The sequence below is a fragment of the Botryllus schlosseri genome, chromosome 9, assembly GCF_051294905.1.
Source record: "Botryllus schlosseri isolate E-star chromosome 9, Bs_hap1, whole genome shotgun sequence".
NCBI classification, from domain to species: domain Eukaryota; kingdom Metazoa; phylum Chordata; class Ascidiacea; order Stolidobranchia; family Styelidae; genus Botryllus; species Botryllus schlosseri.
Window position 1 is genome coordinate 26,594,626 of NC_137244.1, and position 70,172 is coordinate 26,664,797.

The following is a 70,172-nucleotide window of genomic DNA, read 5'->3' on the forward strand; positions in this document are numbered from 1 at the left end:
CGACTCGAAGGTAGTGACTTGATCCCAACACTGCCACGAATACGCACGACCAAATGACGCATCACGATTAAAGCAAGGAGATCATTGAATTATTCCCACTTACATCAAGTTCAAGTTCAAGTTTATTCATAAAATTTCATCACTTCAAAACATCACAAGACTGCAATACAATGAATGATAGGAAGATGCCGAAACGACTAGGTGTAGTCTTAAGATCAGACACCCACCTGGGCCTAGGCGATGTAAAGAGGAGGCATGTACACTGAATGAAAGTAAAAGAAGATAATATAAAGTGGCAAGCGATAAAATCAGGTGGCAAGTGACGGAAGGCGAGATCGATCGTCGTTAGGGCTGGCACATCGACTCGAGTACTCGAATCTGAATCGAGTATTAATTTTGATGATTCGAGTCGAGTATAGTAGAATACCATTTTTTCGAATAATGAAATTATACGCTCTTCGCAACTGAGAGTTAATTTATTAACGACAATTAAATTTACGATACGATTTTCCACTGTGGTGGCCATGAATCCTTGATTTTCCGTATCGCAGCATACAAAACATAGTAAAAAACTAGGAACGTTACTAGAAATAGCACATTAACGAAGTCATGATAATGCCACAACATTGTCACAAAGTGCAATGAAATCAGTGTGGTCGAAAAATATATCTGAGTATCTTTAATGTGATGAATAACAGGCATTATATTCTTTGTGGTGGCATAAGAGGTACATATTTGAACTTTGACGTATTACATTCTGTTACGACGTCATAACGAGTGGTACTCGAATACTCGACTCGACTCGAAGCATAATACGTGATTCAGAATCGAATCACTCAGATACTCGATTTTGCCCAGCCCTAATCGTCGTCAGAACCACTGTTTTGAAGTTTATAAGTATATTCAATCGGCCAATCATCGCATTTTGTCAATTCCATTGTTTGCGAATGACGGTGTTGCTAGCATAGAGCTCATATGATCCGTGATATAATATATAATCCTATATTGCACCTTTCATGGTGGTTGTCAATAAAGCATTCCAGTGGAAAACAAAGGTATGGATTCAGGGGTAACATTTTGGATCATTTGATTGGCCCGGCCAGCGAACGATCAAAACTTTTGAATCCGGCCCGCGACCCGAGTAGAGATTGACACCCCTGGCTAGCATAACTGTACTCATAAGGCCGATTCATCTTATATTTACCAATTCTGTTGATTGCGAATACAGGTGTTGGTTGAATAGAGCCCATTATCTGTAGGCCTAATATAATGTATAGGACTATATTATATATAGGTTCGATAATACAGCATTCCAGTGAAAATAATGGTATGGATTCGAAAGTAGCATTTTGCAGTCATTTGACTGGTCCGGCACGCAAGCGATCAAAAGTATAATTATCCGGCCCGCACATCCATGTTCAATTGTTCATGTTCATTGTTCACTACATTTCAGCTGAAACCCCGGCTTCGGAACGTCCAACTGCGTCGAGAATCGAAGCGGGTACTTTAATCGTCGATGACGACGTCTATAACTCCGCTGCTGAAGAAAATTTCAAGATTGTTATGTTCTTGATCTTGTTTGAACAATAACTCATACGACGAGGTTGCAATATGAAATCAGTATACTGTACGACAGAATAACTATTATAGACAAGCGACACGATCCAGGGTTCAGTTAAATGAAAGACCACGAGACAACAGAACACAGGGTATAAGTACAAAGCACGACACACGAGGAAATAATGATTGGCGGTAATTACTAATCCTAGACAAATAAGAGACAAACGATACCAACGTAAGATGCACGAACATAGCAGTCCTCCCCAGTAAGTTCAAAGTACAAGGTAATTTACGTTGGCCGATAGAAATCAGTTTGGTTCCTAATTCTAAGCGGATAACGTCTGCCGACGATCGAGCAGGACTATAGCTGCAGGGCGTTGTGCCCTATTCCTGACCAATGGTTGCTCAGCTTGGGACTGTTGAGGCTGAGCAACTTCCTGTGTGGCTGTATCATTACTTGTGGAAATCAAGCGTGGTTGGAGTTGGTTTTTATGCCTTCTCCAATACCCATGATCTGTTTGTATAATGTACACAACACGCCCCAGTATTTCCGTCACCACGCCAGCAACCCACTTTGGTCCGCTTCGGTAACTGCGAGCGTAAACCGAGGAACCAATCTCGAAATGAGTGACTGATTGTCTAGGCGTAACGGGTTTCGATTTATCGAAGGGCGAGCACAAACTTAACAAATTGCGCAGCTGTCGACCATGTAAAATCTAGGCGGGCGTTTTCCAGTCTATGCCCGGGTGCGGTGCACATCGGTAAGTAGCGAGAAGTGATTGGAGCGAGAAGTTGATCTTTTCCCCCGTCGCAATTTTTTATCAATCCAGCTTTTAGAGTCTGGACGAAACGCTCCGCTTCCCCGTTCGAGGCAGGGTGAAAAGACGGTGATACGATATGGCTGATTGCCAAATTAGAACAAAACGTATCGAATTCATTCGATGTGAATTGCGGCCCGCCATCCGTAACGATTGTTATGGGCAAGCCTTCGATAGAGAAGACTTCCCTCAAAGCGTTGACCACACACAAGGTTGTGGTAAAACCGACATTCATTACTTTAACGAAAGGATATTTCGAATGCGCATCGACGATGACAAGAAACATTTTATTGTTTATTAGACCTGCGAAATCCAAGTGAATTCGTTCAAAGCTGTTTGTTAGACCTGCGAAATCCAAAGCTTTCAGAAGTTTTTGGCCATTCGCGATACTGACGATCAGGCGCTTTCATTACCTTACGGCAAGCGTCGCAACTCTTGACGAGATTTTCAATGTCGCGATTAATAGAAGGCCATGCGATGCAACGTCGAGCCATCGGCTTCATTTTCGCGATACCCCAATGTCCTTCGTGCAACAATGATAAGACTCGCGAGCGAAGTGACTGCGGAATTACTACGCGCTGAAAACCATCAATATTAAGCATGACAATGTCTTCGTGCAGAGACAGCGAATGTCTGCGAGTCGAAAACCAAGTAAAGTCATCAACGTGCGTCTTTGGATTCAAATTACCATAAGTGACGGATAATTTTACTAGTTTCATGGTTTTGTCCTTCAGCGTCGCGTCGCGAATTTCATTGCGAGTTAACGGTAAGCCATCGAATGCCATATTAATAGCGTGAACGGTCTCTGCGTTTTCACGAATTTCCAGTTCGTCAAACTCAGGGTCTGGACTAGAGGTCGACCGATTATCGACATGGCCGATTATCGAGGCCGATATTTAGAGCTTTCTCGATTATCGGTATCGGCCAATGAAGGCCGATATCGCGGCCGATATTTTATATTTAAAAAACATTCAAAAATTTCGGAAATTCAATGCTCCGTATTTTCAATCTCAAGAAATCGACGACGCAAAGGGCAATATATGACAGATTTACCCTTGCAGGACGAGTTTAGCTGGGTGAGCATGCAGAGAAACTATCCTTCCTGCATTACAATCTATCTTTTCTGAACTGATCTCTAATTCTGTATCATATTTTGCTTTTTTGATTATCCCAAATTTCATCGAATGTGCACAATTAAGGAATAATTCTTTTCAATTTCGGTTTTCTCGTTTGTTGTTCAGCTTTCTGTGGCATGAAAAAGTGCCATCTTGTCTAATATATAATATTTTTGGTGAAATTGTTCTCTGCTTAGTCCATATTAATATCGGCCTATGATATCGGTATCGGCCTTGTGAGTGGCCGATATATCGGTATCGGTATCGGCCTGTAAAAATCCATATCGGTCGACCTCTAGTCTGGACCCTTTGGTAAGCGAGATAAACCGTCGGCGTTTCCGTGCTGATTGGTCGGTCTATAGCGAATGTCATATTGATAAGCCATGAGCGTTAGTGCCCATCGCTGCAATCACGGGCATTTTCTTGTCCGGCGAGAAAATAGCTAAAAGCGGTTTGTGGTCCGTTACGAGCGTAAATTTTCTACCATACAAGAATTGACGAAATTTAGGGACTCCTTAAATGATTGACAGAGCTTCCTTCTCTATTTGAGAGTAGGATTTTTGCGAATCGGAAAGCGTTTTCGATGCGTGCGCGATCGGTCTCTCTTCGCCATTGTGCTCGATTGAGAGGACAGCGCCGATTCCGAATTGAGAAGCATCCGTAGACAAAATGAGATGCTTGTTTACATCATAATGAGCTAACTGCGTAGCGTCGATTACGTCGTTTTTGAGAATGCGAAAGGCTGCGTCACAGTCCGTATTCCAAATGAATTCCGCGTCTTTTTGAAGAAGACGGTACAAGACAGCGGCTTTATTCGTGAAATTGGGAATAAACGCGCGATAGTAATTGACTTTGCCCAGGAATGCCTGTAGCTGGCGAACATCCCGAGGTTTAGGCAACTGTTTGATTGCTTCAACGGGTTTGTTGGACGGGCGTTTGCCGTCCTGGTTAATTATGTGACCAAGATACTCGATACTACTTTTGAAAAATTCACATTTCGCGAAGTTGACGGTGAAACCGTATTCGGTGAGGCGCTCAAAGAGTAGCGATAAGTTGCGAAAATGATCGCGTTCATCAGTGCCAGTAACGATTATGTCATCGATAAAACTAGCAACACCGGGTAAGCCGGCGATCATGGCATCAATACATCGTTCAAAATTTGCGGGACTGGATGCGACTCCGAAGCACATGCGTCGATAACGGAATAGACCGAATTGCGTGTTGATGACACACAAATTCTTCGCAACATCATCTAATTCAGTGGTTCCCAACCTTTTTCCACCCACGTACCACTTCGAGGTTTTAGGCAGTGCTCGCGTACCACCTACACAATTTACGCACGCCGTAGGCGGTCAAAATATTTTCAATATTTATGACGTCATACCCACGTATTTGAACTATGTGAGGTGTAATAACTAGGGCGATTTTTTACTCAAAAATCGGAGGATTTTGATGTAAAAAAAACTTGATTTTGACCAAATTTTGACTTCACGTACCCAGATTATGTGTTTTCGCACATAATGTTAAAATTGTACTACTGACATTCATTTCTGGTTAGGACTGTCTGTCCTTACGGAGTAGTTTGACCTGAGAAAGCGTTTTTGACCGAAAAACTGACAAATTTTGTCATGAAAAAACTTCATTTTACCGATATCTGGCCCAGTGGTTACACCACGTAATATGGTAGAGTTAATTAAAATCTGTTGTAGTACAACGAAACATACTTTCTTACATTCTCGGGTAGAAAGTGTCTGTCCTTACTAAGTAGCTTGCCAAGGATGGAGAAATACCGTGTAACAGCAGTAGTTGTTGGCTGACAACACTGAAGCTGTACGTACACTGCTGGTGACGCAACATGTTGCTCCATTCTGACAATGTTGTCATACATCACAATTTTTCATCATGCGCTTCTTGATAAAATAACCATGCAATGCCCAAGCAGTCTTGCTTCAGTTAAGATATTGCGGTACGTTGAGCATAACACCATGTCAATTGTCAACCTATTTGTTTCGTTCCACAGTTTATGATCCACGATGAGCAGACAATGGGCCGCCTACAACGGTAGGCGTATAAAGTGGGCTACAAGCTGTAAAATACCAAAATCTACGATACAAACGAAATGGAAGGGTGAAAATTTTTTTGACTTTGTAAACAATTTTGACAATATCTTGACTTAACACTCAATTTTGTAAAGAAAAATTGCCCTAGTAATAACAAATTCTATTAAACTAGGCATTATCAGCCCGGGTTGATGAGATGCATGGAATTGTATTTTCACCACTAGTCAAAAAACTTCAAAAAATTCAAAATCAACCCTACCTGAACTAATAACTTCCTTCGGTCGAAAAAAAAAACAATCTACTCGCGTACCACCTGGAAGACCTTCGCGTACCACTAGTGGTACGCGTACCACAGGTTGGGAACCACTGATCTAATTCTAGCTGAAAATAAGCATCGGCAAGATCGATTTTCGTGAAGATACAACGACCCTGTAACTTGTGAAGGATTTCATCCAAGGCGGGCAGGGGATGTTGATCTATCTGAATTTGTTGATTCAATGCTTTGAAGTCACCACAAATGCGTACTGATCCATTAGATTTAGTGACGGCAACAATTGGTGCTGCCCAATCACTGTAATTGATTGGTTCGAGAATACCTTGATTGACTAATCTATTCAATTCGGTTTGAACAGCGATTTGTCTTGCAAACGGCGAAGGACGTGGCTTGTTGAATACGGGCTTGGCATTAGGTTTCAAGTGAATTGTCACTTTTGCCTTGGTGCATCGTCCTAATACATTAGAGAAAACGGAGGGAAATTGGGACTGAAAAGATACCAATTTGTCGTTCAAATCAGGAATGTCAATAGTATTACATGATTGCGATTTGACCACCTGCGAGGAAATTGCATACAAAGCAGACGTTCCCTTAGCGGTCATGGAGAAAGCATCGCTCCAATCGAGAACAAAAATGTTTTGCCCACGGTGTTCGTCGAGAACTACCAATTTTAAGCCAATTCGAACTTAGGGACCCACCTGCACGGTTACAGTGCAAATACCTTTCACTTTCAGTGGCTTGTCGCCGTACGCTACGAAAGAGCAATGGTATGCGGAGAGTTTCGGAGAGCATAAAGTTTTGTACCCAGTCAATCTCACCATGGCGGAGGGTGCACCAGTGTCCCACTGTGTCGGCAGCGGAATGCCGTTGATGCTGGAGTTGATCCAGAGCTGATTTCCTACGCGTCGATATAGTTGATCGCTGTCGAAGGAGAGGAGCGGCACTGAGCAGAAATTGACGGATGTGACCTGTTGCGTGATGCTAGGTTTGGTAGACATGCACACAGGTTTGATATGACCTTTACGACCACATTTCTGACATACTGCATTTCGATATTGACAGTCTTTTCTCTGGTGATCGATGAAACAGCGGCTGCAGGATTTCAGTCTTTCCGGGAAGTTGCCTTAATTGGATTTGGAAGGTTTTTTCCCCTTCTGATAACTTCCCGTCATTTTATTGACGATGGAAGTATCTTTACCGTTACTCTAGCCCTGGATAACCCTATCAGTTTCCAGCGTTCTCACGTATGTTGCGGCTACTTTGAGAACGTCGTCGAGGGATGGATTGGTTTGTGTTAGACAATGCCGTCTCACATCCGCGTGCGGCGTTTCTTTAAATGATGAGATCGCGCATTAGCTCATCAACGTAGCTCTGATCACAGCCTTCTCTTGAGCATGTGAAGTTGCAATCCTTGGAGATTCCGCGTAGAGTAGCGATCCAATCGGCGTACGATTGTCCCGGCTGCATTTTGCAATTGTAAAATTCGTACCTGGACGCTTGCACATGAATGGAGTCTTTGAAGTGTGAAGAGAGCTTCTCAGTCAACGCGTCGAAAGTTTGCGCACTGACATCAGCAGCACCAAACAAATTACGTAGGAGCGAGTAGGTTTCAGGTCCAACCCATGAGAGTAGACACGCTCTTCTTTTCTCCATATTGGAAATGCCGTAAATTGCTAGGTGATGGTTGAATCGCTGAAGATATTGGTCCCATTTCTCCTTTGATTTTACAAATGAATCAAACTTGGGAGCGGTAGCTTCAGATGTTGATGCACCAGGATTCAACCTCTGCGTTAATTGCGCCATTTCTTCTTTGTGCTGAGCATTTTGTTGCTTCATGCCTTCTTTGTGCTGTACTCGTTGTTCCGCCATCATTTCCTGTTGCTTCTCGAGCAGCTTCAGTATACCTGAATCCATGCTGTATCTTCGTCGCAGAAATAACTACAAATCCGACTTCTGACACCAATTGTTATGTTCTTGATCTTGTTTGAACAATAACTCATACGACGAGGTTGCAATATGAAATCAGTATACTGTACGACAGAATAACTACAGACATGCGACACGATCCAGAGTTCAGTTAAATGAAAGACCACGAGACAACAGAACACAGGGTATAAGTACAAAGCACGACACACGAGGAAATAATGATTGGCGGTAATTACTAATCCTAGACAAATAACAGACAAACGATACCAACGTAAGATGCACGAACATAGCAAAGATTAAATAAAATCTCTCGAAAATTCGGGAGTGAATTCGTAATTGCAATTTGCATGTCTACGGCTGCCAACACATACTAATTGAATTAGGGGTCGACGGCCGCTCAAATTCCCTTCTACGGCCGCATGCGGCCGTACGGGCTGCCCACCCCTGATCTAATAGTATACATGAGGTATATCTTACGCCAATTTTGAATCCGCATTCCATTTGTTTAGTCTTTTGCATTGCTGACAAACTTCCCCAAACTTGTTTGAAAATGACAACAAAACATTGAAAAGGACATCAATTAATTTGAAGGTAGGTTGCACTGAGACTAATCCTGATGCTGGTAGTGACTACAAAGAGCACGGCGTCGTTCTGTCATGCCATGCTAAATTTGATCAGTTTTGGAAATGAATTAAATTGTGTTGATTTATAGCCCAAATTGAGGGCGAAACCGGACAACCTATATTGCATCTAAGTCTGTCTTAGGCAGTGCAGTTCGCCTGCTATCAACAACAGGTACCTAGCGCACAGAGATTTAGGCTCCTGCCAAAGCTATAAAATAATGAATGACTTGCACGCGGGAATTTCTCTAAATCTTCAAAGAATATCAAAAATTTGCACAAATGAAGTTGAAGTCAGCCTATACTCCGTTGAGTGCGACTGATAGAGTTTGAGTTTGGCAAGCTTTCTAGAATACGAATTAAGTTTAATCTTCAATAATCGTCCCTTCAGAATGGTTGTGAAACACATGTTTAGTCACAATTTATACAGACATTGACAAAATTGACAAAATTTCGCCCCCCCCCCCCCCCGAGAGCCTCCCGCGCCCCCCAGGTTGAGAACCCCTGGCCTAGGCGATGTAAAGTGGAGGCATGCACACTAGGGCTCTTCAAAAATGACTTGTTTTTTCTCAAATCGTACTGGCTGCTTGATAAAATTGTTAGATTACCAAATTTAAGCTTACACACCAAATTTGGTTCAATTCCAACCAGTAGCCGCATTGCTACAGGGGAAGAAAGTTTCTATTTAATATATTTAAATAAATAAATAAAATTTGAAAATTTTCTGTTCACCCCATGAAAGTGTTAGGTTGTCTATAGAAACGATGTTCACCAAATTTGGTTCAATTTCAACTAGTGGAAGCGGAGTTATTGCCGTCGAAAAATTTGGATTATGAATAAAATAGTATTTACGGTGGGCACCACTATAATAAATAATCAAAGAATTGGTCACCGTAAACACTATTTTATTCATAATCCAAATTTTTCGACGGCAATAACTCCGCTTCCACTAGTTGAAATTGAACCAAATTTGGTGAACATCGTTTCTATAGACAACCTAACACTTTCATGGGGTGAACTGAAAATTTTGATTTTTTTTTTGTTTTTATTTATATATAATAAATAGAAACTTTCTTCTCCTGTAGCAATGCAGCTACTGGTTGGAATTGCACCAAATTTGGTGTGTAGGCTTAAACTAGGTAACCTAACAATTTTATCAAGTAGCCAGTACGATCTGAGAAAAAGTCATTTTTGAAGAGCCCTAATGCACACTGAAAAAAGAATTTAAAAAAAAGAAGCGACAAGAAATATAGGGTGGCATGTCATGGGAAGCGAGATCGATAGGTCAGTCGTGGTCCGGTAATCTTGAGGATGGACTGTATTTATCTAGTAGTAATTGCTTGTATTTCGACTTGAATGTGGACATGCTCGTCGACTGTCGGATGGCCGGCGGGATACTGTTCCACACATCAGGTCCGGCATATTTGATAGAGCGATGATCTTTTCGGTCGATCATATGATATTTGGACGATGTGGACGACGAAAAGACCCGACAATAGAAAGCAATCACAAGGAATGGAAAGAACTAGAAAGGGCCATAGCTTCAAAAAGATCAACATCGAAGAACTGTGACGGCGGACACTCTAGGCCAAATGGATGTCAATCTAAAAGACCGCAACTGCGCGTCGTTCGCGGGACCATCCTATCGGTTCATTACATCGCATTGTGTCTTATCGCGTTGTACACTGTGTGTGTCTTTGTTCAGATGAAAATAAAACGGAAAAATCGAAATGTTCAGTTCTGTTCAATACAGCACAAAAAACGCGATACCATGAAAAGATTGGATAGATGGTATAGAAAAATGCAAGCGACAAAAATGGGGTGGCTTGTCACGGAAGGCGAGATCGATAGGTCAGGTCGTGGTCCGGTAATCTTGAGGACGTACTAGTATTTATTTTATTCTGGTACGGCCAGTCGGCCACCTTAAAGTAGCACAATGAATATATATCTATATTCTTGGTAAATAATATGTTCTTTCATGGGGGACATCGTAGAGGTTAGTTACCTATAGTAAGATTAGTCGTGTATGTTTATACCGAATGATATATCATTGCTTATACCTAATATAATATGGAAGACTGACTGACATCACCGAATGTGACATTCGATACTGACATCATTGCTTCTTAGCAATTTTTATCAGTTCAATACGCCACAAAAATGCGATACAATGAAAAGATAGGAAGGTGTCGAAGCGACTTGGAGTAGTCTATGGAATCAGACACCCACCTTGGCCTAGGCGATGTAAAGAGGAGGCATGCACAGTTTGCACACTGAATAAAAAGTAAAAGAAGATAGTATATGAAAAAAAACAAGCGACAAGAAATGGGGTGGCATGTCATGGAAGGCGAGATGATGACATCTCATAATCGTTCTACTTGATTAAACACATATCAAAACAACCGTTCGCACGCCAGACTTCGACAACTAGAAAATGTTGATTTTTGAGCTATTCCAAATTGAAGTCAGAGCTTGACTTAGGATCATAGCCTAGAATAAGAATTCCTGAATTCGCAAAAAACTTGCATATTGAATAAAATTACGAATTGAAAAGAAATACAAAAAATCAAGTTCAGTTCACATAATAGCAGCATAAGTAGGAAATTGAGAATAAATGACAAATATCTGTACCTGTACGTACGTCGTACGTACACCAAGCTTCGCACGCCAGAATTCTCGTGTAGCATTTTCGGGAAAACCATAAATTAGATAAGAATTAAAATGAGAAGAACAGTAACAGCGCATATTGAAACATCTTCAAATTTAGGATCAAGATCCATAATTGGATATTTCAACTTAGACATGAAAAATTAAATTTTTGAAAGTAATGGGAAACAATGAAACATATCTTCACAAAAAGAAAAAAAGGATTTTCTAATTGGATTTAAAGTACAGATATGTGTTTTATGTGCATGCTCGATGCTCTTTTCACCTTGTGCAATGTGTAGTCATATCACACCAACGTCACTCATAGTTGAGTGACTTTGATCATACCAACGACCAACCCAGGTTACAGGTTCGAAATTGTGTTTGTTTCTAGCTAAAAAAGGCAATGAATGGAGAAATTGCGGCTCATCAGGTCTTCACAAAATTGCGAGGAATATTTGCAGTCTACAAGAATGAGCATGTCTCGATTTCGTCTCTGTCCTCTAAAATCTTGAACAAGATAGTTGTAGGTCATGTAAACACTTTATTTCACGAATTGCACTCATAATTTAATTTTCAACACATTGACATTTAGACTTGAATACAAATTTCGAACGAAAACAGAAGAAAATGGTTCGATTTTTACCTGTCGAAAAACAACCCAACTTACACCAACACCAACAATCTACTGATATACAACCACTACATTCACGATCTGTCATTCACAAACTGCAGGTGGCAGATCGAATCCCTGTCAATGTACCTGATTCGTTTGATCTCCTGGAAGGTGAGAAAGTTCGCCCATTCTTGAGAAGGCCTACTGAAATTTTCATTGACTCTTTGATGTGTGTGTGAAATACTAAGACTATGACTTGTATGCCGTATGGCTAGACAATACCGATTCCACAGGCCTAGTGTTACCATATCTTGAGATCTGAATAAGAGGACACTTAGTACAAATCACAGAAGATGAAGTAGCATTCATTAATACATAAAATGGTTGGTGTTGACATTTTTTTAGTCAACCTTTCCTCCCTGATCCAGATTTCGCATATATTATGCCACTTTTTAGTTGTCTCTGTATGATCGCCTGGCTCTCAAAGCTATAAAGGAGGACAAATTGTGAAGAAGGAGGACATTTGGGGCGTCCTCCAAGGACTTTTTAGATTTGAAAGATGATGGTCCAGACTTTAACCCCACTTTACTTATGCCTGGTATTTCTTTCAGTGCAAGGTCCAAGATATGAGGTAGATCATTTTGAACTCTGTACCAATCATGCCCTGGACGTCAACTCATCTGGAATACAATGTAGGTTATTTATCCTGGTACTCCGCTAGCATATTTTAATCAACTGAGTATGAGCTAATAATACTAATATAACTAATATTTACTGTAAAGATATAGACCACAGATGCAGCAGATGTTCACATCTTATTAAGTTAGTATAATTTGCTTTGCTGCTGTTGGTAGCCGACGTTCATAAACTTATCAAATACTGTTCATTGGTGGCTTTGTATTCTCGGCACCATATTATTTGACTTATCTTATTCATTGTATCCTTTATATTATAAGATTTCAATTCACTTTATCTGTTATACTCAAACTACAGTTGACTTGATGATTTCTATGCTTTCACTGCAGATGTGTTATTATTTTCCTTTGTTTCTCTGATCTATGACTTATTTATTATAATAACAAAACAAACTTGATTGCTATGTGGTTAAAGTTTTCTAAAGTGTGCTATATACCCGGCAAGATCAACTACTGTGTCCCAGTAACGAATTTGGTTCGGTATCATGCTACTAAAATAATACTTTTTTCAACCCTATCTATCTATTATCCATCATTGCTTTGCAAAATATCAATTTCCGTTCCTAGTATTCGGTCTTCAAACTACGGGGATAAGCCTGCTCAAGCAATTATTTCATATGAAAATACCGCGGTCTTATCATCTTCGCGGAAGATTTGGATTGGCGACTACAAGATTTGATGGTGACTCGAGAGTGATTGCAAAGTTCGCATGGGACCACATTACTAAGGCAAAGGTTGAAACGATACTGGGAATGCTACAGGGTTCTCACAGAAATGCACTGCTAAAGTGAGGATAGTTTCATCGATTGCATCTGATGAAGTTGCCAGTACTCAACCATATTTTTTCAACTGGCTAAATTTGATTATCCGGAGTAGGCACAGATACGTAGTTTTTCTTTACTAGAAGCAGAAGCAATTGTGTATTATAATTAAATTAATCAGAATGTAATGGCATGTGCCAGGCTTGTACAAAATGCAAAACTAGAACTATAATAACTCATTTTTCTAAACTCGGGACTTGAACTAACGACCTTCAAAAATCCCCAGCTAGATTGAATTCTTAAGCAACTCATAAATTTTTATTTCATGGGATCGGAATATCCTTCCACATGAACATCAGTACAAGTTTGAAATGATAGGGAGCTAGCAGTAGCTGCAAGAACATCACACAGCAGAAAACCGGTATCATGGTTCGCGCCGAACGTTCTAGTTGTTCGGCAACTAAATTTCTTTTTAAAATGTGCAACTAGAACTACTCTAAAAACCAGTACTTAGTTTGTACAAGTCTTCTAGGACCTGCCAGAATGCTAGTTCTTCATTCTAACATACTATTCCAGTTTCTATTTAAAAATCTCATCCACCACAAGATTGCGATACCATGATAAGATAGGAAGGTGTCATGTAATGAGCGGAGAACAGCCGTTGCGAATGAGCGCACGTTTCACAACAGGGATAGACAGTGCCTGCAGTACTCTAATCACATTCCGTACTTTCTATTAATTTAGTGAGTCTTAATTATCATTCCAAATTCCTGGTTCATTAGTTTGTATTTACTTCTAAAGTCCATTTTAGGAGCTCGGGTCTTGACTTGGAGAGTCAACTAGCGTATGAAATACTCTCAAAAGGACTGTTGAAACCTGAAAGAGCATCGGGGCCAATCATTTTGAGCATGACATTGAAAGAACTCGACCTGCCGCATTTTGTTTTGGGTGAGTGTCCACTGTCCATATCAGGTTTTTTATTAACATTGACGGCTTGTTGCCAACTATGAACTATTGGTAAAGTGAACCGTTGTAATTACACTTGATATCATTGAACTCAAGAGGTCAGTAACAAATTACTCCCACAGTAATCGTGTGGGTGGCACTTAACTGTCACGTTACCTACTACGTGGGTTTTACCTACGAGTCCTGGCCGAACTGAAAAGGTTCTATCGCGTCTCCATCGACAAAGCAGAGTTTGACTCGAAAATATTCTTCTGTTCCTAATTGGATGAGAATGATAGCTGCATAGTTTATTCCAAATTAGAATTTGTATTGATGAATTTGCAAAACTTGGAAATTAAATTAAATTCTGGATTAGAAAGAAATACAACAAAAACTAAGGTTACCGTAATACCTCCTTTTTCAAGAAATCGAAAACTGTCCTCCGAAAACGCCCAAACGTCTTCCTTTTTGGCGATTCGTCCTCCTCTATAGCCTTGATAGCCAGGCGATTTTACAGGAACAAACAAAAATTAAAAAATACATTAAATGACTCGAAATCTGGATTTCTATGGCTGTGAGGGCAAGGATGACTATAAGCAAAAAGGTCAACTCCAACCTGTTTTACGTTATAGCGGATCTCTCGGGAATAGAGTTGGAAAAACCTTTTTTTTTATTATTTTAGTCAACAGCTCAATACAATAATATTTCCCGTAAAAATTTTCAAATTACTCGTTTTCTCATCCGCCATCATAACTCTTGAGTGTTTTCTGTTTCGGATCCAAAAATATAGTGACCCGAAGTTCGTTCTTATAAGCATGGGCATGACCAATGCCTGTACCAGAAAGCTTGACTCATTTCGCACGATACAGTTCCCCTGTAGTATTAGATTAGAATTGGAATACCTGAATTTCACTCTAATTAGGCAGCTATCTAGTGGTCCAAGTCTGCATCAAAGCACCACTATGGTGGAGATGAAAATAAAAGGCTAATCTCTCTTTCAGACGTCACCTGCCTAAACGAGAGCTGCCAGTACCTGCGACAAGTCGTAGACGAGGTGGGATCCGCGTTACGTTCGTCTGCCGTGTGCACGTCTGTTCACCGATATCGGGACGGGATATTTTATGCCACTGACGACTCTACGTTCTTATCAAGGGATATAAAAGTGGAAAAAGTGATCGAGACTATGTCAGAAAATTATAGCAGATTGCAACCATTGCTCAAACAAAAATCAGCGTTATTCCATGAATTACCTTCTGATGCGCATTGAGTTATCATGTACTTAAGTCAGGGTTGTAATGACTCGACTCAAGTCACGATAACCTGATGACTCGACTTAACTCGAGTCATTTTCTCAAAATACAGAAATGACTCGACTCGAGCCAATTTGTGTATTGACTTGACTTGGACTCGCCTCATTGCGCATGACTCGAACCAAGTCATATGACTCGAGACTCGGACGGCCGAGCCCGTCATTGTAATTTTGAAGAAAAGTAAAGTAACCATACTATTGGGATTTCGTCAATTGATACTGCTACTTGAAAATTCCACCAGAAACTGCTAAAAGTGAGGAAATTGGTATATTATAAATGCGAAGCATTTGATATCACCAAACAGAGTTATAAAAATTGGGTTTAACAAGACTTTAACTGGAAACTGAGCAGCCAACAGAATGACTTGGACTCGACTCGAGTCATAATACCATGACTCGGTGGTGAATTGAAAATGACCCGAGTCAAAACTATAAAAGTGAGATTGACTTGTGACTTGGTTACAACCCTGACTTGAGTTGAACTTGAAGGGGCACTGCACTGATGTGGTCTCCAATTAACGAGGAAATCGGGAAAAAAATTTTGGCCACGACAGTTTTTTTCGGAAATTCATCGTTAAGGAACTGCAGTTGAACGAAAATTCCGACTATCCCCACGGAACTTCGGAAGTCTCCACTGCTTAACCCGTTGTGAAATTACTGGCACGATATCTCATTTGCACTCGACCCGATTTCTCAACGCAACCTCCACATTGTAGTCACATCATTTCTTCATGTAGTACGTGGAAAACATATGACCACATCATATTTAGAGTGCGGTTCCCCTTTAAAACGAAGACCTAGAATTATTTTCATGCACACCATCAACTTTGCATATTATTATTTTCATAGAATTTGTGTGTCACGGAGTCGACTTTGATCAAATTCCGCCAACCTAGTTAGTGTCAGCAAAATTTCATGTATAATTTTAAAATGGTACATTGAACATAAGCCATCTGTTTGCCTCGATTACTCGAATTTTCATACCAGTGACGTTATATTTGATGTGATTGTTAATATACAATATTCTTTTGAATTCTCTACTAGATGCTGACGACACGTACAACATGTGAAGCAGTGATCTATTCTCATAATTGTCACAAATTGCCATAGCAGACTTGCACAATTAGGCTAATTATAGCAAAAGGTCGGTAATGTAATTCTAATCTAGTGGATTTTGACTTAATCATGCTTACGAGAACGAACTTCATAATTGTTGTGATCTCTTTCTAATTCTGAATTCAATTAAATTGCAAGTTCAGCTCTACTTCAAATCTGGTTTTCAATTGCAATGTAAACTGAAAACATTCTAGTTGTTAGGCATCATTTTCCTTCTGACCTCAAACATGACACCTAAATATTCGACTATAAGCTCAATACTCGGAATTGGATCACCCAGCCACCACCCACACTGCGTCAAACTCAAATAGAACAATTCATCTTGTTCAATTACACATAATCACTATAGTAGAAGTCATCCCTAAAACAAATATAAGATTGATGGCAGATGGTCAACTTTCACCGACGACTCATAAATATGATTTATAGCTCTCACATTTCACACATCAAAAGAATACAGTGTCGCTCGAAAAAGCTCCAGCTAACCGAAACTCCCCATTTATCAAAACAGCGTACATCCTATGAGGCAATATGCGAGATTGCGCGGAAGGCTTTGCCGCAGTGGTCCTCAGTATATACTCCCGTCCTCTAGGAGCAGGAAAGGATGGAGTTTTCACTAAACTCTCACTCTCCGTCGAATAATGCGGCGTGACCTGCGCCATGGCTTGATCGAGGAAATACTGTTTGATCACATTCCCCAACTCCCCGCTGGCAGCGTCTTCCAAAATAACCTCCGGATTTTCAATAACACTCTGCACAAAATCATCGATATTGGTAACATTCTTGAACTTATGCTTCAAAGACTTGATCCGCGCGATCAGAGTCTCTGTAAACTGTATTTTCTGCAAAATATCTTCCAACTTAGACAGATTTTCGGTCGTGTAATTGCCTTGGAATACTTTGGATGATTGCGACAGAATTTGGCTGTGTAGGGTAACCAAACTTGGAAGACCTTTTGCACTTTCTTTATCTAGAATCCCAATAGCTTCGTGGTAACATATCGGCATCAAATTCAAGGCAAGTTCATTCGGCCGTAGAGACGACAAATAATGTAGCACTTTCTCTCCTTCTTTTGTGTCGTCAAACAATCTTTTCTGCCGACGCGCCGGTACAGCCTTCGCATTAGCCCACATTGTCTGCCACAAATTTCCGGGCAATTTCATTCTGTCTGACAACTGACCAGTTCCGTTGATTACCTCATAGTCTCTAGGAGAGTACCACCTCACAAAATCAGCCAGGATACAGCCTGGATTTGCGCCTTTAAAAGATTCCATGTCAGACAACAAAGATGCCGATTGCATCTTACGTCTTAATGAAGCACCTTCGACAGAGTCTCCCAAACTTGAGAAAATCTTTGTCTGTTCTTCTAGTATGTCTTCTGTGACTGGAGCCGGTTCTTGAGTAATAGGAATATACAAAGGGACATCGTAATGAAGTAAATATGCGTTTTCAAATGGTTCTAATCGCCCGTCCGGTTTCACATTATGATCTGTTGGGATATCCAAATAGTTTGCAGTTGCGCTATCGTTTTGGAGTTCGTGTGTAGATTCAACTCGGTTTTCCGGTGACTCATTGCAAGGAGCAGTCTCACTATCCATATCTCTATCAGATAGGGGAAGGTCAGATTGATCACCTTCGTCACAATCGAAAAACTCGTCCTCGATCGAACTGACTTCATCCTGCCACGAGTTCGATTTGAAATTCGAGGATGATTCTTTACGCTCAACGCAAACGGTCGACTCTTCTGAATCATTTTCTGGTTCTTCAACTACATTTTCTGATTTCTTTGTTACATCATCACTTTTGATTGGAGATTCTTTTACATCTTCTGTCTCAGTGGAAGCGGCATCTTCACATTTGTTGTTCGCATTTGCTTTTTCACTCCTACAATATATAATCCGAGCTGGTCAAGGTAGCCAGCGTTACTACTCAGGTAGGAGTGACTCTCAGAGGTACAGAACTTCAATATAAAATTGAATAATATATTCATACTGAAATAAATCAGAATATTTTCGGCTGACAATAGTCGGGGGATATTCGTTACCAACTGCTAGAGAACTTGACTACTAGTTGGTGACAATTGACAACCCCTGACCAGTGTCACCCGAAAATATTCAGGTTCATTTCAACATGAAAATATTGCTCAATTGCATACCATACTGAAGTAGAATGCCATAAATTTCTACGTAATTATTAGGGCCATTTTTCTATGCATCAGTAAGTCGTGAAATCAATTTTAACGCAAAAACCGCATCCCTATGAGGTATATTAAGAAAGTTATAAAGTCATATTTTCCTGGTTAGGTCATAAGTCAGCTTTATAAGTTATATAGTCATATTTTTTAGTTATAAAGTCACATCATTGTAAACTTTAAATTAAAAATACATATTTAAACGGTGAAGCAATCAAACACTAAGAAAATAAGGCAGCTACTCGTTTGGGTAGCTGGTTGTGAATTCTGCTAAATTTGATGCCGAGAGACATCCACAAGTTGAAGAAATACTCAACGCATAGGAAGGTGAAGGAGTTATTGTAAAAAGCGTCAAAAATTCAGTCAACGATCTTAAGTTGACTAGTCAGTTAAGAGAAATATTCCTCTACTATAACAATATTTCAAACTTGATACTCAAAATGAAAAGTTGTAGGTACACCATCAAAGATGCCCATCAGCATCTGAAAAAGATCCGCTTGAGCTCAGAAATTACACTAAGAAGCGATTGGACAAAAACAAATTATGGAGCTACTAAGAAAAGACATTACACCAGCTCTTTATGCAAAACTGCAGAAGTCTCAACCCACATCAGCGTCTGTGGAGCGCTCATTTTCCTTACTAAAGTCATTTTACGTCCAAATCGTAACTTCAAAGACTCCACACTACATGAAACTGTACTACAATAGTGGTTTAAAATTTTAAAAAATGGACGTGTATTACTGTTATGCTGCGTATGTTTTACTCTTTAGTTCCGTGACTGACGTTTTTTGCATGTAAAAATACACAATTTTCACATAAAGTCATATACAGTCATATTTCCCAAAAATGAAGTCATATTATTGATTTTTTAAGGTCATATAAAAATGGCCCTAGTAATTATACAAGCGGTAGTAGCTAAAAGTAGCTATTTCTGAATAACCCAACTGGAAGTGAAAGTAGAATAACAAGTACAAGTATTCAAAACATACTTGGATATTTTTGCAGTTTCCATCTCGCAAGAATCGATATTCTTCCTTTCAGCCGACTTTGACGTTTCTGACTGTATGCTATCATCATCAAACGACTGACTTAGCTTCCGTTCCCTCGCATTCTTGTGTTGAACGCAACAGTTTAGCATCTGCAACTTCTGATGCAGCAAACAGCATCGTAAATCAGGATTCTCCGACTCGATACCATCAATTAAGACCCCGTTTTCAAACCGATACCTCAGTTCTTGAATAAACTCGTGCCAAACTTGTGCTATCGCGGCCAGACCTCCGTGACAATAATTCATCACACACAGGCAGATAGCGAGACGGTACGTCAAACTATCTGGCGGGGCAGATTTCAGTTGATGCTCTAATTTGTGGGCAAAATCATCCTCGTCTTCCTCAGTCAAATCAGATTCTTGAAACAAGTACTCCATAATCAATTCCAACATCGTTTGTGAAACAGGACCAGTTGTAACGCGAGCAGAATGCTTCAATCTACTAGCACGAACTGATTTACCAGTCTCTACGATTTTAGATATCCCACTAGTCAGCTGAGGCATGAGAGGCACCATTTGTTTGACTTTGTGAGAAGAATCTGTCAATTTACTAAGAGCCAGTCCCATATCTTGCTCCGAATCATTTTGAGCGGTAGTGATTAACCCATTGAACGTGTCTGTAGCCGAGATCAATTTGAGGAAATCTCGAAGATAGCTGCTTAATAAGCATTCTGGATTGTCGGTGTATGATATTTTTACAGCCCACACTGGTGCTATCAACGGATTAAAATCAGAGTGAATGTCATTTTCAGCTATCATGTTATCGTATACTGAAGGCAACACAGCTGATAAATGTAAATCACTGACTGGGTCTTCGAGACATCCAAATAACAGCTTGTCTAAAGTTTGAGCCGCTATCTCAGGGTCGATCTGTTCTTCAGGCCAAACTCCCTTGCTGCCCCAATCGGACAGGATGTATGTGAATCTCGCGGATATGACGATAGAGTTTTGAATTCTGCCGATCTTCGACTTGAAGACGTGCAAAAGTCCGGATAAGTGTCTGTATTGCGGGGGACACTTTTTCATGTGGACCATCTCGAATTCGCACTGCATGCCCGTGCCTACGCATCTTCCTGAAATGCAAAAATAAGGAATGATGAGACTATTGGAGACTATCGATATGCAGTTGAACAATATATTGATATTGAAATAAACCCTAATATTTTCAGCTCACACTTGTCAGGGGTAAGAAGCCTCACCAACTAGGAGAGAGTTGAAAAGAAGGTGATATTGTATATCATTGTACGCCACTGTTGATATACAATGTTCTTTTCAATTCCCTACAAGTTGCTGACGGTTACTACCCCTGACGAGTGTCACCGAAAATACTCGAGTAAGTCGAGTTTATTTGAAAATGAGTCTATTATGCAATTGTATATTGGAAACGAATTGTTTCAAGTAGAGATTATGCGAATTCGTTACTAGTTTGGGGTCCTCTTTTTTCACTTCTATAATAACCAGAATTGTTCGAAGTAGTCGGTGCTACTCAAGTTGAAGTAGCTCTTTCCAAAACTACTTCAAGTGGAAGTAGAGATTGACCAAATAAGTAGTTTTCAGAAGAAGATTTGCTTGCGGAGGAGTCGTATTCGAAATTGCAATATACTTTCAAAAAGTATATTCAGTTGAAGTGACGCAAGGTTCTTGTCACAATTACTCACAATGGTTACGGACGACACAACTGGCAAACATTTCTAGTATTGGCAGATGTGGTGAAAATAGTCATCGTTGGTACTCAAGTAGAAGTAGAAGCACTGTCGTAATAGGGGTCTTCAAAATGACTTTTTTTCTCAAATCGTACTGGCTACTAGATAAAATTGTTAAGTTACCTAATTTAAGCCTACACACCAAATTTGGTTCAATTCCAGCCAGTAGCCGCATTACTACAGAAGAAGAAAGTTTCTATTTAAAGTAAATAACAAAAAATTTGAAAATTTTCTGTTCACCCCATGAAAGTGTTAGGGTGTCTATAGAGACAATGTTCACCAAATTTGGTTCAATTCCAACCAGTGAAAGCGGAGTTATTGTTGTCAAAAAATTTGGATTATGAATAAAATAGTATTTACAGGGACCAATTCTTTAATTATTTATTATAGTGGTGCCCACCGTAAATACTATTTTAGTCAAATCCCAATTTTTCGACGGCCATAACTCCGCTTCCACTGGTTGGAATTGAACCAAATTTGGTGTGTAGGCTTAAATTAGGTAACCTAACAATTTTAGCAAGTAGCCAGTACGATTTGAGAAAAAAAGTCATTTTTGAAGACCCCTACTGTCGTAAATGTCTACTGCGGTACAAGGAAAAACAGTGATTCACAATTAAGAGAAAAAGTAAGCATTCTAGGCCTAGTTGTGCATAAAAAAAAACTTAAAAACATCAGGTAGCAGTAGTCTAAAATTATAAGTACCGTACACAAAACTAGGGTTACCATACATCCTCCTTCAAGAGGATTTGTCCTTCTCTTTCAAGACATGTCCTCCCTTCGCCCAAATGTCCTTCTATTTAGCAATTTGTCCTCATTTTTAGCCTAAGAACACCAAAATGACCACCAATAACGCGAAATGTGGGCCGAATAGACAAGAGATGAGTATTTCGGGAGTTGAGTTGGAAAAATGACCTTGTTTATTAGTCAACCGAATGACATTAGTTGCATAAATTTGAAAATCACCGGTTTTCTTGTCAGATATAGCAACTTTTGCAGCCTGTTAGAAGTGTCCTCCTTCACGGATTCGAAAATATGGTAACCCTTACAAAACCTACTTCGGGTACTCGACCTCCTCTAGGTATTGTAGGAAAAGGAGACACACCAGTAAACATTTTCCTCCAGTTCTGTTGAATCTGAATAAAAAGCGGCACTTCGCAGCCCGATTCCGACAGAACCATACAAGCCGAGCTCAGCAACAGATTGCATTTTGACTCGCTAGTCAAATTGGCACCCCCGACGGTCCCCGTTGCAATGAGAGATAGCGTTACGAACGAACGGAATCCGTACCACCGCACCAAGCAGTGAGCTCGCGGTGGGAAATCATTGTCCATGGACATCATGTCGGTCAAGCATGTCGGAAAGTGAACTACGTCCTCCGCAGAGTTATCGCTCTCTTCGAAATACTCATCTTCATCGCTCGATTGTGTCAATCGATACAGCGTCATCATGAATATGGCGTTGGAAAATCTGAATACATCACGGTTGTAATGACTCGAGTCGTGACTCGACTCATAATTTTTTGTTGACTCGACTTGGCTTGAGCCCCTTTTGTGTATCGACTCGACTTGTACTCGAGTCATTGCGAATAACTGGACCAAGTTACATTCTGTATGAAATATTCAAGTCTAGTATATCAGGAGCAGTAATTGAAAAAAATAGGGTCAGAAACGGTCGTTTATCTGTTTGAAAAAACATGTTTTGATAGGGCTACCATAGGCCTACGACCTCTTTTAAGGGGATTTGTCCTATTTTTCAACTTTTTTTAAAGTGTCCTCGGAGGATGCCCAGATGTCCTCTTTTTCGAGAATTTTGGTGAAGTATATGGCAAAATCGACTTAGCTACCGTAAATCAGCACCGAAGTACCGGTCCGGCGGGTATTTTGGGAGCCAGGCCAGAAAGTTGACCTTTTTTTTAGTCAACCAACTGATAATGTGAAAGAAAAACTGTATTTTGGGACCTGAGCGTCACTTGATAAACTTTTCTGGCAAGCTCAACTGATTATGGCTGGAAGTGATACCGGTATTTTCCATGTATAGTGCGCAAAATTTTACCGATTTTTTGCCCTAAAATAGGGGGTTGCGTATTATACATGGGTACAGCAAGCCTTGAAAAAAATAATCCCTCGATCAAAAACTTGAAATCACACCTTTCTTCATGTTTGTTTAAATCGCGCAGCACCTCTAGCCATTTGGCCCCATAATTCGTATTACAGAGTGTAACGCGCTGCCAAATAGAGAAGGTGTTGCCAATCAACGAAAAGCGTGTTTCTAATTAAGGAGAGTCGTCTGCAAAGCACGCGATCTCTTGGTGAGTTGGTTTGCCGTTTGTACGCGAGCTAAATTAGGTCGCTGATTGCTACAAGCGTGCGCGGCAATCCTTGTCGATTCATCGCATCAACGACAGGCCTTTTAACAATCGCATACACAAGAGGCCATGTGCGCAAGATATAATCGCTTGCGTAATCAGTCGCATCTCCAACCGGACTGGTGCGCGCGACATAACCGTTGGCCTGAGCAATCGCATCTGTAATTGCAATCGGCCACGTGCGCAAGATGTCATGTGTCGCTGGCCTGAGCTATCGCATCGCCGACCTCACAGGCTTTGGCTACTATCCACTCTCGTTTAGAGACGATGCCATTAATTGTATTATGATTAGCGATCATTATGTCATGATTGTTCGACAGTGACATCATCAAACAGAACAACATCGAATACTAAACCGCAACTATTCATGTACTCATGTACTGCGAATGCAGGGTGCGTACTATACATGGGTACAGGCTTTTTCCCAGAATATACACGTCATTTTAAGGGTGCGTATTATATACATGGGGGCGCACTATATTCGGAAAATGACGGTATTTTAAACCAGCTTATTGTAGTATACTTGACATTTGCAAGAAATAGTTTGTTTTTATGCCAAAGTAGAGGCAGTGAAGGGAATGGAAATGTGGAATCTTGTCCAGTAATAGTGAAATATTTTAAAGGATTTTTTGAATGAATGAGTGAATAAATAAACTCTCATAGGAATGCACTCGATTTGATGTTATAATAATGCCTGATTGAGTGGCAGCAACTGAGGTGTTTTGAACTTCAAATCTCGCAATTTTAGGTGCTATGACCCACAGGTTGAACCACTGCTCAAACACATTAGTGTTCAACCTGTGGCTATAAACATGCAGCTGTAGATGAATAATTACACAGTTGTTAACACTTAATTCAATGACGATGTATTGGAGGCCGTCAACATGCAATTGGATTTCACAAATTGGACCACACGTCTGTGTACAGAATAAATAAGATAATCAAGATGAAGTTTGTCATTTCTTTAAAATATCAATGGCACTTCAAGCGATACCATGCCGGGTAACTTACTACATGCTTACAGCGTTATCGGTGTGATCCAAAATACGTAGGCCTAGACTTCCCTAATTTATATAAAAATAGTCGGTGAAGCAGCCATATTGAGAGCTCACTTTTTTCAGCCTACAACTTAGTAGGCCTACAGCTTACTTTGTAGGACTTCAAAATCAACATGACAGCTCGCCACTCCTTATCATAAACAATCAGACTATGTCTCTGAAGAGCTTTTGACACACACTTGTGAAATACAAAACGGGAAACTTGACCAAATTGGTCACTTGAAGTTACATTCTGCTATGCATAGTTGAAGTTTACGACACAAGTAACGAATTCAACTAAGACAGGGTTCTCAACGTAATTATAACCATCGGTTCTATTGTTTTTATCTGCTCAAGACACACAATGCCGTGTAACGAACGAATAGAATGATTTCAATCTGACACCCAGCTCAGCCTAATAATGCCAAAATTCCAACCCCTAAAGCCTTCAAGTGTTTTTGCTTCCCTTGTTGAATATATCGCCACTGCAAAGTATTGCATTGATCTATTAGATAGCCCATCATGACCATGGAAAAAATAGTGAATGCGCCTTGAAAAATAAAAATAAAACAGCTCTGACGAATTGTTGTGGGCGTTTTGGCATGTATTGTGTACATTTTTTTAAATGTACCATACTTCTGGCATTTGAAATAGACTTGTATTACAGACCAATAATTACGGCCAGGCACAACGATTTGATCAGCGAGAGATGATTTCTTGAGTAGTGCACTGAAATTATACACCCCTTGCCACTAGAGTTGATTTATCAGTGAAAATTATAGTTTCAAGAGTGTTTTCCACTGCGGAAGCCTTGAAACCTCGATTGGTTGTATCACAAATACGAAACATGTAGTACAAAGCTACATGTACAATTGAATAGTATATTCAATTGTATATTGAAGTTCTGTACCTCCAAGAAGCTCTTCAAAGCTACATGTGTTAGCAGGAATGGGCATACCGTATCTATGAAGTCGATATCAACCACAGCATTGTGAAAAAGTCCATTGAGATAGGTATGGCGAAAAAACACCAAATAATATTCAATGTGAATGCACCAACCTTATTTCTCGGCTCAGCTGCTCCCATTTTCCTGACGTGAGCTCCTCTCTCCGCAGAGGCCTGTAGCTGTCCGTGCAAGCCAGTTGCCAGTCGGACACGGCTTCTGTTATTTGAGCGATGAATTTTTCCCAATCCGACACCGTCGTGAAGTCCGTGATCTCAAACACTTCTTCATCATCAACCATCGACGAGCTTCGCGACAGGGACTCCGTCATTTTGATCAACGTGATTTCATTAAATAATTTACAGATGTATTGCCTAAACAAAATAAATCGTCAGAGGTTGAGACAGATGGCATACTGTAAGCTAATCACATTCAGGTAGTCACACATAGAATGGTCAAATTTAAACATGTAGCTGTCATCAGCGCTGATTTTGGGCTGAGCTCCTGAGCATAACGTTTCAAGTAACAATTGTGACGGTTCCTGATTCGAGTCAAGTAACAAAATTTTATTCAGTGCACACTGGAAATATAGTTTCAATAATGTGTTCCCACTATGAGAGCTTGAAACCTCATTTTGTCATAACTCGTTATTCAAAATATTCCGCACTTTCCAGTCTATATTACTGTTATTAGTGTTACTCGACTCAAAAAGGCTTATTAGCAGTGTTCTATTCAATTTCAGAGATGACGGGTCATTGAGATATGATTGAAAAGTTCAAATCACACACAAACATGAACTTTATTCGCAAAGATGTTGAGACACTATCCCCATCAGGAATATGCAGCTACTACACACAATAGTACAGTGTTTCATACTCAAGAGTGGCATTTAATACGATAAATCAATGTGTACAATAACGAATTAAAGAACAAACACAAAGGAAATTTCATTGTGCTTCTCATTTAATAATGCCAGATCAAATTTCAACACAATAACAAAACAAATGAACAGAAATTTACAATGCTGAAAACATTTCTATTGTTAATTCTTGTAGGATACTAATTATTATTAATAAACCATTTCAAGACGGGTATTGGGGTATACAATGCTTGTAATGGCACAGTATCTGGATACCTTTGGAAATCATAATGCAAAGACAGCGCAAGTCTTGCCCGGTAAGTTATTGAACATCAAACTTAGATTGAGGAAAAGGAATATTATATATTATATGGTCAACTCGCTCACTACTAGTGGGAGCATACAGTAGGCAACCTCTTAAATGGTCTTGTTTATACACTTTGGGTAATATGTATGCTGTGACCTTGAAGCAATTCAGTAGATCCTTGTAAAACGATGTAAGCAAAAGTTGACGAATGGTATACAAATTACACTACACAGTGAATATAAAGAAATTTCACACAGATCATAAATAGCTCAGTCATGGACAGTAGGGTTATTCAAAAATAACCTTTTTTCCAGATTCCAGGGATTCACTGATTAAATTGTTGGGTTGCCTAAAAAAGATGCAAAACAAATTCGATTTTATTCCAACCAATAGCAGCGAAGTTATTTGAGTTTTTCATGCGTAATTCTGAGATTAACCACCGTCGGCTATTTTTGTGAATCCAAAATTTCCAACTGCAATAACATCGCTTCTACTGGTTAGAAGTGACCAAAAATCATTAGGCATTGTTCTTTTAGACAACTTCACAATTTCGTGGTGTTTAATGTATGCAATTTGAAAAAACAATCTTCAATATTTTTATAATAAATTCAGAACTTTTTGTGCAGCGTTTCTTAGGCAACCCAACAATTTAGTCAGGGAATCCCCAGAATGGTCAGCCACTAAAGAATACCGAAACAAATATTCACAGAATTCACAGGTTGGTAGTTAACAAAATTCATGGATGTTGTATCAGCAATTGTTGAGCAAAGAGTTGACAATATACATTTTCTGAAATACTACCAACATATTCGTTTCTGGGTGAAACTTGAACATTGTCGCGTGACGCAAGATTATGATCAATGACAACAGTCGTGTATCGTTCTGAACATTGTATCGTAAAAGTTATTTAGGACTGTTCATACATAGATTTGAATAATTAGGCCAACATAGCATCCTTGAATATGATGAACTTGCCTCAAAATAACTATACGAGAACGTAGGCCTACTCTCAACAATCAAGCGCGAAAAGGCATCAAGGACTTGCAATAAGGCGGACCATAAAAAATTTGATGCAATTTTATATGTCATTGACAAATAAGGGTATACCCATACACTTGGTCGGATATGACAGTGACTTGAAAAGCGGCCAATGCCACCAAGTACTTAATAAAGTGAGCACATTTATCAATCATTATATATTAATTACGCGGCATTTATGCAACATACAACACAGTGCGGTTACTGGAAATACTTTAAGCTGGGACATTCCTACACCGCTATGTATTCGGTCTATATCAATCCGCAAAGTCTGGACATTGATATTTGTCTTGGGTCAAATCATTGAACAAAATTCAATGGCATCAGAAAATAGCTCAAGTATTGCAGAGGAACAACTACCACACCAAAGGTAGTGTTAATCGTCAATACCTGCGGAATGCCAGTCACAGTGAAGAGTTTAATTAAGTATAGAGAAGCCACTATGTCGGTCTCTGGAACAATGTGTCACTGCAATTTATGGCGCAATACCGCAAGCAGGACATTGTTTCAATGGCGGAAATTTGCATTAGTTGCAAATAATTGCAAAGATCCAAGTGTCACCTCGAAAGTTTGAAACTGTGACAAGACAAGCTTCATTTCATTTTTCGAGTCTTGATCATATGCTCTGCAACAGAGAATTTCAAAGAGCCTAATAGTCGATTGCACCTCCCTCCTGTAATATCTGATATTGTTGTGCCTATATCTACAACTCAAAAATCGAACCCATCGACCTTTCACCGAGACATAATGGACAAACCATCATAATCTACTGGTTTCCGTTCTCATGCATTTTATCAAGCCACGCCACAATTTTGCCTTCCCAACCTGGCACAATGTCATTTTCATGAACGACCTCCTTTTTAACGGTTCCAAATTCGGGGTCCAACGCTTTAAAATTGAACGTATATTGATCTGACGTATGCAGAATGCTTTTGACGTCTTTCAGAGTGATTTCGCCTATCTTCTTGTTGATAGAACCTCGAAATGGCGTCATATTAGAGTCGTAAAAATATATTATACTCGTAGAGTCAGAGCGTTGCTCCCTTCCGTGTCTAGTTCTCGGAGAATTTGAAATAGACGGACTGATGACGAATTCTTTTTTAGCGCGATACGGAGATTTTGCCGGAGATTTACGTACGCTTTCTGAGAACGAATTGAAAGATTGTTCCAGTGTATCTAAAATATGACGTCTTGCATCTTGAGGAGAGAGGGAGCTCCTCAAACTGTTTAATGACTCTTTTATGATAGTACTTTCGTTGCCTTGAGGGTTGGGTTGCTTGTACCGGTGCAAAATTTTGATTTGATGTTTCAAATCTCGGACTTGCATTTCAAGTTGTTGCACAGAGTCATGTTTATGCCTTCTGTCACTGTCAAATTTCCTAACCTGCGACGACATTAGATCCATTTGATCTCGAAGATGCTTTACAGTCATGTTCTTATCAGCGAGGTCGCCGGATAGCGCTTGATTCGCACGCTTCAGTGAGGAGATTTCCGCTTCTAAATACTCCTTATCTTGTTGTAAATTTTCGTTCGTAAAATTCATCTTTAACATTTGCTGTCTGAGAGAAACGAGTTCTTTATCTTGTTGCTGAAATCGCGAATTCATGGCAGATTTGGTCGCGTGTGCCGTGCGGCATTCTTTCCGCACGTCCGCGAGTTCGCTTTTCAATCGGCTGTTTTCATGTCGAGATATATCCAATTGCGATTGAACAATTAAACCATCTTCATTACCAGACCAGGCCTCTAACGGTAGACATTTTTGTGCATCATCCCCACCCTCGTTTCGATCAGGAATCTCCCCGTTCAATAAAAGATGTTGCAGCATTGAAACCAAGTCTTTCGTGCTGGATAGATCACTTCGCAATTCATCGTGATACACGGATAACTGTTCTTGCTCCGTATTACCACTTAATCTCCCACTCGATTCCAAAATAACTTCGCTATTTATCGAAGACATGCTTCTGAGTGGCGTCATTCGATGGGAATCCAACAAATGACCTTCCCAAAAACATGAGTTGTTAGAATCACTGGAAGGAATCAAGTTAACAAAACTACCATCCGCTGATGATTCAGACTGATACCCGTCACATTTACGATGAGTACTAGCTTGTTGTGATGTGCGAGTTCTGTTATCACTCGGAGTGCTACTTTTCCACCTCTTATGTGAACTTGAAGAATTCATGTGATCATGCATATGACTGAAAGCCGCATTCGCATTTGCCACGACTGCAGTACTAACTGATTTTTTCGAGCCAACACTAGATGGTTTAAAATGTGCCGCCAGTGTTAATATGAGGCGCATCGTGCTTTTTATATTCCCGTCAATTATGTCTCTGTCGGTGACATGGTGTATTCGTATGTTTTTCGCATTGAGGAACTTCAGTATCAGGTTCACGTTATGAAGTTTGTCTTCGTATTTCGTGGCGTCGACTCGTACGTCCTGCAATGTCTCTCCGGATATGATCTCAAGGAGGTTAACCAGCAAGATGCCGTCGCTGAAGTCGGTACGCAAGTCCCTTACCAGCGTAGACGAGGATTTCTTCTTTAGCTGGCTATTGACCCAAGCAACGTAGGTATTGACTTGTTGCTGAAAATCGTTATTTTTATACTCGGCATCGGACGTCATTTTGAAACTAGTACTATTTATTAAACGCTACCATTTCAAGAATGTGGGATAAGGCAGTAATGACTAATGATGCCAAATCGAAGACAACTTACAACGTAAATAATCGAAGTACCTTACGCAATGATAAAAATACTAACTAGCTCTACCGCATTGCTACCGACCGTATCACCAAAATGACTCAGTGGCTCGAATCACTGAGCTATATCTCGCAAAACAGGACGAAAAATCACAATGTTATTATTTTCATTGTATCCCATGCTTGTGGTGTTTGGAAATGTTGAAATTATTAATACACTGATACTGATAGTAAAGTAGACCCAAGGACTGGTGGGCTTGTACTTTGCATTTGCAATATGCAATTTGCTACCATTGTTTAATTTTCTTTCTATTTTCCTTTCTTAACTAAACATTTTTTACAGCCAGACTGTTCAGAGTCAAGTGTACCTGTTTGATGCTGGTGTGATCAGACTAGATGACCTTCACGGTCTTATCGATCATTCCTATCTAATACCGAATACTGTGCACGCATATTTTCTGTACCACCATAACTGCCGTTTGTTATGTATTTTGGTTCGATGAAAATAAATACTCTCTCTCTCTCTCTCTCTCTCTGCACTCGAAGTCACACTGACTGAGGGAAAAGAATCTTTCATTACTCAACCGTGCAAATCGATGGTATACATAATATCACCATAGTGTCCTATATGGTGTCGGCACAAGCAAATCTCACGCCTCAGTGAAATTGTATCACGTCACAATTTCCATTTGGCTACAGGCAATTTGACGGTCATTTTTGACCGGCTTGCCGAGCATTAAATTTGGTAAAACGGGTATTAATCGAAAGCTGACTCTGCACTGATTACAAAAATATAAATTTTATTCCATTCGTGGCCCTGGAACTCCCACAATCAGCCTCGAATTTTTCATTGTTATGGAGATTGGCATTGGGACGCAACAATGCTGTCTGGCGAAACGAGAGAGAAGCTCATGACGCAACAATGCTGTCTGGCGAAACGAGAGAAAAAGGTCCACAAGGCATTGTTGCGTCGCAATGCCAACCTCCATAACAATGAAAAATTCGAGGCTGATTGTGGGGGTTCCAGAGCCGCAAGCGGAATAAAATTTATATTTTCGTCATCAGTGCAGAGTCAGTTTTCGATTGATACCCGTTTTACCAAATTTTATGCTCGGCAAACCGGTTAAAAATGACCGTCAAATTGCCTGTAGCCAAATGGAAATTGTGACGTGATACAATTTCACTGAGCCGTGAGATTTGCTTGTGTCGACACCATATAGGACACTATGATATCACTATCAGACATGGGGTAATCGCGATTAGTAATCGTAATCGATTACGACGATTACAGCATTTTCAAGTAATCGTAATCGTAATCGCAATCGATTACATTCGAGAAAATTCCGAAGTAATCGTAATCGTAATCGACTACTTCCCATATTTAATCGATTTCTTTGTGAAAGAGCGATTACTTTTTCATTGTACAGGACTATGACATAAACTGAACATTAGGGCTCTTCAAAAATGACTGTTTTTCTCAAATCGTACTGGCTACTTGATAAAATTGTTAGGTTACCTAATTTAAGCCTACACACAAAATTTGCTTCAATTCCAGCCAGTAACCGCTTTGCTACAGGAGAAGGAAGTTTCTATTTATTATATAAAAATAAATAATAAAAAATTTGAAAATTTTCTGTTTACCCCATGAAAGTGTTAGGTTGTCTATAGAAACGATGCTCACCAAATTTGGTTCAATTCCAACCAGTGGAAGCGGAGTTCTTGCCGTCGAAAAATTTGGATTTGAATAAAATAGTATTTACGGTGAGCAGAACTATAATAAATAAACAAAGAATCGGTCACCGTAAATACTATTTTATTCAAATCCAAATTTTTCGACGGCAATAACTCCGCTTCCACTGGTTGGAATTGAACCAAATTTGGTGAGCATCGTTTCTATAGATACCCTAACACTTTGATGGGGTAAACAGAAAATTTTCAAATTTTTCATTATTCATTTTTATATAATAAATAGAAACTTTCTTCTCCTGTAGCAAAGCGGTTACTGGCTGGAATTGAACCAAATCTTCTGTGTAGGCTTAAATTAGGTAACCTAACAATTTTATCAAGTAGCCAGTACGATTTGAGAAAAAACGTCATTTTGAAGAGCCCTACTGAACATTCGTGAACAAGGAAGAGGTATTATACCAGTTAGTGACAGCACAAACGTCAGATTTTCAAATGCCACTGCTCATTATTACGTCAGAAGTGGCCCATTAGCTTTGCTCGTCATTGCGTAAAAAGCATCCGGCTATCCACACATAGTGAACAGATCAGGGCCGGCCAACCCGTGGCCCGCGAGAAGGTTTTGAGTGGCCCGCGAGGTAATTTCCGAAATTAGTAATATTATCAAAAATGGATTGCAAAGATTGTGAACTTGCAAGGCCAACCAAAAATTTGATTAGTCCGGACGAAAGACTTGAGATGTGATGACTAAAATATCAGTTCCGACGCATTGGCAGATCCATGAGCCAGTCACATTTTGGTAGATATTCGTACACTACAATAAAGCAGAATAATTTGCGATGGATTTATCAAAAGTACAAATTTTCTACACGCAACATGTTGTCACTCGATTTCTAGCTTTAAATATAGTTACGCCTTTGTGAAAATGAAAGAACGCCTAATGTATCAGATTGAGTCTAACTATATTCGCGATTACGAGACAAAGCGTCGTTCAATATATGCGACCTTGCATTTGCGCTCGCAGAAAGACCGTCGACTATGAAACCTAGGCACAAAATGATAGACGCATGTTGGTCAAAGCTTTCGATATCGATATGTCCAGGTGCCGAATATAGTCCATTCCTTGCAAACTGAGCCCAGCGATATACAGCAGGCCCGCAATATAGTCAAGTGACAATATAATTGACCTACGAACTTCGAAAAATTTTCGCGATTAGCGCGGCTAGTGGCCCGCGCAATAGTTCGTCATTCAAATGTGGCCCTTTGGCTGCAAAGGTTGGCCACCCATGGAATAGATATTCGATGTACATTAGTGTGATTGTAAGAACACTCAACGTGCTGTATATCAGGTTATCAATACATTCCAGACGCCACTACCTCGCAGCAGGATAATTAATCACCACTCTGTCTAGTTTAAAATAGTAACTTTTGTATTGATGTTTGGTTATGCTTGGTTAAACGCAATTTGACCGTTGCTGCTTGGCGAGCAGTAGGCTTATGTTGTACGAACGTTCACTGGACAAAGGTTTGAAATTTTGTAGCCTACTCGTCAAATAAAACATTACGGTTTCCACGACGAAGCATTAAAAATCACCAGCTGCTGATATATATCATAACCGAGCAGTTTCTGGTAATGGTCGTTTGCATTACATTATCTGTATGTTGAAGGCAGAATTTTATGTTCACTTTCTCTTATTCTCATATGATTGTACTTCAAACAGGCGCCAATCGTTATTTCCCAATTCTTTACTTAACATTTGAACCTGCCGTCATAGCAATGTTTGCGTGGCTCGTAGCTAGAATCATGACAAGAACAGCAAATCGTCCCCCACTCCAAACGTTGGTATTGCGCCCCCATAGGGTAGTAAATTTACAGGTAGAAGATTTAATTTCGTCAATAATATTGGTAATTGCATTATATTACTATTCATTTTTAATCCTCTCTAAGCCCCCGATGGTCAGATTTACCTGAAGAGCTGGGGGTACGTAATTCATAATTGTAACCTCTGGTATCTTGTAATAATTACTTTAGGGTATGTTGTTAATTCGTGATCTCCGGTCTGTTGTATAATGAAAAGATATTGTTGTGGCCCAAACGTAGCAGACTAAAAGAAATACTTGCGTGAGACGCACACACAAATTGCCATGTCTTTATTGCTCTGTGGGTGCCTGGGTGGCATTCGCATTGTAGTCTCAGATTGGAAGGACCAGACTAATAGTCACGCCCACTCAGCGCGGCTATTGACAATGAATACAAACTCCAAGTTTCGGCCCATGTCTTTCATTAGTAGCACACTTCGTGGATTCGCATATTGGCCGAAACTGCATTTGTCTTTTGGTGTGTCGTGGCGCGGTATTGACTGGCACCTAAATGCCGGTTACTATAAATTATGCATGCTTTTTTCTTGAGGAGAAGACATATGTATTTCAAAATCAAGCTATTTGGAGACATTTAAATCGCGATGCTCGTAAACAATTTTCAAGTTCATGAAATCTCTCGAAAATAGTTGGTTTGTGTTGGTTTACGAAATACTTTTGAGTCCCCTTCGAGCTCGCTCCCCACCCTATTAGGAAATTTGAGGTGCGGCAGTTGTGGACCTGGCAAGAATGCAAATCATTGGGTGCGGTAAAACGTCCTCTATAAAATGGGCAATGGGTACTTTATGACGTAACAAGCAAATGTCCCATCTTTTTTAAATAAAGTTATTTACTCATTAGGCCTTTTCAGCACAATCCATGTATTGTCTTCCAATATAACTTCTAAGATGCAAAATATATGTAATCGTGTGTAATTTGTGATTACTTTTCCAATGTAATCGTAATCGTAATCGCGTCATTCAGAAGTAATCGTAATCGCAATCGATTACATTCGCGAAGTAATCACCCCATGTCTGATCACTATAGATTACTAACCTACGGATAGATACGCAAGTCCCGTCGTTACGCTCCGGCAAGCAGTTACACTTGTTGCTGAGCAATCTAAAAGCAGCATAATTGGTGGAGTTATAGCTTGCGACCCGAAGGCTGAAATGTAATCAAACTGGTCTTAATCGAGAGCTACTGCCGCAATGATTCCGAAAATACGAATTAAAATCTTGTCGGGGATATGGAACCACCTCAAAACAGCCCTCAAAATCTGAAAATCGGCATTGTTCCAACAATGGCACCACCGCAACACGATGAACATAAAAATGGCAATTTCGTAAAGCGATTGTTCAGAACAATGCCGATTTTTAGATTTGGAGGGATGTTTTGACGTGATTTTAATTTGTATTCTCAGAATCAGTGCGACAGTAGCTCTCGATTAAGACCAGTTTCATTAAATTTCACCCCTCGGGTCGCAAGTTATAACACCACCAATTATACTGCTTCTAGATTGCTCAGCAGTAATTGTAGCTGCTTGCCGGAGCGTAACGACGAGCCCTGCGTATCTATCCGTAGGTTAGTAATCTATAATATCACTGAGCTATATAAACACAAAATATAGATTCAGTTGAAGGAAATATGAAAAGTATAGGCGGTATAGAACAGAGGTCAGACTTACACAACGAGATAATTCTAGTTATCTAATTTCACTAAATTAGAGAAAAATGCCTAATTCTAATCTAATTTGCGAAATGTTCCTATGCTCTAATTCTAATTCTAATCTAATTTGTGAAATGTTTCTATACTCTAATTTTAATTCTAATTGAACTTATTGTTCACCGGCATTTGTCTGCAACATTTTGCAGCGAGTTAACAAGAATATCCCTCTCGCGAAGGGTAATGCAGTGCCAAGCCACCATCGCATTACTTCGCCTACACCGTACAATCATAGTAGTTATTGTGACGAATAATATCCATGCTATCATAGTAGCTTAGCTTTGTAGTGTACGAACAACCTTCTAGCTTCGATGACAAACATAACAGCAGCAAAGATAAAGGATTGTTAACACAGGCTTGTTCACTTTCAACACCTCAACTACATCAAGAAAAAAAGGATGATTGCTCCAGATCTAACCAAGGAAATATGGTAGGGTTACCATACGTCCTCTTTTAAGAGGATTTGTCCTCTTTTTTGGCTTTTTTGAAAGTGTCCTCGGAGGACGCCCTTTTGTCCTCTTTTTTGAGATTTTGTCCTCTTTTTTGAAAATTTAGGTCATATATTTAGAGGAAAATGCGAATGACATGCCGTAAATTTGCACAGAAGTGACGCTCCGGTGGGCGAAAAGTTGACCTTTTTTTAATATAGTAGATGAAGTGGAAAGATATCTCTCAGCAGAGCATGAGAGGATGGACTGTGATTCTGGGTTACTGGAATAGAGCAAATCGTTTTCCTCATCTTGAGGCTTTCAGCCATGCAGGAGAACTGTTGGGCATGCTGAGCATGTAATTCTGCCATCGGACAGCACCTATTGAAACACCCGGAGTGTGCAAAACATTACAATATCAATCAGTTTTCCATAGTTGCTCGTGGTCGTTCTCTTTTTCATTTAAAGGTCCTTGAATCAACCATTATAAAGCTGCAAAAGCCGATCCTTTGCCGCCAGAAGGAACATCTCTACACGCTGGGAATCTTCCATTACTGTTTTTTATCATTTGACTGGTTTTACAGCTGATTTTGTGTGTGTGCTGTACCGTAAACGTGCGCTGTTTACTGCCGTTCGCGACTTTGTACTTGTCATTATTACGCCACAACGACAAAATTCTTCCTATATTTCGAACTTGGTTGACCTCATTTACTGGCGTTCACTGCTGAAGAGAGCCAGTCGAAAAGCATCCAGTGGAATAAATTTAACAATATGAACGTATTGTTTGCTGCAACTTTCAAGAAATATCAACAAACAAGATATACCGACAACTTTAAGAAGTATAAATTCATATATCAGCGGGGAATGCATGGAAAGGCCGATATACACCGATGTTATAAATCCAAATATGCAATATACAATGTTGTCCGACTTGAATGAGCAGTTGCGTGATATTATGACTTCGGCAAATTTATGTGTACCAGACTGACCCATATGAAGGTAACAAGTCAGTAGGCTACGACTATTCGCACAGAACGACCCACTGTCCTAGATAAGCCGAGGGATGACCTACATCTGACGCGCAAACAAATTTAATCAAAGGTTTACACCAATCGTATCAGCAATCAACAATGTCCTCGAACCATACTGCATCCATCACTGCTAAGGAAGTTGTTATAGAGTGGCATCGATAGTGAGAATGATGACAAGATTTCTGTGGTGGTGCAGAGTTGCGTGTTGCTCTGCTCTTGTTCTACTGGTGCTCGTGATTCTGATTTATGTCAGCGTTCTAGACAAGGCCGTGATAACGCCGAGATACCCATTGCCGTACAGACAGCTGAGCGACTCTCCAATTGCGGTGACGAGTCGAAATGCAATCCCCGACGAGGAAGATATATCTCCAGAACGTAGTCCTGCGTTGGCGTACGACTTCAGGCAGCAAGCGCGAAATTTCACGAGAGGTGGCGTACAAGTGAAGTGGGTACCAAACAAGAAGGTGTCGGAAAATGCAGGCATGTCGCTTGGACCTTTTGAAACCGGTAACGACAAGGCCGGAGAGCGACATTACAAGTTACAGGAATCGATTTGGAATATCGGAGAATCACGACAGGAATATGGGACGAAAAAGAAGAAAGAAAAGAGAATCGACGACAGCGACGACGAAAGTGATGACGAAGAGTCTCAAAATGTTTAGTATTCATTACAGCCCGATCGATATCGGATCTTTGAGTCGATAACAATGACTAGAACTTTCACAGGTAACCCTGATGTATTCAGCCGATATTCAAATGATATCGCCTGAAGCTTAGGGTTACGATACGTACTCTTTTTTTACTTTTTTGAAAGTGTCCTCGGAGGAGGCCCAGATGTTCTCTTTGTTGAGAATTTTGGTTGAATATAGGATTGAATTCGACTGAGATACAGTAATCAGCACCGAAGTAACGCCCAGGCGGCTATTTCGTGAGCTGAGCCGGAAAGTAAGTCTGAAAATCTTGAAAGTGTCCTCTTTTACGATTTCCAAAATATGGTAACCCTAATCTAGCTTAGAGCGTATTTCCAAAATCTCAGAGCATTAATTTTAACAGCTGTACTTCGATTGTTATGCTTAGACTATATGGACATCAAATAAACTAGAAAGGCCGCGTCTGGACACCTGCAAGCTATAAGAAATGTATCAATATTTCCATTCTAGTCGCAGATTATGGTTCTCTGGAGTCCCCTATGTTGTGAAGTCACGAAAATTACCAATACCGAAATTTCTTTCAAAGTGTGATATCGACTCGATGTTATCGGCGAACCAGTAATCGGTCGCGTTCTAACCCTCAACGTGGAAAGATAAGCTCCGCCTCCGTGGACCATGTAAGGGGAAAACGTAGCAGATTCTATTGTACCTGTACTGCAGTCTTAACTTGCGAGACTAGTTCCAACTTTAACTCTTAGTTTGAACATAATTTAACGAAAGCGAAACAATATAGAAATCGCGTTTATTAAATACAGCAATGAACTTGAATGACATTGAGGAAAGGTTATCATCGTTGACGAGGTTGATTTAGGGATGGTGTGAACGTGAGGTTCACGTTCGCGTTCTGTGTGTGAACCTCGGAAATTCAGAGGTTCACGTTCACAAACGAACCTTGGTAGGTTCTGCACTGTGAACCTTTTTTATATATTACAATTTTAACGTCATTATAACATTTTGGATGAAGTTTAATGCATTTCGATTGCGGGCCACTCTATGCATGGCGCTGGCAACATAAAAAATCAACACTAAACGAGCATGTATGACAATCTCAAAAATTTTACCTGCTTTGTTACAAATGTTTGCTCGAAATATCCAGCTTTCTGTTTGTGAATATTTAGTGACGCTCTGCTGTAAGCTTGACCCGCAATCACACAATATCAAGAGCGAAATACGCTACAGGTAAGTAGCCAGCGAATATGCCTATTCAACCAATCAATGAAATTGATATCGTCGTCTGATGTAAAAAAAACAAACTAGCAAGCGTACCGGGTCCATCTAGATTTCATATGTTTATTGTATCATAAAAACATATCCGGGCGATTCGGGTGCTGGCTACTGCTGTAGGTTAATGGGGTAAAACCCGTTTACACTCTGATCAATATCAACGTAGCAACACTCAGACGCCGAATACATTGTTTGGTCTGGCCCAGACCGTTAAGGCGTAAGCTTATATTCCTTGGCAAGTCCTCGTCGAAATTGTTGGCAAAGCGACGAAAGATATTGATTTTATGGGATTATTATATCATTTGATTGCTCCAGCTGCTACATTTGGCGACATTTAAAAAGTCAGTATGCGCGTCAGCATTGTGGCGTTATGTGGCCCGAGTCGTCGCTATAGGTATCGTGTATATAAATAAATTAAATATATATCACTTCACTGAAATGCAGGGTTGGAATTAGCAATATGACGTCACGTGACGTCACGAGGTTCACGTTCGCGTTCACACAGAACCTTTCAAAAAGGTTCGCGTTCACACGAACCTGAACCTTTCAGAGGTTCACACCATCCCTCTTGATATATCATTATCGTAGGAAAGAAGAAAGCATTAGAAGTAAATATATTGACAAGGCGAGTGACGAATGCATCGTACGTAGCCTACAACCGGTCGATGAAATAGTCAGCCGAGATCAAAGTGCATATTACCCTATTATTTCAAGTTACGCTTACGCAGCGGAAGGGCGTGTATTTGCAATTAATTGGTCTATATGTGGAGATACTTTCAGACAACTGCTTGTAAAATGTCAATAAATCACGAATGACAGAAAGGCAGACTACACCGTGTTCGAAGCGACGTAATTTGGTGACGTCCTTCTGTTGCCGATGGTGTATTTCACGCTATGAGATGCCAGCTTGCGTCGGATCGTCAACCTTAATTCGTGCTTTTGCACGCAATAAACGTAAAACAAACACGGTCCTTGGAGGAAAACGAATGCAAAATGAACATACGAAGGCACCAAGGTTTTATCCTGAACGATTCCCCCGATTAAATTCACGAGTGTAGATATCAACCAAGGGATGTTAAGAACTGTAGTGAGGACTACGATAGCCCTAAACGTTAGTACAGTTTTGGAATGAGAGCGACTTTCTCTCCTAAGCGCTTCAGGCGTATTTTCTACATCAGCAGACCGTATTTTCCAGACCACCACTCCCACCCACACCAGCACGACGATGTTAACGAATAAAGACAGCGATACAGTGGCGAAAATAGCGTTTGTCACCAATTCTGACGTACTCCAACAATACTCGTATTTGCGATACCGTGACACCTCCCGGTACAAGTCGTCCGTGTTCGATAAAACGGACTCTATCCTAGTTTTGATCAGGCTGTACGACTCCGCGCATTTGATAAAGCGGTCTCGGTGAATTTCTACAGCAGATATAACGCCGATAAAAAACAAAGGTAACATCCAGACAGCGACAGTAATACAGAAAGCGAGCCTACGGCTAGCGGAAAGAGCAGACTTGCACACGCGGCGATACAATATCAAGCCTTCCACTAATACCCAGAGCTCTGTGGTAACTAAAAAATAAATATGGAAAGTCGCGATGGCTGCGCATGCGTGGCGAGATAAAGGGTTAAAAAGAGCGATTCCAAAACCGGTTAGAAGAAAGGAATGACGTAAAAAAAGAGATACAGTCAAGTTGACTTGGGCGACGTATCGCTTGTTTGGGTCTTTGTAAACCCTGCGATATCTTATCAAGATTAACAAGGTCACGAATAAAAACAGCGTGGATATTACAGTCAGTGCGAAATACGTGGGCATTGAGTCGACTGACCCTGACAACGTTTGAAATCGTGTCTGAATCCCAATCACAGATACGCCGTTCACGTCGCATTGGCACGAAACTATTAAATCGTTGGACTGGCTGAGTTTTGTGCATCCATCATTAGTCCAAACTGTGTTATTCATTTGAACACACGATAATTCGACAGATTTATGCGTTATTTGATAACGATGTTGGGCATAGCTGTCGATTACGCGATCGTCCGTAACGTTAAACGAAATAATCACATTAGCTACGCTGCTATCTGACATCATAACGGTGGAATCGAGTTCCGGAAAACGCAGCCGTAAGATGTGCGAAATGTAACCCATCGTAATTAGAGTAGAATTGGGGGTGGCAGGTAATTTTACTTTTTGCCCAGAGCTTACGAGAACGTGAGTTAATGTATTTTGCGTCTTGAAAGACGAAATGTTGAAACTCCAACGGCAGTGCGATGCTTTATTGTGCTCCGTTGTGATGCAGTACTGGTTGCAGCGCTGGTCTTTTGGCAAGCGGATGAGTTTTTGGTTATTGAAGAACTTTGCAGAAGAGGGATTCGTTGAGTTTAGTAAGTTTTCTCCGCAGTGAAACGGTTGCGTGGTGTCGTGCGGTTCGCAATCTGGAAAATAGCGGCAATACGTCAACGCCCGACCAATGCTGATATATTCAGCCGGTATTCAAAAGATATGGCAGCTAGCATAAGACGCATTTACCTCACACCATTTGTTTGAACAGCTTTACAGTCATAGCTATGTTTGATAGCAATGATCTGACACGGACAATAATTGTCCGGACATTGATTGCAAGGATCGCGAGACAAAGGAGCGGTGAGGCAGTCTAGAGTTCCGTGGAATAATTTACCTGACGATCCCTTCAAATCACACGCACGGTATTTACGAATGTGATTTGTGATATATTCCCAATAAGCTAGACTTTATACAGACTCATTACCTAGCAGTTAACCACGTCATGTCAATAACACATCGCAAATATGGGACCATTGTCATGGTAATGAGGCAAAATTGAATAATATATTCACATTGAAACAAACCCGAATATTTACGGCTGGCACTCATCAGGGGTAATCTTCCGCAACTAGCAGAGAATTGAAAAGAATATTGTATATCAACAACCATATACAAAGTTGGTTTCCATTCTTTGCTGACGATTACCCCTGACGAGTGTCATCGTTAAAACGTCGTAATTTTGGCAACGCACCGACCAATCAATGTTATTTTGAGTCCCATTGTGTTGACGTACGGATAGGCTTGATTAGATATGCGCTTTTAGTAAAGGCACTCCCTGTCCCTAGCGGCCTATCTGACCCTGCTGACTTATGTACAGTACAGTGTACGTATATATGTACAATTGTATATTGTACAGTCGTACACTGTATCGTTAATTGCATCATAACAGCCAGTACCATAAGTTATTCGAGTTCGCTTGCGCGACAAACTACGTTGGATATCATACAACACCAAATTATCCAAGCGCATGTTCGTGATAACGGAAATTTCACTAATCCGACCAACTTCGTCGGTTGCATTAGAGATGTAATCAGTATTCAATAATATATACCAGAATATTTTCGGCTGACAGTCGCCAGGGGTGATCGTCAGCAACTAGTAGATATAACTGACCATTGAATTGAATTCTCTACTAATTGCCGCCCCTGGCGAGTGTGAGCCAAGAATACTAAGGTTTATTACAATATCAGTACATAATTCAATTGTATATTGAAGTTTTGTACCTCCAAGAGTCTATTCAAGTAATCACTATTATTAACAAATGCATGTTGTTTATATTCACCCATTGACTAATATTATATCAAGTAACAGTCCAGCCCGTAAAAAATCCCAGTACACATCTCAAAGAATGAAATTCTCCAAACGACTGACGGTATTAAGAAATCATGTCGGTAGTGACTGTCGAGCATGTGAAATCCTGCTTCTAATCGAAAATCTGGTTTGCGCTTTTATCTTCCGTAACATTTCATTCAGTTTGCACTTGTGCATGTCATTCATACCGTTGTGACAGCATAATAAGTGATACTCGATTCGAAGCCTGATCACACGAAACCTAATCCACATCTTTCCGGAGTGTTATTCGCTGCAGTCATATCGGCACGGTCAGCAAGCATAGGATAAGCAGGGTTGTAACCTAGTCACAAGGCTCCGAGTCACAAGTCAATCACAGTTTTATAGATTTGACTCGAGTCAAGTCGAGTCACTTTCAATTCACCACCGAGTCAAGTCCGAGTCCAAGTCAACGAGCAGAGGGCCGAGTCCGAGTCATGGTATTGGGACTCGAGTCGAGTCCAAGTCATTGTGTTGACTGTCAAGTTTCAAGTTAAAGGCTTGTTAAATCCACTTTTTATAACTCTGTTAGGTGATATCGAATGATTCGCATTTATAATATACTAATTTTCGTCATTTTTAGCAGTTTCTGGACGCATTTTCAAGTACCAGTACCAATAGACGAAATCCCAATAGTGTGATTACTTTACTATTCCTCGAAATTACAATGAAACGTGGGTCTTGGCCGTCTGAGTCTCGAGTCATATGACTTGGTTCGAGTCATGCGCAATGACTCGAGTCCAAGTCGAGTCAATACACAAATTGACTCGCGTCGAGTCGAGTCATTTCTGTATTTTGAGAAAATAACTCGAGTCAAGTCGAGTCATCTGAAAAGCGTGACTCGAGTCGGACTCGAGTCGAGTCATGACTCGAGTCATTACAGCAGACTTGGACAACTAGAAAATTTTCAGCTTTTCCAAATTAGATTAGAATTAGATTACCGGTATTTCGCTCTAATTTAGTGAAATTAGAAACTAGAATTATCTAGTTATCCAAGCATATACTTGGACAACTAGAAAAATCTCAGCTTTTCCAAATTAGATTAGAATTAGATTACTGGCATTTCGCTCTAATTTAGTGAAATTAGACAACTAGAATTATCTAGTTGTCCAAGTCTGCATTACAGCCCTGTGGATAAGGCTGGGAGTTGAAGGATTATTGTTCACACTTGGGAATTTTACCCGAAACACAAGATTGCCTTGCATAGAACGATACGACACAACTGTACAAGACAGTTTTTCCCACGTCACCTGATATCAAAGACTGACATCTCTTGTCGCTCATTGCCAACGCTCCTCCACCACTGCACCAAATATAAATGAAGAGTAATCCGAGGCCAGGTAACGTGATGGACGGCATTATGGTCTTCACGACACCATAGCATGGGACTGGAGAGGCTGCCGCGAAAAGGAATATGGTGTTCTATGTAATTAATCCATAACTGTAAGGCTGTAAATATCGACAACACTGTTGATATTTAACACTTGGAGACATAAATTTATGCTCTGCTCGCGAATTTTAATGCGGCAGCTAACAAGATCAAACGCTATGTGCACCAAGCACATTAATTTTTGATCGACGAGACAGCGAGCCTGCTGTACGCGAGGTAAAAGCAATCGACGTCAGGTCGTCTTTATTCGCAAATGTCAGGACTTCAAGGCATAGCCTACTACCTCATAACCGACCGTTTACACCAGTGTTTCTTAGCCTTTACCTGGCCAACCCTTACGCTAATCTGCAAGCCTTTGGCGAACCCCAAATTTTCGGATATAGAGTAAAGCTACCCCTTCACGCATCTAATACTTTACTACCGGTATAGAATACTGGTGCACAAAATAAACTGCGGAACAGTGTTAAGAGAATAAAACCATTAAAACATGATTTTCATGCAAAACTAGAAGATGATAATGGATATTTACTCCAAATCAGTCAGTGTGACTTCTGCTATATGAGCCGGGTGTGTGTCTCGACCTCAGCTGAACTCAGACTGGCTCGGCGAACCCCGGCTAAAAATCACTGGTTTGGACCCTGACCTAATAGCACTCAAGTCAATGACTCAAATTTCGGATTTCCATCACTGTGGCCTTCTAGTCTGTCTCATCGTTTTGATAACGACATAATAACAGGTCGTTCGTAACTGGCATGAAACATTTATTTGCTCGCATCGCAAGCTAGGTAGGCCACAGACAGCCACATTGAACGCTTCATCAGAACCTATCTTGATTATTTGATTACAAGCTTACACGTTGCATCCATCAAACAAATATTTCATGAATCAATGTCATTGTGATGAGAGTTATGTACTCGGAAACACGCCGTTGACTAATGCATTCGTCGGGCAGCGTCTTGGAAGACTTGTGGATATAGCAATTACAAAAACCAACTTTACGTGAGGAGATATTTGAATGCAAAGACGTAATGAATATTTATAAGGTATCGGTTAGACGCAGTCGTGTCATCAACAGGCATGTGGGTGGCGGGCCACTGCAATGCTGCAATGCAGAATTGGACAACTGTCTGTCAGTTTGAGTTGTCTAATTGGAGTAACTAGAGCGAATGCCCGTAATCTAATTTTAATCTTATTTGTGAAATGTTTGTATGCTCTCATGTTCATTCCTAACTAATTTCTGGCTTTCCTGAAAATACTACAACAGACCTGCATTGTGTGAAACGAGCCAAGGTTGGTGTACAGGCATTTACCATTCGCATGATTATTAGAATGAACTCTGGTTTTACAGGAAGTGAACTTGAGTTAATCATTATGAAACATTTGGAATAGCCTATATATTATGCTTGATTTTGTAAATCTGGTCACGAAGCAAGATAACCTGTTTATGAATTACATCCATGATGATGCGCGTGGAAAGTCAAGCAATTGCTGCTTCGCACAGCCCAATCTGCCGTGCATGGACAACTCTTAGCGATACAAAAACAAATATATAGTACAACTTTAGAATATTATATGTCGCGCACATAAATAAATACGGCATGAAATACGAATTTTCATCTATAGCTTTGATTGCGTTTCAAATATTGTTTTACTGTGAACAAAACCGTACACATCGCACCGTTCCTTGCTGAGTTGATTTCTTAGTCACTCTAAAGGCCAAGTAATCGTTCTCAACAAAGCAATCGAGAGTTTATGACAAATCATCTACTGGTTTAACATTTTTCCAAATGTATTTCACGTGTAGTTCAAATGTATAATTATAGAAATATGCCAGCGTGTAGCCTACGTCCTATATATATATAAGAAGCAAGCAAAAACAGTCGCCAAAACGAAAAATGGATCATGGATCACACTCTTCGCTAGTTCGGATTTCATTTATTTGCAATCTGACTTCTATAAATAATCGCAAGCGAAACAGTTACATGTACTAGTCCCAATTCTGTCTAATACAGCACAACGAAACGCATTCATTGTTGTCGAGCGTTGATTCGATTACCTAAAGAAGTACACCATACTAGCCGCGAAGGGTTCAGTGAATCGCAAAAGGCTAAAAACCATTTCTTTGTATTCTATACACACAGGCTGACTCGCAGGAATTGGTTTTAACACCCTCTGAGCAAGTTAAGTGTCGGCCATCCACACTATGCATACCGGAATGAGCTTAGATAAGGAAATGGGTGATAAATATTCGAACGCGGTACATCCTGTACTTAAATTCATTTCTTAACACGGAGAAAGCGAGTCGTCAGTGGAAATATAAGACTTCATAATTGTGTTCTCTATTTGGGCAGCACTGAGACAAAACTGTATTCAATATTGTTCGGGAAAAGCGTGTGTGTTTCACACCCAAACGGGTGGTACGCGAAACAGAACTGAACTGAAAATTATATCGTACTATTTCGTACGTGATTACGTGCATTGCATACATTCCTTCGCCTCTGTGCACCAGCATGATTTGGATTAAATTGGTATGTTTGATATATATCGTGGTGTGAGTCTGAGGAATGTTCTTGTTTCGTGTACCACGGGTCACATTCACAGCCGTATATCACGGATGGGTTTACTGGTGTGAAGTGAATACAAACTTTTTTCGCTGTGAGTGTATTATCTGGCGGCGTAGATCCAATACTTTCAAATACTGGGATTTTATTAGATGATAGTAACGCGCGGCAAACGTGTTGTATAGCTTAGCCACGAGAGGGAAGATGATTTAACATTCAAAAGTCTATATCCTGTTCCCGATTCAAGCTACAAATCCTAGCCTGGCCGAAACCCATACCGGTACTAATCTTTGGAGGGTACAATGTGCAAAAGACATAAAAATCCACACAATTTGACGAATCACTGCTATAACTGTCACCCGTCACGGGGGATTCTAGAGCACGGCTGTTACACAACGTAATCCACCAAGCCAGACGACTTCATGTTTGCTAAATCGACACAAAATCTAACAATCCATTTAACGTTGTAGAGGGCACTGTGCGCTGATAAATCGGAAAATAAAACTTAACCAAGGCGGACGCATATGAATGATTACCGATAAGGAACATACCGGTTTACTAGTTTTACAACATATCGAGCTCAGTGGTTGATAGGTAATTGGGTTTGATATATTACAACTAACCGGTATACCGTGAGCAATGGAACCATACGAATTTCATACCAACATATTGGCATTTATTTGTGGGGTTCATAAGTAAAAGTGCGTGAAAGGCCGCTCTTTTGCTCTGAATGGTTGGGCATGGGTACCGCAGTATTATACCATAAATAATGTATTATCGTGGCGCGAAATTCAATGTTAGGAATGGAAATTTCATTATCTTGAGTGCGCTCGGTTTTTTCTCCGCTTTCCGCTTACGATTAGATATACTAAAACAAATGTAATAAAATGGCCGATTGGCATAGATCCGATTGTTCCGAGATTTACATTCACCAGAATGATCGTTAAAGTGACGAATCGGTCATCAGTGGATATAATTAGCACTGCTGCGTGCAATAACACATGATTATTGTGATTCTCAACCTTTTTGGGCAAATTTTGCGGATCAGTGAACCTACAAAAATCAAAATTAGGCTAACCCAAAAATGACGACAAATGGATGCAACTAAACAGCAAATATTGTAAACTTCATTTAATTTTGTATGCTTGATATTAACACTTGTTATGCGGCAAGGTGCAGTCCCGTTAGAAACCACTAACTTGATTTTGATTGTTCAGTTTCTTTTGAAAAAATGTGACGTTGCTGTTTCTGCCAAATGACGCTAAATTGCACTGTCTAAATTTAACCAATTTCGTTTAATATGACTTCTTAGCTATCACACATACCTGACCTTAAACGTGTTTTAGGTTAGTTTGACAGATTTTAACAACACTTGCAGTCTTTTGACTTAGAGAACTCCAAAGTTTACCATGAACTCTATATATTTCGACACCATGCAAAAAACAATTTCAAATCAATTCAAAATTTGGGTGTCATTTCTATGATTAATGGACTAGAGTTCAAACTTTTTGAATAGTTGAGATATAAACTTGTAATACCGTATATTCGGCAAACCGGCCTTTGAGAACCACTATGCACTAATTAACAAGGCGTGTATTAGTACATTGTTTCGAGGCAGATATGTGCAATTGTGCATATTTCATCGCAAATATTGGGTTGGGACCCTGGCAGAGCATGCCCTAAAAGCGGAACTTATCCCGATTCATCTCTCACATCCTCAATGTTTAATAGTTTAGAGTTCTAGATGTCTCTGGGAAACAGTCCCGTTATAGTTTCGGCTTAATCGATGGTGATTGACCTATATGTGGAAAACAGAATACTTGAATAGTCATTAGTCATGCGTCAAATGTAAAACTGGACCACAGCAGTCTACAATCTACATAACAGTGGCGCAACGGATGAACTATGCTTCACTATACAGCTATATTTGAGTAAACAATGCACCATGATGCCCGGTTTTTTATACAGGTGCCTCTAATATAGAGCGAAACCCATTTTCAACGAATCGTGATACCCTTAGGCCAATTTTTCCATAAACGTGATTGACGCCTGATCTTGTGAATTTCGACGCCGTATAGCATGATGATTTAATCGCTGTCACGAGGCCATTTTCGAACGTCATCATGGAGCCTGTCGACGTAATGTAAACATACCATGCAAAGCGGATTATTTGCTGTTTGATACGACACTGTTGGCATTCGCGAAATGTAGCAATTTTGCCATGTACAGTCGACGCCGCTTAATTCGGACACTTTGGTTCCGCACACTACTTTTTTCGAATGAAGCCGAGACAAAGAGTTGTCCGAATGAAAGGTAATTCGGTTGCTCCTTTCATGCTCTCCCGTAAAGGTAGACAACTCATTAAAATTAGTGTACTGTTGCGTAGCAAATGAATTGCAGTTACGTTATGCTGCAGTATCCTAATGGGTACTGAACGCACCATCAGAATAGCTGTTTTGTACAGTATTTCGGTACCAAACATTTCGTCAAATACTATACACTGTATGACTGTGTAACACTGACATAGAGGGTTTTTAAATAGTGCAGTAATTCTTCAAATACAGTACTAAGCAGTGCGTAAAGGCTTGGAACGGTATTTTCACTAGATATAAGTACCAGAGATGAGCATGGATTAGGATTAGGTTTGAAAAAACAGGATTTGTGAAATTTTGTCGGATTTGGATTGGATTAGACATTTTTTTCAGAACGGATTAGGATTTGGATTGGATTTATCTATTTTCTGGGAGATTGAAATGTCGTGTGGCGAATGGCGACAAACTTTATTCAAATCAGTTATTAATGTACTTATGGTTACTAGGTTATTCTAATTCAAGTGAATCGTTGGTTGTAAAAGAAAATTTTCGAATCCCTCCATTGCATAAATTAGTTTTTTTTTCTGAATTTCCAGTTGGAATCGGATTAGGATTGGACATGGACTTGAATATGAAAAAGGTATGGATTAGGATTTGGATTTGAAGGTTCGGATTTGGATTGGATTAGGACATAGAAATTTCAAATCCGCTCATCTCTGATAAGTACGCCACCAGCAAAAGACCTTGAGCTGGGCAGAAAATCAATTCTGGAACAGACGTGCGCAATTGTACCGAAGCAAAAGCGACTATATGGCGCTGGAGTTCATTGTCGATTGTTACTGCGTGGATCGTCGTTGTTTTACCATATTTACACATCTTTTGTTAAATAATAAACCAAATACTGTTTCGTGCATCATAATCGGATGATTGGAATTGAGTTAATATACAGTTTAAAAGCTCGACATTGCATGGTCACAGGTCAGTAGACCGCCCGTGATATAGTATCAGTGTGGCCCACGATAACTTATCGTAGGCTACTGTATCAGGTTACGCTACATTTACTAAGCAATCACTTTACAAAAGACGGTTTCGATCGTTATGGATGGACAACGAGTTCTGGTGTCTACGACGAGAATTATATTAGATGCCGACAGCAGAAATATTCCCTTCATTATACCGTGACTAGCGTCGTCAGTTAGGTAATAATTGCTTGACAGTGGATACGTTTTGAGCACTAATGTACGACTTATTTGACCAAGCTGTTTTTCTTTCATCACAAGGTTTAAAACTCGATTGAGATTCGAGTACTCAAACCATTATGCCCACTGCGTTAATCTACATGTATTCACAACTGAACACATCGCGTGTCTTCACATTCCTCCGAAGCCTCTCTGATTTTTAAAATATGTTATTCATGATTTACAACTCCCAACACAGCCACAATCTACAGTTTGTTGTCCCGTGGCTTTGCCTGTGCTAACACCAACATTGCAGACGAGTCTAGCTCTTGCTATTCAAAACGTTTTTCCTTGTTAGTGGCGGTATGACACCAGACACCACAATTCATTACGCGGAAATTAGCGATTGCATTGTGCAGGATGAAACTATGATTATTATTTTATCTGAAGATGGGTGACTCGCTAGACGCTAGCTACATCTTTCCTTTCCCATTGCTCACGCCTACGAATAGAGAGGCATTTCAACTTCAACATTTCATCAACAATGACTGACTACGGTGACGGGCTGCGACATCATTAGCTCCCATTGAAAGACAACGTGTCTGGTGGACTTAACACTGCGTACAATGACGATGAGCCATATCCTCAGCACATTGTTTGGTGATATCTGCTGACGTGAGGAAACACTTTATTACAGGAAATCTGTTGATGCATAGATATTGACATAGTACGACCATTTCCAGATAATGCACTCGCACATGATACAATGTTCTTTCCAATTCTCTACTATAGTTGCTGACGATTACCGCTGACGAGCGTCAGGCGAAAATATTCGCGTTTATTTCAATATGAATATACCATTCAATTGTATGTCAAAGTTCTGTACCTCCAAAAAGCTCTTCGCATCATAAATATCTTGATATCTCGCGAACATATCAGCAATTTACGATACTCTCCTGCAGTCCTATATATGATAGATCAGTGGTATGCAACCTGTGGTTAATGGATATACTATACTTAAGTTAATGTAATTATAGACGTCAAGATCACTGATAACTTTTTTGAATTTAGTATAATGTAATGGCAAGAACAAAGGACGAAACCGCGAAGCAACTTGAGCGTGAAAGATTCATTGCGGCTGCGGGTGTCATTAAGTTCTATAATTCCTAAGTGGAAGCGTCTTGTCAGCGATAAGACAAGACCAAGGCTTGCATATTGAATAACGACCTTATAGCGGTGTTTCTCAACTGGGGTTAGTTGGGCCAGTCTCAGGGGATCAGCGGAGGTCAAGGCACATACTCGACTCAAACTGCAGAAGTCACACTGATGTGCAATTGTGCATAGTAAATGTTCATTACAATCTTTTTGTTTTGTATAAAAATCATGATACCTTTCAGATATCAGTTCAGAAATGTGAGGCTTCACCTTGGAAAGTGTCATCATCATCATATTCTGCAGGATTGGTTCGATTATGTTCACAATAAGAACAGCTTTGTTCAAAATAAAGAACAGTCTCATGTTCACAACAAGAACAGTCTAATGTTCACAATAAGAACAGTCGTTATATTCACAATAACGTCAGTCGCAGCAATAACATATCCCAGACACGATGTCCGAGTAGCAACTGTCCGAACACACCCAAGACACGATGGCTCACGCCAGACACGATGTCCGAATGACAACACAGTCCGTAAGACACCCAAGCAGGCATGGGGTAATCGAGATTAGTAATCGTAATCGGTTACAGGATTTTCATGTGATCGTAATTATTTAACATATCTAATCGATTTCTTTGTAAAAGAACGATTATGCTTTTTACTTCTACAAGGACTATGACATACACTGAACATTCGTGAACAAGGACTAGTGCCATATTCACAATCAGGTTATTGATCGCAGAAACGTCGGATTTTCAAACTCCACTGTTCGTCATTGAGTAACGAATTATCTACACGTTGTGTCTACATCACTGGTTCTCAACCTTTTTGTCTTCGCGGACCCCTTTCGGACCGTCACGGACCCCCGCGGACGCCCACGAAGTTTTAGTTCCAATTTAGCTCAATTATCGTGCAATCGTCATCTATCTTGTGCAAAATGATAACTGTAGCCTTGTGATAAACATCAACAAAATTAATTTTCTTGTAAATAAGATCATACTATTCAAGTAGAAATTGGGTTCACTTCTATTATTTCAAAGCGAATTTTGCAACTGCATTTCTTGAAATAAGTAGTCGTGTCTTGAAAATCCGCGCCTTAGATTTGACATGAACGAGTGCCGAAAATCCATCCCGCAAATATTTATGGTGCCATGGCGAATGTAATAATAACGCGGAACGCTTCTGACGACACATTTGGGTATGATTGCAAGAAACATGGCACCATGATTGAGAAACAAAGTTTTTAATGAACATGATATAACGTAAGTCTGGGCATTTTTATGTAGCAGCTTATCTTGAAGTTATTATGGGAAAAATGGTTATTTATCACAGGAGAAAATGGATTTTCGTAAACATTTCGAAGTCACCGTGATTGACCTTACTCATCCAACTTTTCTTTCCCACAATCCCCAACAAAACATCTCTAAACAGTAAAATGTTTGTATCAGCGGCAATCGGCAATTTAGCAATTAAAATGAGTCTGCACAGTAGGATATTTCATCTCAGACGGTCATTCTGTTGATGTGAGCTCTGGAGTTTTACTGGTAATGAAGCGCAACTGCCTCGTGATTTTCCTAATTTTTTCCTTTCCTCTCCTCGAAAAATACAACTTAGGTTATCAAATATTTTTAGGCTTCGCGGACCCCCAGGGGTCCGCGGAACCCCGGTTGAGAACCGCTGGTCTACACAGGACCGTAACTGCCGCACCCCAAACCCCGCAATTGGGGGGGACGAGCGCGAAGGGGGCCCAAAATTACTTCGTGAATTAGCATAAATTATAGAGTATTTTTTGAAAATTGATGCGACATTTCAAAATTTTTTCGCGCTATCCGCGATTTCAAGGTGCCAAATATCATGATTATTTGGTACTCTTCCCCAAAGAAAAAAACACGAAAGATTTTTAGAAATGGACATATCGGCGTTGGCCAATACCGCAACACGACGCACCAAGACATATAACGATTTAGGACATATTACATGCGACTCCAAGAAGTGTGCCAGAACGATCGGCAGCGCAAAAACCTTGGCCGAAAAGGACTGCCCTTACGCTGACCGAAAACTTCGTTATATATACAAAATACATATAGGTTTAATTGTCCATAGCCTCGGCGCCTAAATGACTGGCGTCGTATGTTCCCGTCTTGGCAATGTGAACCTCAGAAGACGAATTCCATCCCGCAGGGAAAAATTATACACCAGTGAAGAAATACCAATTTGAAATCGTGTGCGTCTTTTAGTTTAGTACGTTTGCCCGATTCTATATTTTTTTATATAGCAGACAGGAGGTCACGAAATAACATCATGTAACGAAGTCATACCAAGCCCGCCCGAAGATGTTTAATTATTATTTACGGGCCCTACAGTTTCCAGGACACCTCACTCATCTCTACCGGTAAATCTGATAAAGTGAGCAGAGAGGACAAGAAATTGATAGCAATATATATGCAATTCCGATTTTATTGACCGATTTTATCATAAATTATCGAAAAGTTTTGCGCTTCGCGCTGGCTCACTAAACAGTACGGCTGATTTCGTGGCAAACGCGATCAACACGATGGGGGGGGGGGGTCGGTTTATCACCCTATGGGGGGCCCAAGAACAACGTTTTGGGGGGGCTGACGAAGTGCTGTTACGGCCCTGGGTCTACATCGTGTCTGGGGGTGTTCGGACATCATGTCTGGGGTGTGTTGGGACTATGTTGCCCCTCGGACATCGTCTCAGGGGATATGCTGGTGCTGCGTACGACTGACGTTATTGTGAATATAATGACTGTTCTTATTGTGAACATGAGACTGTTCTTATTGTGAACATGAAACTGTTCTTATTGTGAACAAAACTGTTCTTATTGTGAACATAATCGAACCAACCCTCCTCATCATATTTGTTCGGTGGAAACGCTACAGCGCGATACCAATTGCTTCAAAGCAAACGAGTTAATAAATATTTGAGATATCATTGGTATTTCAGAAGGACATGGATTCCATTTTGAACCCCGGCCTCTACTGTGTACGCCACTGCAAACTATAAGTAGTAGGTACCACCACAATTTGGCTGCCCATCGGGCCTAATCTGCTGCAACCACTGATGGCCAAGACGATGGTAACATGACAAATTATATGTATGGAATATGGATTGAGTGTGCGTCTTGAGCTCTTGACTTTCCAGGGAACCACTGAGACTCCCCTCATGTTCCACGAACCACAGCGCTACAGATATCTGTATCGTAACTCGCACGCAAAAAGGAGATCTACCAGTATAGGCGGTTCCTCACTCATCAAATATTTATTATCGCCTCGCAGTGGCCCGGCAAAATAATTAACAAGGAACGCGAGGCGTCTGGTGCTAACGAATACGCAGACATAGTGCGACGGATGACGTCATCCATCTAAAGATGACTCAATTCAAGTCATCGGGTGAGTGAGTGGGCGAAATGGGACTGGAGCCTTGCTACCAGAGATCGACTTCGGACAACCGGATAATTCTAGTTTACTAATTAGAGCGAAAAAATGCCGGTAGTCTAATTTTAGTCTAATTTGTAAAATGTTTCTATGCTCCTCTCATTTTAATTCTAATCTAATTTCTGAACATTGTATATCAACAATCGTATAATTTTTCGCTCTCGTATTCGACATTTCATGCTGGTGACGTCATATTTTGTGATACGATTGTTGATATACAACGTTCTTTCCAATTCTCTACTAGTTGCTGACGATTACCCAAGGCTAGTGTTAGCCGAAAATAATCGGGTTTATTTCAATATGAATATACTATTCAATTGTACATTGAAGTTCTGTACCTCCAAGAAGCTATTCAAATATCAACAATCGTATCACACAATATGACGTCACCAGCATGAAATGTCGAATACGAGAGCGAAAAATTATCGAGACGACAGATTTCTCGTCGTCGGAAGGGGCCGTTCAGACTTTCATTTGTGTGCCTTGGAGTCGACTTTTATCAAAATGTACCAGCCACGGCTGTGTCAAATAAAGAGTTCGTGTACCATCTAAAAATAGTACATTGAACGCTCTCGTATTCGACATTTCGTGCTGGTGACGTCATATTGTGTGATACGATTGTTGATATACGATGTTCTTTTGAATTCTCTACTAGTTGCTGACGATTACCCCTGACGAGTGTCAACCGAAAATATTCGGGTTCATTTCGATATGAATATACTATTCAATTGTATGTTGAAGTTCTGTGCCTCCAAGAAGTTGTCCTGATAGGCTAAGGAATATAATTCAATTTCCAAGTTTTTACGAATTCAGTAATTCCAATTCTAATCCAATTTGGGAAGAAAATGTAAATGTATCATGCTAATTCTAACGTAATGTCGAATTTATAGCTGTCCAACTCTCTTTGATACCGCTTTTCCAAACGCTTCCGTATCTCATCAAGGGTTTCGCCTATTGATTTTGCAGGTAGTTCCAGTTCTAATTCCCATATGAGCAGCGAGCAGCTCTCTGCACTTCCAACTTCATGAAAACCTGTTCGTCTCAAACCTAATCATAAGCAGTGCCTTGAACTAAACGTGGACTGTGCTACAAGTCGGCAGATCCGGAATCAAAGAATATCGGCCCGGCGTGATTGACCATGACCAATGGCTATAGGAGCTATTCAAAACACCGCCAATACCAAAAACAACAACAGCGCATAAGCCTACAGCAAACGTTGCATCGTATCGCGTTCTGGGCACGCCTGGCGGAAATAATCACATCTTTCGGTTAATTCGGCTTCTCAACAGTAGACAGACAAAGGAAAGTTGGTAATTGCAAAGTTCATGTAACATTTCAATTCAGGTATCTGTCCCGCTGAATTTCATAACTTGTTCACTTCGGTATCTGACGCGCACGAGTAAGCACAATACTTGTCCCGCGCACAATACTTGTCCCGCGAGTCCCAGTATCACCACAAGATATGCGAGGATTAATTGTGTAGGAAAATTTATTTCCCATCGAGTGTACTTGTGCAATACTGCGATTGTGCAGTGCCGTGCACTGCACGTGCATCACTCTTTTAGACGTTCTTCCTTCATACTAGATTTGCAGGTCATAATGGAATTTTGATTGATTGCCTTCACCATATCGTTTCTACACTTTCCAATACCCGTACTGCCATTGAATTGAAATCTGATATTCGTACTGAACTGAAATGAAGGAAACATCCGGCTCTGGCAATGTACAGATATAATTCATCCTTGACATCAAACAAGTCAATTCTGATTGCAATCATTAGCGCATTCTATCTATCAGACATGTCTTCTTGATTGAAATCACGCAGTCGACAACGGACAAGCGATTTCACGTTAGATTTCCATACTGTGTAACTCGGCCCTAACCCTGTGCTCGGATACCAATTCTTCCATCATTGTAGAAGTTCAGATTTTACGTTGCGCGCATTACGCCTGCGGAGACACGGAGGTATTAAATGATCGTGCGCTTATCTGAGTTTGCGATGTATACGAGGAACTGGAGATTAGCATGTTGATAATAACAATAAACCGGGGCCTGCAATAAACGCTCAAGGTCACATATTTCTATACATAATTGAATAATATCTTCACATTCAAGAACAACGCTCTTTTCAATTCTCTACTGGTCCCTGACGATTACCCCTGAAGAGTGTTAGCCGAAAATATTACTGTTTATTTCGATATGATTATATTATTCAATCGCATATTGGAGTTCTGTACCGCCAAGAGTCTTCAATTACATATTTCTGCACTGAAAATATCGCGTATCTACGACTGACCTAATACATTGCATGCAGAACGATGCTTACAGCTGCATTGCATACGTTATTGAAGCACCAACAATTACATTTTGAAGCCATGCCCTGGTTTCGATGGAAGCGATCAATGCAGCCAATTGCATCATTGCGAACGACAGCCGCGAGTCCATAGTGCAAAGCTTAATTTATCCGTTGGTAAATGAATGCACACTCAGCAGACGCATTTCCAGTGCCAAGCGTACTATAATGACTGAGATGTCCGTGACTTTGGAAACCAAGTCATCAATCGCCATCAAAAAGTGGCAAAGGCGATTTTACAAAATATACTGATCAAACTAGAATTATCGTGTAAAGCTTTTTTTCCGAACGTAGTTTCCCTTGCCCCGATCACAAAAACCGGTTCGTAGCGTTTGGAGACGTAACTTTGTGGTACGTAGTGATTTGGTGATACGATTGTTGACATACAATGTTCTTGCAATTCTCTACTAGTTGCTGACGTTTACCCCTGACGAGTGCCAGCCGAAAATATTCGGGTTTATTCAATACGAATACCGTATATTATTCAATTGAAACCGCACTAAACTTGCAAAAGTACATGAAATCTGCGCAAATGTGGGTAAAATTGGTAGTAATATTCTACATATATGACAACAAAGTAAGGTTGAGTTCAATCGTTCGTCTGGTTATGAACTAATACTTGGCGGACATTTTTCAGTCCGCCTTAAACCTTATCTTCCACCGCCTGTTGTAAATATTTTATTAGTATCTGCCTGGACGCGATTAGCGAACCTCCTTTGAAAAACAGCCAGATTTCGCAAAACCACAACGACTCGTTTAGCTCGCTTTTATAAACGTTAAAACTTCACGGCTGAGTGTCAAATATCCGACCGCGAGCGGAACGGGGTTGGGTTTCAACGCCTGTGAATGTTCAGACCCTTGTTCACAAAGAACCGATGTCGTCACTAATACGACGATGTTTCAACACGTCAACAAGAAACTAGCAGTCAGCGAGAACATTTTGATGATTCACGACTCGTGGAGACTTTGTTTATAACATCGACCCGGTAAATAGTAGAAAGCGCACGATTGGATCGAAGCCGCCAACGATATCAGAGAATAATATATTCATATTGAAATGAATACTAATATTCTCAGATGTGACTCGTTAGGGGTAATCGTCAGCAACTGGTGGAGAATTGAAAAGAACATTGTATATCAACATTTTATCGCCAAATATGATGTCACTCGGGTGTCACCCATGTCACCGGCTTGAAAATTTGAGTAATTGATCTAGGTTGATGGTAGGTACAGAACGTTAGCATTCAGTTGAAAAATATACTCATATTGAAATATACCCGAGTATTTTCTACTGGCGTTCGTCAGGGGAAATCGTTAGCGATTAGTCGAGGATTGGGAGGAATTTTGTATATATCAACAATCGTATCAGAGAGCAAAAGCACAATCTTGTTGTATGCAGATGAGATCTAAGTATCGTCATTGTTGGTACTGCTGTACAAGTAGAAGTAACCCCGTAAATTGACACTAAATATAAAGTAGAAGTATAAGATTTGAAAAGTACACAATTGGTTTACAAAGTAGATTTAGTTTAGACGTCGCGTACTTTTAGTAGCCGATCGAAGGCGGCTTATCGAGGATGCATCTTCACGACGAACGCAAAATAACTAATAGGCCCACCATAACAAATTGGTAGTCGATTATTTTGATGAATTGGTTTGCAAATTTGAAAATTTTCGAAGTTGCCGTAATACAGGCAGATTTACAAATTAGATTATAGCATTAGAATTACCGAATTTGCGAAACTTGGACATTGAACCAAATCAGAGTCCATTGTCATAGGCAGCAGAATAGCAAATGTCGATCCAGAAAGCTTGGCTCGTTTTGCACTATACAATTCTCTTGTTGCATTTCAGGAATCCAGAAATTGGATTAGAATTAAAATTAGAGCATATAGCAACATTTCAAAAATTAAACTCGAATAAGCTCCAAGAAGCAAGTCGTTTTGGCTTAAAAACTGCGAATTAGAAATGAAGTAAATGAAAACCGTTAAGTAAAAGTGGACGTAAGTACTGGAAGTAGGAAAAACCTATTTTATCACTCTGGAAAAGTGGTAGTATTTCGTTAATGACCTTCTCCGACCAAATTGCAGATTCCATAGGTCGGATTATATCAGCATTTCGATTTCATCATCAGTATTACAATAAAGACTAAACTAAGCGCTCTATGAGGTAACGGAGAAGACCGTATACCGTATCGTAGGCCCCCACCGTGCTATTCCTCCCACTGAATAACTATTTTCGACCTGGTATCGGACGCGAATGTCTTGCGGTATTGAAAGCGTTTTCTCTCAACTCGAGGCGATACAAGCAGACTTGGAAAATTATATAATTCTAGTTGTTCTAGTAGAATTAGGCTACATTACAGGGAAATGCCGGTAATCTAATTACAATTTAATTAATGAAATGTTTCTTAGCTCTAATTCTAATAATCATCTAATAAATCTTTCTATGCTGTCATTTTAATTCTAATATAATTTATGGTTTCCCCGATCCCGAAAACGCTACAGAACTGCATAGTGCAAAACGGGCCGAGCTTTCTGTATGGACAATTGGACATTTGTCATGAACTCTGATTTAATATCAACTGAATTTGATTCAATTTCAAAGTTTTCGCTAATTCAGTAATTATAATTATAATCCAATTCGGAAAAAGCTGTGTAACAATAATACTAATTCTAGTCTAATTTGGAAAATGCTGTGTAGCTATAGTTCTAATTCTTATGTAATTTGTAAAAAGCTGAAACTTTTCGAGTTTATCCGACTCTGAACACTAGCTTCAACTTGACCTGTGTTTCTTGACATTTGTTTTGCGCCCGTACCCCATGAGAATTGAATAACATTTTCTCGTACACCCTGTCCGTTTTCAACACAACTTCTGATGGTACCTATTAAAATCAAAAATGCCATTGAAATCACGCGCAATTTTTAGTTGAATAAAATCTGGCCAGAAAATGTTCCGTTTTGTGTTGGCTTGGAAAATAATCTTGGGCTCTAGTAGTCTAGTTAGCTTATAGGGCTAATTGCACAATGCATCTCGCAGACTTGGACAACTAGATAATTCTAGTTGTCTAATTTCACTAAATTAGAGCGAAATCCCAGGAATCTAATTCTAATCTAATTTGTGAAATGTTTCTATGCTATAATTCTAATCTAATTTGTGAATTGTTCTTATGCTCTAATTCTAATTCTAATCTAATTTGTGAAGTGTTCCTATGCTCTAATTTTAATTATTATCCAATTTTTTGTTCCTTCAAATGCATATTTGACCGCAGCATTTTGAAGCAAGTAACAAGAATATCCAGCTCCAAGCCGCCATCGCATAACTTACACCGCACGGAATAGTAGTTATGGTGCGACGCATAATAGCCATGCTGGCATAGTAGCTTGTTTGTTTGTCTTATTGAGCAATTGTGATGATCATCATTCGCGTTCTCCCAAATTCACAGATCAGATCGCTGGCTGCAAAATATGACCTCGCGGGCCGCGTGTTGATGACCCCTGGTATAGTGAAAAACGAGCAAAGCTTGGTAGGCAGACGTTAATCATTCTCACGGTGATGAGACTCCTCTATGATTTGATATGAGCTGAGCTTTTGGCTGTATTTATTTCTCATTCACAATTTCATTCAATTTCCAAGTTTTCCCGGATTCAGTAATTCTAATTCTAATTTTAATCTAATTTGGAAAAAGCTATGAAGCTCTAATTCTAATTCTAGTCTAATTTGCAAAAAGCTGTACAGCTCTAATTCTAATTCTAGTCTAATTTGGAAAAAGCTGTATAGCTCTAATTCTAATCTAATTCGAAAAAGCTGAAAAATTTCTAGTTGTCCAAGTCTGGCATCTCGTACGCGCACCCCCTGATTGGGTGCCTCGTAACCCCATGGTAAAATCTCCCAAAGCTCACATTTTAATTCTACTCTAATAACGGTTTTCCGTAAAATGATGCAGGAGGACTTTATAGTGCGAAACGAGGCAAGCTAGGCGTACAGTACATTGCCATTCTCGTGCTTATGCGAATGAACTCTGGTATGACCTGAACTGAAATTCTTTTTTGGCTGTATTTCATTAAAATTGGGGATTTAATTCAATATCCAAGTTATGCCAATTCAGTAATTTTAATTTCAATCTAATTTTGCAAAGCTGAAAATGTTCTGGTTGTTCAACTTTGCCTACTGAATGGTAACACCCAATTATCTCTGCCAAAAACCACGCTCGACAGTTACGTCACAGGCAAACAACACAACATAACCGACTCGGGTGAGCGGCAGCCAAAATTCGTCGCTCACTTTGAAAAGTTCAACTTTTCAAAATTAGAATTAGAATTGCTGAATTCGTAAAACTTGAAAATTGAATTAAATCCCGAATTATAATGAAATAAAACAAATATCAAGTTCCGTTCATATCACATCGGAGTTCATTCTGAAAATGTCACGTATCTGTGCGCGAAGCTTGGCTCGCTTCCCACTATACACTTCTGTAGTATTTTCGGGAAAACCAGAAATTTGATTAGAATTAAAATGAGAGCCTACAAAAATTTCACAAATTGGAATCGAATTAGATTACCAACATTTCACTGTAATTACTTTTATTGAACAACTGCAATTATGTAGCTGTCCAATTCTGAGAAAGAAAAGTAGAAGTACAAAGCCGGAGCAATGTCTGTAACCTTCCGTACTTTCACACTGCATCTACCTCTACATTCTACAATCAGTAACAGTGGCGAAGCCTGTAACATGTAGTACTTGAAAACCCAAATGATTAGTATTGTCTACGCGCCGCGCCGACTGTTTCGTTTCACACACGAGCTCGTTAAAGCAGGATATCAATTCTCGTTTCACGAAATTTACCTCAATCGTCGCATTTGCTAATTCTATTTATCACGATCGAATATAGAAGTATATTGCTACGAGTTTCTTTGATCTTTACTGCGCAGTTGCGCAATGGCTATTCCGAAGCCTAATGCGTCTTACAGCCTGGCTTACATAAATCAGTGATTCCTATATCTCCAAGGCTTCTTCTAAACATATTCCCTGATATAATCTATTGACTACAGCTGACTGCACCTTGATCGTTATTACAATATGAGGTACGAACATTGTGAAGGGAGCCTCAGGTAGTTTTCGCGCGAACGATAACCAGATTATTCCATTCCTACCAACGCGCCGAAACGACCCGATAACCTTTTAGGCTCGTTATTTGAAAGGCGCGTGGTCGCTTCTGAAGCGTAAAACTTGAACCTTTCAAAGCGTATTAGGAAATAACAAATATGTTTGAGACACAGACGCCTGTATCGGGCATCTGCGCAAATACAAAGGTTACCGGTACTAACTTGTGACTGTCTATCTTTCTGTGACTGTTCTAACTATTCAGATTTATACCCTTTATAAATCAATAATTCGCGTTGACGATAGAGATGTTAATCCTGCAGTCATAGTCACGAAGCACCAACACTCCAACAGTGACATTCAACCTGCTGATTGCCCGACTAGCATTAGCATTTCCGCTCTCGATTTCGTTAATAACACGACTTGGAAATTGGCGGTTACAGATCACCTCGTAAATGGCATTTGCAATGAAAAACTATTACGCTGGTCAACCTGTTCTGCTGTAAATCAAGTTTCAAAATATATTATTATCATGCCGTTCAGCTGTGAGCAGTTTGGCAGTACGGAGTCTCGTTGGCAAAGATTTTTCTTATTCTTTTGTGGTGAAATAGAGAAGCAACCGCGTGACACAGACTGGCATTGACATTCGACAATGGATATCTCTGAGAGCCCTTGACTTGTACCACAAAGGCATGAAGAATGTACGTAAATAGCCGGGTTGTGATATAATAGCCACCGTGACATTCATATTCTGATAGAAACTTTCCGGCCTAATATGATCTAATTTTGGACGGGACGCAGACCTTGCCATTTTATCGTAATCTTCTGGTCTTTTGATCCGATGAAAATTTCAATAAAAGGACGTTATATCGCAGTCTTGTGCAGTGTTGGGATCAAGTCACTACCTTCGAGTCACGAGTCATCTCGAGTCATTGCACATTTTGACTCGAGTCAAGTCAAGTCAATCGATTTTCAAAAGTGACTCGAGTCAAGTCAAGTCACTCGTTTTTTGGAGGTGACTCGAGTCAAGTCAAGTCACGAGTCAAGTCACAATTCAAGTCAAATTGAATTTTCGAAGTATGAGTGATCATTCAAATTCATTATATTTTACTAGCTGTGTTTAAGAGATCAATTGGTCATTTATCTTGAATAAAATAACGAATATAAAGTTAAATATACAATATACATGCAAAAATGCGTTGTATCGCTCACGCACACGTAGAACTGCTAATGAAATATTTCAGTAACTGTATAGCTACATCAGGGGTGTCAAACATACGACCCGCCAAATGATTTCATTCGGCCCGCGAAGAAATTCTGAGTTTATGTTGTATGTTGAAAATTGCGTAATTTTATCCAACACATTTCTCGAATTTGTAGTAAGAAATACTACTAATAAATATTCCTTCAAGATAGCAAATTTCGAGTATGTTCATAGGCCACATTATAACCACCCGACAGCAGATTTGTGATTGTAGTCATCGTCAGGAAAAAATCGCTGACATTGACACCCAATTCCGAGAATGCGAAAAAGTGCATATATTGAGTTAAGAGTTAGTAATATTTTGGAATCATTTGACTGGTGCGGCCCGTGAGTGATCTGAATATTTGAATTCGACCCGCGACGTCAGTTGAGTTTGACAACTCTGAGCCTCATGCTACATTCTCTTATTATCAGCCAAAATAGAGGATCGAATACGAAGCCTCGAGAAGATTAAAGAAATTGATATCGTACAATACACTAGCCATCTATACACCTCTGTGAGGATATAAATGCATAAAATATATTTGTTCGATTTAAATGATACAAGAGGGTTGGTAAAGGTGAGCATCGTGCAATGTAAGGACAGAGCCGTCCAATAAACAGCGATACGTTGCTATTAAATTAATCTGCTACTACGACAACGCAAGCTGTGATCATTTCGTTTGCGGTCAGTGTATTTGTGATGTAACAATGTAGGATCAGTGAAACGTACAACCAGTGAATGACTGGTTGCTCTCACAAGTTACAACCTATCGTGAATAATCCGAACATGCACAAAATACATTGATTTAGTCGACACCGTTTACTTGATGACTTGAAATTGACTCGTAAATTTTGCTCCGAGTCACGAGTCAATCCACATTTTTGAAGCGCCGAGTCAAGTCAAGTCATTTTTGCAAAGTGACTCGAGTCAAGTCAAGTCATTCGAAAAAGTTGACTCGAGTCATCCCAACACTGGTCTTGTGATGTTTTGATCTGATTAGCATTTCAATAAAATGATGGATTGATTGGCTTGTAACATTTCACCGACGAAACTCAAACCAGACTTGTACAACTAGAAAATTTTCAGCTTTTCCAAATTAGATTCGAATTCGAATTAGAGCTACAAAGTTTTTCGAAATTAGATTAGAATTAGAATTCAAGAAAACTGGGAAATTGAATCAAGTTCAGTTCAAATCAAATTGAGTTCGTTCGAGAGTTCATTGTCATAAGCATGAGGATGGTAATTTGGTACATGCCTAATGTCTGCACACCGAGATTGGCTCGTTACGCACTATTATACAGCAGTGGTTCTCAACCGGAGATCCGCGAAACGGCGAAACCTCCGATTTTGCAAAACAGCTGATAAATTAATTTGTATTTTTTTTAATTAAAGAAATCACAAAGCAGTTTCGCTTCATAACTGCTAAAACTCAAGGACTCACATAAACAGAATGACCGTCTGAGATGAAAAATTCGACCGTGCAAACTCATTTTAATAGTAAAATTGCCTACTGATACAAACACATATTGCTGTTTAGAGATGTTTTGTTGGGGTTTTGTTAAAATTTGTAATTTGTTTGAAAAAATTCTCTTACGATACATAACTGCTATTCCAGAATATGATACATAACAGCTATTCCAGAATAACTTCAAGATGAGCTACAATGGTACATGACTACTTACTAGACGCGGCATTGTATTGGTGCCAAATATGTTGCTGCCATACGCCCATACCCAAAGGTGTCCTCGGAAACGTTATGCGTTAATATTACATTCGCCACCATCTATCTTTGTGGGAATGGCTTTTCGTCACTGGTTCATATCAAATCGACGGCGCGGAGAAGTCTGCCCAATTTCTACATAATTAGTATGAGGTTATTTTCCATAAAGGTCATTTTGTTGCTGTTCGACACAAGTGTACAGTTAATATTTGTACAAGACAGATGAAGGTTGAAAGATAATGGAGCTAAATGTAAACTAAAACGGGGGTCCGCTTCATTGCAAAGGGGACAAAAAGGTCGAGAACCACTGAATACAGCTTTCCTGTAGCATTTTCAGCAAACCAGGATTTAGATTAGAATTCAAATGAGAGCCTAGAAATATTACATAAATTAGATTAAAATGAGATTACCGGCGTTACGCAGTAATTAGTCCAATAAGGCAACAGTATTATCTGGTTGTCCAAGTCTGATTCGAACTCGCTTTGGGAATCAATGTCTGTACTCGACTGACATACTGATGCGATTAGTACAGCTCCGTGACTTGTAATATGTTCCTGGACACAGTGTTATCAGATCTTACTAGCAACCTACAACGCAAATATAAAGTATGTTTTCCTTTCTTAGACACTGCGGAGATGTCTTCTACCGATCCCTGACATATTGACATATACGCGAACCTCATTTTACATACCATTTACAGCGAGCTATTTTAGATCAACGATAACGCCTCTCGCCGAGTCCTATGGCAGGATTGATGAACAAATCGATTAACTGGTTGGCGACACTTGAATGACTTCCGCGCCGTTTGATTTCTGCTCGCATTTCATATGGCGATGAAAGTCCACAACAGAAAGCTGTGTCATGCTTGCTCGCAGCGCAAAGTCTGGGCAGCTCCCTTTGACTTCGGAGCATTGTTATTACTGACTCATCACGAGTGGATCGCGTATCGACTGTTTATCTGTTGATAAGCGAGAGCAGACAACTCGCGCATTGCGCAATAGCCGTTTACTGAGAGATGACTTGAAGCAGACACTATATAATGGATAAATAAATACTAAGATAACATAACATGGATGGGTTATATTTTTATCTGAACAAGTCACACACACACATACAATGCGATAAGACACAATGTGATGTCATGAACAGATAGGACGTAGAACGACACGCATCAGTAGCGATCCTTTACTCTAACATCCACCTCGGCCTAGAGTGCCCGATGTCACAGTTCTTTTTCGATGTTGATCTCTTTGAAGCCGCGGCCCTTTCTACCAGTTCTTTTCCATTCTTTGTGAGTGCTTTCTTTCGTCGGGTCTTTTTCTGGGCTTTTTTGTCGCCGTAAGAACGGCAACGGCAGGGGCAGAGGAGCCCAGATAAACCTCCGACGGGAATCGAACGCGGTTGGGCGCCTATCGTAACCACTACACTATCTCCCCTGCACTACACTATCTCCCCTACTAGTGACAGTTAGCGCTCGAGATTACTGCACCACGATCTGATATAACAAGGATCAACCTCGCCTTCCCTCCTCGCCATCTCATCCGTGTAAGCCAAGGGTCGGCAACCTACGGCCCGCGGGCCGGATCCGGCCCGCCAAGCGAAATCGTCCGGCCCGCGACGAAATGATTAGTTACCACAAGAATACGGCCCGCCGTTTCGTAATGAGTTCCATTCTGCAATGCAGCACTGCTTCGAAAAATGTCAAAATTTATAATGTTTTCTTCCACTTACGGATGATGATTCCGGAACATGTATTTCACGCACCTACGGGGCTCGTTCACTTTCGGACCAAACTCAGTACAGCGTTACGGAGAAAAAGGGTTTTAGGTCCGAAAGTGAACGAGCCCCGTACTGGTCCGGGTTCGTCATATTCCGATTTTAGAATCAGGCTGCTGCTTGAGTCGCAGAATACCACTTTTTAAATGTTAATCACCTTAATAGCTCTCAGAGAAACGCAGAGATACCTCAAATGTTACTGGCGGTACTGAACTTGAATATTGCTCTCAGAACCACATTCACCACATCAGAATTCATCACCTCAAAGATCCCCCGTGTGCCCCCATCAATGAGCGGCACAATAACAAGCACAAAGAGTAGGCCTATATGCAATCCTAAAATATTAAATAAAATACCGCTAATTGTCTGTGTTTTGTATGATTTGATTTTCTCTTGTCAATTTGTTATGACTACCGGAGTACCGGTACAGCCGTTAGCGATCCTTTTTAATATTGCATTGTTACGTCATATTTTGCCAATTTGGTTTTCGTATGTCTATATTTCAGTAAGCTCCTCTTGTGTCGCTAACTCCTGACAAGGCGCACGCGAAAAGCCTTTGAGTCAATATGTTCCACTGTAATGAATGCAGACCCAAAAGCAATAGTAAAGATAGGCATACCCCAATAAGCATTGCTTTGTCACGTATATTTCAAACACAAGAACAACGAAACATATAGCACTTCAACTACAAGAAGCTGTTCGGCATTCCAAGCAATATGCGTTCTTCTGAAGTTTTCTGTGTCTTGGGCAAACCCGTCGGTTGCAAGTGTCACTGGCAAAACGGGTGCAAGCTTTGTTACGTCAAGATGCTTGCACGAGTGTATGAACTGAGAAATGAAATAGCAACTTTCCTTGAAAATACAAACATCGCCGACTCATAATCTTGTCATCGGAAATGGGTACCTAATCTTGCTTTCGTAGAACATTTAACGTCACATCTAAACAAATTGAATTTGCAACTTCAGGGGGAAACAACTAAATAAGCTCACTTTCCTATACTGGAGGAGAGTAAACCTACCAGCACTATACATTTGTAACTGTGATATACCAAATTTAATTATGGAATTTCCATCCACTTTTCCGACATTCGTTCTGTACAAAATAAATTCTGAATACCCAGTATTCCGGTTAATGTTGGCGCCAATACCATTGCCAGAAAAGTTCAAATGTGCCCATTTGAAATGCCATGCAGTTGAATTGAATGACAAATTTCATACAAAGAGCATATCGCTGATTGACTTTGACAAAGAGTACGTTCTTGAAATGGGTCTTCATCCCAGCTTGACCAACAATGCAAAAGAAATAGCATCGACTTTTGGTAGCACGTGCGCATGTGAACAATAGTTTTCAACAATGAAATTCACGAAGAGCAAGCTAAGATCACGTATCCCAACGCACATTCTGAATATGGCCTGATACTAGCTTCATCTGACTTATTGCCAGAAGTGGAAAATCTATCACAAAGCAAGCTGCGCCAAGTGTCACATTTATCCTGCGTTGTTGAAGTGTAAATACATGTGTTTTGCTCTTGTTGTGATTTGTATGATTGAGATTGCAGCATTGTAGGGTAATATACCGACGTGACTGTTAACTATATAGTATTAAGAAATATTCCGGTCCGGCCCGCCAAAATGTTGTGCACCTGAAATTTGGCCCGCGACTAGCAAAAGGTTGCCGACCCCTGGTGTAAGCGGTGTCTTACAAAAGCCCAGAAGTCGACAGCTACGGAATAAAAGAAGAAAATTGACCTGGTGTAAATGACCATGGTATAGTCGACAAACACCAAGAATACCACATACAACAACAACACCTCGCCTCCCGTCACATGCCACTTCTTTTGTCGCTTGTCCTTTTCCGTTATCTTCTATTACTATATATTACATATGCACGTACCGTATTATACAGTACATGCCTATTCTTTCTCTCATTTAGGCCCGTGTGGGTGACTGATTTCAAATACTACTCCAATTCGTCTCGACGCCTTTCTATGTTTTCGCTGTATCGCAATCGTGTGCTGTATTGACCTGATAAACTTTCTAATAATAATAAACTGAACTGAAACGAGCACTGAACATTGAACAATGTTTGCCCTGTTTAGAGACTGCAGGTGAGCCAGATTTTCACGTACCCAATACCTGTTTGTGTCATGCATTCATTCAGGAAGGTTTACTATATGGTAGAAAATAACGGAGCAAAATTAATCATTGATTACTCATTAATTAATATCACCGCCATCGCTGCAGATTCCAGCATGCTAAAGAGTTTGATTTCCCCATCATACATCACGAATAAATTGCATCGCTAAGTAGAAACTGCCGAAATTTGAGTCAATTCCAACTAGTAGAAGTGGAGTTATTGGAGTTTTTCGTTGTTAGTTCTCGGATTATCCTTGATCGGTGATAATCCGAGGATTATCAACGAAAAACTCAAATAACTCTGCTTCTACTAGTTGGAATTGACTCAAATTTGTTTTGCATCGTCTTTGAAGACTGCTCAACAATTTCGTGGGGTCGACAGAGAAATTTGAAATTTTTTTTTTTAATTTTCATTATAAATTAAAAATTTTAATTGGATCTGCGGAGCCTTATACTTGATAGAATTGAACCAAATTTGGTGAGCAGCGTTTTTCAGGGTAACCTGACAATTTAATGCCTGAATGGCTGGAATCCAGAAGAACAGCCCTAAATTGACACTGTGCAGTGTGCAATGTGCATGCCTCTTATTTAGTTCGCCTAGGCTAAGGTCATCATCATCATCATTGGTTTATTAGCAATTTTATCAGTTCAATACACCACAAAAAATGCGATACAATGAAAAGACAGGAAGGTGTCGAAGCGACAAGGAGCAGTCTATGGAATCTGACACCCACCTTGGCCTAGGCGATGTAAAGAGGAGGCATGCACACTGAATGAAAGTAAAGAAGATAG

General features: G+C 40.1%; 4 protein-coding genes across 4 annotated transcripts; 1 reads left to right on the forward strand and 3 right to left on the reverse strand.

Moving 5' to 3' along the window:
- Positions 1-11,356: 11,356 nt before the first annotated feature.
- LOC145446014 (pseudouridylate synthase TRUB2, mitochondrial-like) lies at positions 11,357-15,414 on the forward strand. The gene is made up of 6 exons (XM_080324200.1): positions 11,357-11,549; positions 11,615-11,806; positions 12,247-12,327; positions 12,898-13,117; positions 13,903-14,039; positions 15,038-15,414. The coding sequence occupies exons 1-6, from the start codon at positions 11,426-11,428 to the stop codon at positions 15,301-15,303; spliced, it is 1,020 nt and encodes a 339-aa protein (XP_080180326.1). The 5' UTR covers positions 11,357-11,425; the 3' UTR covers positions 15,304-15,414.
- A 1,355-nt stretch (positions 15,415-16,769) lies between these two features.
- On the reverse strand, positions 16,770-26,079 carry LOC145446012 (rab3 GTPase-activating protein catalytic subunit-like). The gene is made up of 4 exons (XM_080324198.1): positions 25,865-26,079; positions 22,506-22,870; positions 19,642-20,773; positions 16,770-18,345 (listed from the first exon to the last, which is right to left on the reverse strand). Exons 1-4 carry the CDS (start codon positions 26,077-26,079, stop codon positions 16,908-16,910), a joined length of 3,150 nt encoding a protein of 1,049 aa, XP_080180324.1. The 3' UTR covers positions 16,770-16,907.
- A 43-nt stretch (positions 26,080-26,122) lies between these two features.
- Positions 26,123-30,719, reverse strand: LOC145446013 (dixin-like). Its single transcript, XM_080324199.1, has one exon. It carries the CDS (start codon positions 30,576-30,578, stop codon positions 28,719-28,721), a length of 1,860 nt encoding a protein of 619 aa, XP_080180325.1. The 5' UTR covers positions 30,579-30,719; the 3' UTR covers positions 26,123-28,718.
- A 9,273-nt stretch (positions 30,720-39,992) lies between these two features.
- LOC145446163 (adhesion G-protein coupled receptor D1-like) lies at positions 39,993-44,472 on the reverse strand. The gene is made up of 2 exons (XM_080324399.1): positions 44,241-44,472; positions 39,993-41,753 (listed from the first exon to the last, which is right to left on the reverse strand). Exons 1-2 carry the CDS (start codon positions 44,347-44,349, stop codon positions 40,141-40,143), a joined length of 1,722 nt encoding a protein of 573 aa, XP_080180525.1. The 5' UTR covers positions 44,350-44,472; the 3' UTR covers positions 39,993-40,140.
- Between the last annotated feature and the right edge of the window lie 25,700 nt (positions 44,473-70,172).

What these genes read in the sequence shown, in the direction of transcription:
- LOC145446014 (XM_080324200.1), top strand. Translation starts at nt 11,426, where the DNA reads ATGAATGGAGAAATTGCGGCTCATCAGGTCTTCACAAAATTGCGAGGA. An exon ending in CTTGAACAAGATAGTTGTAG is followed by an intron (nt 11,550 to 11,614) that starts GTCATGTAAACA and finishes ATTGACATTTAG; the next exon opens with ACTTGAATACAAATTTCGAA. An exon ending in CCTGCCGCATTTTGTTTTGG is followed by an intron (nt 14,040 to 15,037) that starts GTGAGTGTCCAC and finishes TCTCTCTTTCAG; the next exon opens with ACGTCACCTGCCTAAACGAG.
- LOC145446012 (XM_080324198.1), bottom strand. Translation starts at nt 26,079, where the DNA reads ATGACGGAGTCCCTGTCGCGAAGCTCGTCGATGGTTGATGATGAAGAA. An exon ending in CTGGAGGAAAATGTTTACTG is followed by an intron (nt 20,774 to 22,505) that starts GTGTGTCTCCTT and finishes TTTGCATTTCAG; the next exon opens with GAAGATGCGTAGGCACGGGC. An exon ending in GAAACTGCAAAAATATCCAA is followed by an intron (nt 18,346 to 19,641) that starts GTATGTTTTGAA and finishes TATATATTGTAG; the next exon opens with GAGTGAAAAAGCAAATGCGA.
- LOC145446013 (XM_080324199.1), bottom strand. Translation starts at nt 30,578, where the DNA reads ATGACGTCCGATGCCGAGTATAAAAATAACGATTTTCAGCAACAAGTC.
- LOC145446163 (XM_080324399.1), bottom strand. Translation starts at nt 44,349, where the DNA reads ATGCCGTCCATCACGTTACCTGGCCTCGGATTACTCTTCATTTATATT. An exon ending in ATGTCAGTCTTTGATATCAG is followed by an intron (nt 41,754 to 44,240) that starts GTGACGTGGGAA and finishes GCTATTTTCCAG; the next exon opens with ATTGCGAACCGCACGACACC.